At 36.8% G+C, this 72,089-nt stretch overlaps 2 protein-coding genes, 1 long non-coding RNA gene and 1 pseudogene across 6 annotated transcripts in view; 3 read left to right on the top strand and 1 right to left on the bottom strand.

Moving 5' to 3' along the window:
- The window catches only part of LOC131953740 (dual specificity calcium/calmodulin-dependent 3',5'-cyclic nucleotide phosphodiesterase 1A), a gene marked incomplete at its 5' end in the record, with an annotated part of 8,102 nt that extends 6,757 nt beyond the window's left edge, over window positions 1–1,345 (top strand). Inside the window, 1 exon segment of the mRNA XM_059317074.1 lies at window positions 280–1,345. Within this exon segment, the coding sequence (XP_059173057.1) occupies window positions 280–557 (278 nt within the window).
- Window positions 1,346–16,075: 14,730 nt separating this feature from the next.
- On the top strand, window positions 16,076–18,793 carry LOC131953736 (neuroguidin-like; annotated as a pseudogene).
- A 697-nt stretch (window positions 18,794–19,490) lies between these two features.
- Window positions 19,491–42,361, top strand: LOC131953738 (innexin unc-9). Of its 4 annotated transcripts, XR_009388676.1 has the most exons (7): window positions 19,491–19,551; window positions 22,385–22,507; window positions 22,752–22,886; window positions 25,397–25,564; window positions 25,802–25,916; window positions 27,249–28,741; window positions 38,815–38,830. XR_009388676.1 is itself a non-coding variant. In XM_059317070.1 (5 exons), exons 1-5 carry the CDS (start codon window positions 30,797–30,799, stop codon window positions 41,953–41,955), a joined length of 1,263 nt encoding a protein of 420 aa, XP_059173053.1. In that variant the 5' UTR covers window positions 30,721–30,796; the 3' UTR covers window positions 41,956–42,361. The 4 variants fall into 4 exon arrangements, 3 of the variants coding, with proteins under 3 accessions (XP_059173053.1, XP_059173055.1, XP_059173054.1); XM_059317070.1 differs by lacking the exons at window positions 19,491–19,551; window positions 22,385–22,507; window positions 22,752–22,886; ... (1 more) ...; window positions 25,802–25,916; window positions 27,249–28,741 and adding exons at window positions 30,721–30,804; window positions 40,598–40,731; window positions 40,943–41,048; window positions 41,229–42,361 and having other exon boundaries at window positions 38,815–39,102; XM_059317072.1 differs by lacking the exons at window positions 19,491–19,551; window positions 22,385–22,507; window positions 22,752–22,886; ... (1 more) ...; window positions 25,802–25,916; window positions 27,249–28,741 and adding exons at window positions 30,868–31,031; window positions 40,598–40,731; window positions 40,943–41,048; window positions 41,229–42,361 and having other exon boundaries at window positions 38,815–39,102.
- A 17,667-nt stretch (window positions 42,362–60,028) lies between these two features.
- On the bottom strand, window positions 60,029–61,749 carry LOC131953739 (uncharacterized). Its single transcript, XR_009388677.1, has 4 exons — window positions 61,531–61,749; window positions 60,826–60,938; window positions 60,482–60,534; window positions 60,029–60,243 (listed from the first exon to the last, which is right to left on the bottom strand). It is a non-coding gene; the product is annotated as an uncharacterized LOC131953739 (long non-coding RNA).
- Window positions 61,750–72,089: the final 10,340 nt, after the last annotated feature.

Below are 72,089 nucleotides of genomic sequence, written 5' to 3' on the forward strand. Positions count from 1 at the left end.
GAAGAGTAAAATGATGACACAAGTAATGAGCAAGTTGGAAAATGTTTCCATTTCAAATCTTGGGAAAGAAGTTTTGAATTTGACATAGAATTTATGAAATAAAAAGTACCTGAACACAGAGTTTCGTCCAATCATCTAAGCTTCTAATTAATTCGTTCAATTAATTCGTTCATTTTGATTTATTTTTTAATTGTCAGCCATACTACTAAATGTGTTGTTCACTTCTCTGAGATTTTTTTTACTGCCAGAGATTTTAGTCAATGTGTTTTCTTCCACTAGCTCCTGTTGCCATCCATCGCCAAACCTCAACCACTGGTCTGTTGTCTGCCGTTAAGCTGTCCAGTTTAGGCGAGCTTCCGGCCAGAAGCAGTGGCCACTCGACCCCCACGTCAGACGAGCTAGAGGACGAGGTCTTTAAACCCAGCAGGGCTTGCAGCAAACAGCAGGCTCAGGATGGACACTCTGAACCCAAGTTTAAACGTTTGGAGAATTTACCAGAGGCGGCGTCCTTTTCGTTTTCAGACGAGCAAGATAACGTCAACAAACAGGTGTCATAATAGGTGCACCACGGGTTGATAGGTGCACCAAAAGTTGAGTGGTGTACCAAGTGTTGATAGGTGCACCAAGTACTGATAGGTGCACCAAAAGTTGATAGGTGCACCAACTGTTGATAGGTGCACCACGTGTCTATAGGTGCACCAAAAGTTGATAGGTGCACCAAGTGTTGATATGTGCACCAACTGTTGATAGGTGAACCGAGTGTTGATAGGTGCACCACGTGTTGATTGATGCACCAAAAGTTGATAGGTGCATCACATGTTGATAGGTGCACATATTTGTGCAACGTGTGTAGGTAGACCAAGTGCACTCACAAAGATGACTCTGCTTTGTTTACATCACATTTAATAAAGCTGATTTGTCGTAGTGCTACAGAATTAATTATAACTAAGGGTATGACTACCGGCCCAAAACGGTGTCATTAAACATTTGTAAATATTTTAACTGTGATCTTTTAATGTCATTTTCTCTTTTAAATGTAACATTAAAAAATGTGATCAAACATATAGGCTATCTACTTTTCTCATAACACGAACAACGTGTCTAAAACCTGCGAGTTTTTGTTTAGTTTTGAAATGAGCCGCTTCAGGTTTTCTTGTTACATCCACATGTAGGCCTATTCGTCTGTTAGATCTATGTAAGGCCTACTACAGCTGTGTACTACAAAAGCTTAACGAGTCTTCGAGCCTAAATGTACTGCACAAGGTTTTTGGTTCATTCTTGATCGTATTGTGCTATGCTGTATTTCCTGTTTACAATACGTCTTTGGTTTGATAGCAGAGTTTTTTCCAGGCTTCTCTTTGGTAAAGGGGGAGGGGGGGGCAGATCTCCCCCTCCTCCTCACCGCCCCCCACCCCCCCCCCCCCCACACAAAAAACATCTACCACCTCACTCCGTCCCCTCTTGAACGAAATAGAATTTATGTAGATAATATACACGCCTCCCACATCGCCCTCCCCCAAAAAAATATTTCAAGTTCCCATCTCCCCCCCCCCCCCTCACCCCACCCGAGAAAAAAGTCTGGACGACTGTTTGATAGGGTTTCATTTCGAATACATTCCTGATTAATAGGCTGTAAGAAAAGCATTTTAAACGTAACTGTTTATATTACTGTAAAGATATTTATTTATTACGATTATACAGGCGTAGGAAAGAGCTTCCTTTGGGGTTGTGTGAGTTTTGTGATTGTCTATGTATTGGTGAGTTCTTGTAGGTGTTTTGTGATTGTTTTACAAATGTGTCAGTTTGTTTGTATGTTTGTGTTATAAGAAATGCAAGTAGGCCTACCTGTGTAGAAAGGTTTAGGTGGGTAGTTAAGGACAGACCTGCGGTATTGCGAACAATCATTATGGTTGAACGTTAACATACATTTGTGTATAGTGGTTATAATTTAAAACAAGAAGTTTTAGATAAAAATGTTTTTTTTTGTTCGTTTAGAGGAAATTGAAGATTTTTATGTACAATAGCATAGTTTCTTCCAGACTTTTTTGGGGTAGGGGTGGGCTTTGATATTTTCTGGGGGGTGGGGTGGGGGCGGACTACATTTTCCGGGAGGGGGTGCAGAGGCGGACAATGGTAAAATATGTTTTCTATATAAATTCCATCTCGTTCGGGGGGAGGGGGGGGGGGTTAGACTATCTTTGAATAGATGCCTGGAAGAAACTATTTAAGCCTACAGTAGTCTGAATTTAATTTTGAATGTTGCAAATGTAAATTTCTCTATTTTGTACTATCAATCAATCTTTATTGTATAGAATGCAAATTTGATTGCTGTATCCTTTACAATAGCTGTTGGCTAAATTATCAGTTGGTAGATATTGACATTATAATGTTTCTGTATATACACACACCGTTTTTGCATAATATTTGCTGTATTGTATAAGCAAATAAATTTCAATTCATGTGAAAATGACAGACCCAAACGAAATGGTTGTTTTATTCTTTGCATTTCCTTTTTATTTCTCCTTTGTTAATAAGGGTTGTTTTAAAAATGACATCACACGCATGTTAATTTTTGTTAGTGTTATATATATATATATATATATATATATATATATATATATATATATATATATATATATAATATAAAAGAGCTCCCCTGTCTGCCCCATGACAAAAGTACCATGTTACTATGGACATGATGGGCCACTATAATCTTTCTCTAAATCGAATCAGTCGCTTACATGGGGGCTCCGACTGTTGAGTGACCGGGAGCGCCCCGGGTGACAACATTAGTTTCAAAGATCACACTACAAGGCGAAAATTAGCCCCCACTAGGGCTAGGGCTAGGGCTAGGGCTAGGGCTAGGGTTAGGGTTAGGGTTAGGGTTAGGGTTAGGGTTAGGGTTAGGGTTAGGGTTAGGGTTAGGGTTAAGGTTAGGGTTAGGGTTAGGGTTAGGGTTAGGGTTAGGGATAGGGTTAGGGTTAGGGTTAGGGTTAATGTTTGGGTTAGGGGTAGGGTTAGGGTTAGGGTTAATGTTAGGGTTAGGGTTAGGGTTAGGGTTAAGGTTAGGGTTAGGGTTAAGGTTAGGGTTAGGGTTAGGGTTAGGGTTAGGGTTAGGGTTAGGGTTAGGGTTAGGGTTAGGGTTAGGGTTAATGTTTGGGTTAGGGTTAGGGTTAATGTTTGGGTTAGGGGTAGGGTTAGGGTTAATGTTTTGGTTAGGGTTAGGGTTAATGTTAGGGTTAGGGTTAGGGTTGGGGTTAGGGTTAGGGTTAGGGTTAGGGTTAGGGTTAGGGTTAATGTTAGGGTTAGGGTTAGCGTTAGGGTTAGGGTTAGGGTTATTGTTAGGATTAGGGTTAGCGTTAGGGTTAGGGTTGGGGTTAGGGTTAGGGTTAGGGTTAGGGTTAGGGTTAGGGTTATTGTTAGGATTAGGGTTAGCGTTAGGGTTAGGGTTGGGGTTAGGGTTAATGTTTGGGTTAGGGTTAGGGTTAGGTTAATTTTATGGTTAGGGTTAGGGTTAATGTTAGGGTTAGGGTTAATGTTTGGGTTAGGGTTAGGGTTAGGGTTGGGGTTAGTGTTAATGTTTGGGTTAGGGTTAGGGTTAGGGTTAGGGTTAGGGTTAGGGTTAGGGTTAGGGTTAGGGTTAGGGTTAGGGTTAGGGTTAGGATTAGGATTAGGATTAGGGTTAGGGTTAGGGTTAGGATTAAGGTTAGGGTTTGGGTAATGGTAATGGTAATGGTTATGGTTTTTGTTTTGGTTTTGGTTACGGTTATGGTTATGGTTATGGTTATGGTTAGGGTTAGGGTTAGGGTTAGCGTTAGGGTTAGGGTTAGGGTTAAGGTTAAGGTTAAGGTTAAGGTTAAGGTTAAGGTTAAGGTTAGGGTTAGGGTTAGGGTTAGGGTTAGGGTTAATGTTTGGGTTAGGGTTAGGGTTAGGGTTGGGGTTAGTGTTAATGTTTGGGTTAGGGTTAGGGTTAGGGTTAGGGTTAGGGTTAGGGTTAGGGTTAGGATTAGGATTAGGATTAGGATTAGGATTAGGGTTAGGGTTAGGGTTAGGGTTAGGGTTAGGATTAAGGTTAGGGTTTGGGTAATGGTAATGGTAATGGTTATGGTTTTTGTTTTGGTTTTGGTTACGGTTATGGTTATGGTTATGGTTAGGGTTAGGGTTAGGGTTAGGGTTAGCGTTAGGGTTAGGGTTAGGGTTAAGGTTAAGGTTAAGGTTAAGGTTAAGGTTAGGGTTAGGGTTAGGGTTAGGGTTAGGGTTAGGGTTAGGGTTAATGTTTGGGTTAGGGGTAGGGTTAATGTTTGGGTTAGGGTTAGGGTTAGGGTTAGGGTTAGGGTTAGGGTTAGGGTTAGGGTTAATGTTAGGGTTAGGGTTAGGGTTAGGGTTGGGGTTAGGGTTAATGTTTGGGTTAGGGTTAGGGTTATTGTTAGGATTAGGGTTAGGGTTAGGGTTAAGGTTAGGGTTTGGGTAATGGTAATGGTAATTGTTATGGTTATGGTTTTTGTTTTGGTTTTGGTTACGGTTATGGTTATGGTTATGGTTATGGTTATGGTTATGGTTATGGTTATGGTTATGGTTATGGTTATGGTTATGGTTATGGTTATGGTAACGGCAAGTGTTAGGGTTAGTTTTATGATTATATTTAGGACCTAACCTTAATCTGAGCCATAACCATAACCATAACCAAAACCATAACAAGATAACTTGTACCATTACAGATAGATTGAAGAAATTTCATTTATAAGTATATCAAATTAGTAGATCCGTATCAACTTTTCAGCTATTTCCGATAACCGGAAATGGAACTTTTTCTACTTTTAAAAGCTTGTTATTAAAACGTTTTTTATGAAAAAAAAATTTATAAGCTTTTATTAAACTCACTTCCTCTGTCGTCAGTCGTCAGTCTGTCTAGATCGAAACGCCGGAGTGAAAATTCGGACACTTCTACTTGACCGATACGGTTCACACTTGTCACGTGGGTCAAGACATGAAGACAACGCAATCTGAAATTAAATTTGACTAATTGGATGCCTAATTATTTTTTTATGAATTAGTTAAAATTTGGACCGAATTAGTAGGCATGTCTATCCAACCACACAACACGCGTCAGCACGTTCAATAGCTTCGCCATCACGTTCAGTAGGCGCGCAATGGTTTTTAGTCATGAAACTCTATTGTAAATAAAACAGGTAAAGTACTGATTTTTTTTTCATTAAAAACGTTTTAATAACAAGCTTTTATGTAATAATGCAGTAAAAAGTAGAAAATAAATTATTATTATAAAAAAAAAATTAATTTTAAAAAAATAACAAAAATTTTAATTATGTCTGAAAATTATTTATATTTAGTCCTTTAGCACTTACTTCCCTTTGATAAATTAGGAAAACACAATTACTTCCCATTATAAAAACATTGCATTAGTGGAAAATAATTTACTTTTTACAAGCTTTTATTTAACTCGCTTCCTCTGTCGTCAGTCGTCAGTCTGTCTAGATCGAAACGCCGGAGTGAAAATTCGGACACTTCTACTTGACCGATACGGTTCACACTTGTCACGTGGGTCAAGACATGAAGACAACGCAATCTGAAATTAAATTTGACTAATTGGATGCCTAATTATTTTTTTATGAATTAGTTAAAATTTGGACCGAATTAGTAGCCATGTCTATCCAACCACACAACACGCGTCAGCACGTTCAATAGCTTCGCCATCACGTTCAGTAGGCGCGCAATGGTTTTTAGTCATGAAACTCTATTGTAAATAAAACAGGTAAAGTACTGATTTTTTTTTCATTAAAAACGTTTTAATAACAAGCTTTTATGTAATAATGCAGTAAAAAGTAGAAAATAAATTATTATTATAAAAAAAAATTAATTTTTAAAAAATAACAAAAATTTTAATTATGTCTGAAAATTATTTATATTTAGTCCTTTAGCACTTACTTCCCTTTGATAAATTAGGAAAGCACAATTACTTCCCATTATAAAAACATTGCATTAGTGGAAAATAATTTACTTTTTACAAGCTTTTATTTAACTCGCTTCCTCTGTCGTCAGTCGTCAGTCTTTCTGTCTAGATCGAAACGCTGGAGTGAAAATTCGGACATTTCTACTTGACCGATACGATTCACATTTGGCACATAGGTCAAGACATGAAGACAATGCAATCTGAAATTAAACTTGACTTAATTGGATGCCTAATTAATTTTTTATGAATTAATTAAAATTTGGACCGAATTAATAGGCATGTCTATCCAACCACACCACACGCGTCATCACGTTCAATAGCTGCGCCATCACGTTCAGTAGGCGCGCAATGGTTTTTATTCATGTAACTCTATTGTAAATAAAACATGTAAAGTAAGGAAAAAAAATTCATAATAAACGTTTTAATAACAAGCTTTTATGTAATAATGCACAAAAAAGTAGAAAATAAATTATAGACTACTATTTAAATAACTATAAAGAAAAGCGTGGGTCACTTTAGTATCTATTGGATACCTTTAAGGAAGACACCCACGCTTTTCTTTATAGTTATTTAAATAGTAGTCTATAATTTATTTTCTACTTTTTTGTGCATTATTACATAAAAGCTAGTTATTAAAACGTTTTTAATGAATTTATTTTTTGTATTACTTTGTTTTGGTGTTGGGAAAAAAAAACTACATAATTAGCGGGGATTGATCAAGTGCAAATGTTGTAGTTATTTTACGGATAAGCTTGGAGTATTATAATTGTTCATTAAATTGAAATAGGCACGTTCGTTTAAGTGAGTGCAAAAGACTATGAATAAGTTTGGGTACTATAGTCGTTTATTAAGCTGAAACAGGCGATTCCGCCCCGGGCTAGACTGTGAGCACTTTGCGTTTATGTTCGCGTTAGTGTTTTCTTTGTGTTTAGGTTGGGTTTGCGTTAGTGGTTGCGTTTTGATTTGTTCCGTTTTTGTTCTTTCTTTTTTCGTTTTTGTTTGTGTGTTTTTCTTGGGTTTGTATTTGTGTTTGTGGTTGGTTTTGCGTTTTGATTTGGTTTGGTTTCGTTTGCTTTTTCGTTTTTTTTTCTTTGTGTTGGTATTGGTGTTTGTGGTTGTGGTTGGGTTTGTTGTTAGGTTTTTGTTTTCGTTTGCTTTTTTGTTTGTTTTTTCTTTGTGTTTGTATTTTTGTTTGTGGTTGTGGTTGGGTTTGTTGTTACGTTTTTGTTTTCGTTTGTATTTGTAATTGTGTTAGCGTTATGTTTGCGTTTTGTTGTTTTGGTTTTGGTTGGTTGTGGTTTGGGTGGGCAATGCCGGGTTTATGATGATGACTAAACACACAGGTAATGGTCTTTAAAAGAAAGGTTTTTCACAGAAGCCAGAGCAGGGCCTGGCCGGGACGGCTAGTCCAGGGGTCGGCAACCTGCGGCTCGCGAGCCGCATGCGGCTCTTTTGATGTCGAGGTGCGGCTCTTCAGTTCCATGGACAAATAATTATTTTATTTTCTTCTTGAAGCTAATAAAAATATTAGTCTGCAACACTCGGTAATGAACGATTTAATAAATATAAACAATAAACACTCGCTATTCTATTTGCAAATTTTACATTTTATTTTCGCAAATATCTATCTCCCTATAAGTATTCTCAACAGCTTCCTAAAGTTTCATGGCGATCGGATGAAAGGTGTAGTAATGAATAAAAGACAAACAGACACACACACACACTTACATACTACATACATTGATATATATATATATATATATATATATATATATATATATATATATATATATATATATATATATATATATATATATATATATATATATATATATATATATATATATATAATATTAAAATAAAAATGTTAGTGGCTCTTTAAAATCTGGGAAATTTTGAAAATTGTAACTTTTGGCTCTTCCGTCTCAAAAGGTTGCCGACCCCTGGGCTAGTCTAATATATAAAGCTCAATTCTGTGTGTTTGTAATAAGTTTGTCGTTGACATACTTCGATGGATTTAAGTGTTAGATTATTATCGTGCTCATAGTCTAAATTTATGAGTTAAAAATTACTATTGAAAGTGTTGGGAAATAATTTTCATTTTTCAAACTGATAGTAATAATTGTCGGCATGTTCATTAAACACAATTTTAAAAAATTATCATCTTTTACAAAAATTCTAATTATATCTGAAAATTATTTATATTTAGTCCTTTAGCACTTACTTCCCTTTGATAAATTAGGAAAACACAATTACTTCCCTTTATAAAACATTGCATTAGTGGAAAAGAATTTACTTTTTATTACTTTGTTTTGGTGTTGGGAAAAAAATAATTACATAATTAGCGGGGATGGATCAAGTGCAAATGTTGTAGTTATTTTACGGATAAGCTTGGAGTATTATAAATGTTCATTTGGTTTGGTTTGGCAACTACGTTCGTTTAAACATAAACGCAAAGTGCTCACCGTCTAGCCCGGGGCAGAATCGCCTGTTTCCAGTGGCGGATTAAGGGGGGTGCTGAGGGGACTACAGCCAGGGGCCCCCGATTTTTAGGGGCCCCCAAATTTCCTTTTTCAATCATATTAAATTTCCCTTTAAAGCGAAACCTTTGGGTTTTTTGTTTTTTTACTATAAAAGTAAAAGCCAATGTTTTAATATCTGAATGACAAGTTTATTTCAATTTTTGATCAAAATATCAAACTCGAGCACACACTTTAGTATAAATACCAGCCAGGACAGCGTTTGCTTATAACAATAAATTGGGTTGATTTTAGAGTTAAAAACAAAAACAGCGGTCGAATTCTGACACATAGATCCCATCACCAGACGCGGGAAATCGTCCTACCGTCTGGTACCCGGCTAGATCGCGGGGCAGAGGTCGGAAACTTCTACAGGCCTAAACTAAACAGTCATATATTTAGTGCTACTGACGTAGCGGATGGATCTCGCCTGTGTTTTGTTAGTGTGTGTGTCGTGGTAGTGGGTGGGGACAACATATAATCATGCTAAAAATGAGTACATATTGGTTAGATGTTAGGGGATCGTCGTGGTCGAGTCGGTAAAGCTCGTGGATGCTTAACCGAAATGTCTCCAGTTCAAATCCTCGGGCAGATGAGGCTCGTTAGCTGGGGATAGCCACTCTTCTAGGAGAGACAACTCCAAAATCAAACATCTGCTGTTGTTTGTTCTAGGTTGGGCAAAGGCTATGGAAACACATTAAAATAAACCGGGAGTGATCTTCCCTAATCTTTCTCGAATATTCTTATATAAAACAACAGGGGATGGGAACTCCATTTTAAATACTTAAAGTTTTTAAACTAGAATAAAATCTCGTAGAAAAAAGGATTGCACACCAAGTGAACGCCAAATGAAATGTGCATAATAGTGCGCAATATTATTAGTACTTTATAAATTTACATGCGTTTTTTGAGAAATCGAAAATAGCGTAAATTACTACTTCCGGTCAACGGAAATTACTCAAAATTTGACAGAAGGTAGAGAATTAGAACTTTTACGTACATGTGAAATTTCATTGATCTATCTGAAATAGTACTCAATTTATAGGCTTTTGAAAAATTTAAAAAAGAAAAAGTACCACTTCTGGTTATTGGAAATCGCTCAAAAGTTGATACGGATCTACGATTTTGATAAAATACTTATACATGAAATTTCATCAACCTAGCTGTAACAGTACTCAAGTTATTGTGTTTACACACAGACACATACACACAGACATACGGACAAGGTTGCAAAATTATGTTTTTCCGTATCAGTGAGGTGTAAATCTCAATTTTTTTTGCACGATTAGAAGACTTTCTCTATACTTCGTATATACGAGAAAGTAAAAATAAAATAAAAGTGATTGCCTAAAGTAGAAGTTGGGGCGTTCGTTAATCGAGTTACGATAGTCTTGAATTAAGTGGCTCAATGTTTAACTGTGAGCAGGTTATTTTGTTTCAGTTTTAATATTAGAAAACAGATAGCCATTTTGGTTTGCTATAATTTGAATGCAATAGTTCATACCTTGCCTGTGTTCGACATGCTTCTATTTCAACAAAGAATGAATCATTCCATATGACTTGAGTTACAAGTGCCCTGAATCCTGCCCATTGTCCCTGGACTCAGGGTGTGCATCCCAGTTTGTATTACAGTGATTAGTTGAGCATTACCAATATTTACAGTTGAATGTGTTCTGTTCTATCAATAGCACATGAACATTTAGACTTGATTAGTTTGATCTGGTAACAGCAGTTTTATTTTATCATAGCGTATTTTTGAACGAAGACAAACGTAGTTGTTCCCGTGTGTTATTTCATTATTAAAATTTATATCTTTTACTTGTATGTGAAATTTTCATTTATCAATCTTAAAAAGTACTCCAGTTATAGGCTTTTGAAAAATTCAAACTAGAGAAAGTTCCACTTCCGGTTATCAGAAATTGCTGAAAAGTTGAAAAGGATCTACAAATTGTATATTATACTTATATATGAAATTTCATCAACCTAGCTTTAACCGTACTCGTTATCGTGTTTGCAGACACACATCCACACATCCGGACAGAATTGCTACGTCCAGTTTTTCCGACAAGATTACGCGTAAAACGCCGAAATTTTAATAAATCTGGATTTAGAATTTTTGCCCGATTAAAATAAGTCCCCTATACTCCGTTTATGATGAAGTACTGAGAAGTAAAACGGTGGAAACTGTCAAAATTTCATGTGAATTTTGTGCACAATTATAATATTTTCTCTATACTCTGTATACGAGGAAGTATAAACCGGTAGTGATCCCTTAAACTTTCTCGTATATTCTTATATAAAACAACAGGGGATGGGAACTCGGGATATAGTTATGTTTCTTAATCTATTTTAAATACTTAAACTTTTATAAAATAGAATAGAATCTCATAGAAAAAAGATGTGCATAATAGTGCGGAATATTATTAGTACTTTATAAATGTACATGCGTTTTTTGAGAAATCGGAAATAGCGTAAATTACTACTTCGGTCAAAGGAAATTACTCAAAATTTGATAGAAGGTAGATAATTAGATCTTTTACATACGTGTGAAATTTCATTTATCTATCTGAAATAGTACTCAAGTTATAGGCTTTTGAAAAATTCAAAATAGAAAAAGTACCACTTCTGGTTGTCGAAAATCGCTCAAAAGTTGATAGGGATCTACGATTTCTATAAAATACTTATATATAAAATTTCATCAACCTAGCTGTAACGGACAAACGTTATCGTTTTTACACACATAGACATGCGGATAAGATTGCAAAATTATGTTTTTCCGTAACAGTGAGGTGTAAAACGTCGAGATTTGTAAAAATCTCGATTTTTTTTTTTTGCACGATTACAAGACTTTTTCTATACTTCGTATATACGAGAAAGTAAAAAGAAAAGCAGGCTGAAATCAGAGTCAATGGTCTCAATGGCGCATAACCAGTTGAAACGTATACTTAAATGTATTGGAGGGGGTCCCTTCCAACACTAAAATTAAGATCAAAGAAGAAGAGAAGAAGAAGAAGTTTAGATGTTTGTAGCCAATTTACAGCTCATTGAACACAATTGACAGCTTTTTAAATTAGCAGTTTTGTAAATATCGGTGTCGAATGTTCCTATAAGTTATAAATAATCCATTAATATCTTGAATGGTATGCTGATTAGGATATATATATATATATATATATATATATATATATATATATATATATATATATATAAAAAATCAGGGGCCCCCAAAAAGTTTCAGCCCGGGGCCCCGCCCAAGCAAATCCACCCCTGCCTGTTTCACTCAGCTTAATAAACAACTATTGTACACCAACTTATTTATAGTCTTTTGCACTCCAGGCGATTCTGCCCCAGGCTAGACGGTGAGCACTTTGTGTTTATGTTCGCGTTTGTGTTTTCATTGTGTTTAGGTTGGGTTTGCGTTAGTGGTTGCGTTTTGATTTGGTTCGTTTTTGTTCTTTCTTTTTTCGTTTTCGTTTGTTGTTTTTTTTTCTTTAGGTTTGTGTTTGTATTTGTGTTTGTGGTTGGTTTTGCGCTTGGATTTGGTTTGTTTTCGTTTGCTTTTTTGATTGTGTTTTTTTTTTCTTTGGGTTTGTGTTTGTGGTTGGTTTTGCGTTTGGATTTGGTTTGTTTTCGTTTGCTTTTTCGTTTGCTTTTTCTTTGTGTTCGTATTGGTGTTTATGGTTGTGGTTGGGTTTGTTGTTAGGTTTTTGTTTTCATTTGCGTTTTTGTTTGTTTTTTTTTTCTTTGTGTTTGTATTGGTGTTTCTGGTTGTGTTTGTTGTTAGGTTTTTGCTTTCGTTTGTATTTGTAATTGTGTTAGCGTTATGTTTGCGTTTTGTTGTTTTGGTTTTAGTTGGTTGTGGTTTGGATGGGCAATGCCGGGTTTATGATGTTTACTAAACACACAGGTAATGGTCTTTAACAGAAAGGTTTTTCAAAGAAGCCAGAGCAGGTCCTGGCCGGGACGGCTAGTCTAATATGTAAAGCTCAATTCTGTATGTCACTTGTAATATGTAAAGTGTAAAATGTTTGTCGCGGATACTTCGATGGATTTAAGTGTTAGGTTATTAAAGTCCTTATGGTCTAAATGTATGAGTTAAAAAATTAAAATTGAAAGTGTTGGGAAATAATTTTCATTTTTCAAACTGAAAGTGATAATTGTCGGCATGTTCATTAAACACAAGTTTTAAAAAATATCATCTTTTACAAAAATTCTAATTATATCTGTATTTAGTCCTTTAACACTTACTTCCCTTTGATAAATTAGGAAAACACAATTACTTCCCTTTATAAAAAACATTGCATTAGTGGAAAAGAATTTACTTTTTATTACTTTGTTTTGGTGTTGGGAAAAAAATAATTACATAATTAGCGGGGATGGATCAAGTGCAAATGTTGTAGTTATTTTACGGATAAGCTTGGAGTATTATAATTGTTCATTAAATTGAAACAGGCACGTTCGTTTAAGTGAGTGCAAAAGACTATGAATAAGTTGGGGTACTATAGTCGTTTATTAAGCTGAAACAGGCGATTCCGCCCCGGGCTAGACTGGGAGCACTTTGCGTTTATGTTTGCGTTAGTGTTTTCTTTGTGTTTAGGTTGGGTTTGCGTTAGTGGTTGCGTTTTGATTTGTTTCGTTTTTGTTCTTTCTTTTTTCGTTTTTGTTTGTGTTTTTTTCTTGGGTTTGTATTTGTGCTTGTGGTTGGTTTTGCGTTTGGATTTGGTTTGTTTTCGGTTGCTTTTTCGTTTGTTTTTTTCTTTGTGTTGGTATTGGTGTTTGTGGTTGTGGTTGGGTTTGTTGTTAGGTTTTTGTTTTCGTTTGTATTTGTAATTGTGTTAGCGTTATGTTTGCGTTTTGTTGTTTTGGTTTTGGTTGGTTGTGGTTTGGATGGGAAATGCCGGATTTATGATGTTTACTAAACACACAGGTAATGGTCTTTAACAGAAAGGTTTTAAACAGAAGCCAGAGCAGGGCCTGGCCGGGACGGCTAGTAGCAGTCTGTAATTTATTTTCTACTTTTTAGTGCATTAGTAAATAAAAGCTTGTTATTAAAACGTTTTTTATGAATTTTTTTTTAAAGTTTAAGTAATTAAAAATGGTTTAAAATATTGTCTATGTCCCGAGTTGCCATCCCCCGTAGTGTTATATAAGAATACGAGCCGACCCGCGGCGTATCATACGCCGTTAACACCGCTATTTAGTTGTTTTATTTTCTACTTTTCAGTAATTTATAATTTGTTAATTCGACAGTACCAATGCTTCCACTAAAAATATTTGCTTTAAACACTATCAGTAGCTTGTTAAAGACGATAACTCCCCCCCCTCTCCCCAACCCCTCCACCCCCCCCCGTGAAAGCAGCCTCCTCTTAGTTTCCTCCCCTAAGTCGTCACTAAACCCGGCTCTACGATTGTAAACATTTAGCGTGAACCACAGCTCACCAGAAGACGTGGGCAGAGTTTCTTCCAGGCATCTCTTCGGGGGGGCGAAGCCCCCCCCCCCCCCCCCCCCCGAAATTTTTTTTACCGCCCCCCCCCCCCCCCCCCCCCCCGAACGAATTGAAATTTATATAATTTATATAGAAAATATATATTTTTAACAGTGTCCGCCCCCCCCCCCCGAAGAAAGTTTACCGCCCCCCCGAAGATTTCAAGTGCCCCCCCGGAGAAAAAAGTCTGGAAGAAACACTGCATGTGGGGGTGGTTGTGATAGCGATATGCCTAGAGAGGAAGAGAGGGGACTGCTAGGAGGCGCGCTTACAGCTTGGTGTTTTCTATCGTCTCCAAGAAGAGAATTATATATATAGATTCGAGAAAGTTTAGGGGAGATCACTTCCGGTTTATTTTACTTACTTTAATCGTGTAAAAAACTTACTTGCAATTTTGTCCGTATGTCTAAGTGTGTGATTCTCTGTGTGTGTTAGTGTGTGTTTGTGTGTGTGTATGTCTGTGAACACAATAACTTCAGCACCGTTGCAGCTAGGTTGATGAAATTTCATATTGCCTGATTACAAAATATTGCCCGATTACAATATATTGCCTGATTACAACCAATTAGAATTATTAGATGACTATCTGATCTTCCTCTGGAGAGAGCGTGATCGATGCCAGTGTCCACATAGCCTTGCCGGATCAATGCTTGCTCATTGTCCCTGAAACCTGAGACATGTGTATGCTACAGCCTGCTGCTGGCAGAGAGTGGCATAAAAACCTACGTCATGTGACTCTCAACTGCTTGACCCTGGTCGTTTATCGATGCTAATGCTGGCAGAGAGTGGCATGAAAACCTATGTCATGTGACTGTCAACTGCGTGACCCTGGTCGTTTATCGATGCTAAAATCACACTCCTCTACAGACATTATATTCTTCCCATATAGATGAACAAACATTCTATCGTTGCCGTCTAGATTTAGGCATCATATCGTTGCCGTGTAGATGTACAGGCATCCTATCGTTGCCGTCTAGATTTAGGCATCATACCGTTGCCGTGTAGATGTACAGGCATCCTATCGTTGCCGTCTAGATTTAGGCATCATATCGTTGCCGTGTAGATGTACAGGCATCCTATTGTTGCCGCCTAGATGTCAGACATCCTATCGTTGCCGTCTAGATGTACAGGCATCATTTTGTTGCCGACTAGATCCAGGCATACTATCGTTGCCTTCTAGATGTAGGCATCCTATCGTTTTGGTGTAGATCTATACGTCTAGGACGGATTATCTGTGTTCGTCTCCTGACTGGATGCCACCTAAGCCTGTATCTAACAGAGACTATGGGTACAGTTCGTTTTCTTCAGTGTGGTTTCATTAAGTTCGTCTCTTACATTTCTTTGATTTCCCCTTCCCCGTAATTCGCCTGCCCACCACCAAGATGGACGTCAACTTGATCTCTGGCTCGAGGATGTGCTTCGTGTTTCCAGTTTAAATTCTTCCACTTTCTTCTCCCATCCTGTATTCGTGTTTGACCGTGTGCTGGTTTGGCACAAGGTGAGTCTGTACGATCGTTAACATAATTGGTAGCAGTACATTTGGCACAAGGTGAGTCTGTACGATCGTTAACATAATTGGTAGCAGTACATTTGGCACAAGGTGAGTCTGTACGATCGTTAACATAATTGGTAGCAGTACATTTCCTTCGCTGATTGCTGGAGCTATTCGATCGCTCATTAGTTTTATTCAGGCTATTGCAAGTATCTATCCATATGATTGAATTATCCAAGGGAATACTTTCTTCCATGCTCACACGATTGTTTTCAATGGTAAAAATGTGTTTATTCTCATCCCTCTCAGACTGAAATATTTTTCTTGTGCTCCTCTGTTTCATGATATGATTCCTCGCTTTATTTGCAAGAGTAACGCGACTAGATCCCAAAATATCTTGACGTGCGACTGAATGAACTGGGCTGATACCCAGGTGACTTAGCGGAGTTCGCGACTTATTCTCCGTATGCTGGGGTACAAACGGTCTGCTGTTGCCACTGTTTACAGGGGTGACTTCCGGCACGAACATGTGGACAGGGGTCCTCATGACCCCACAGATACGTCTCCGTCTGACGTCAATGTCCACTTGCAGATAGTCCAGCAGCATTCGATGACGTTTCTTCACACGCCGCCAATAGCTGAGCCAAGACACGCAGAGAATGGACACGATCAGAAGGAAGAACACCACGCCGAGATACGGAAGCCAGACAACAGCATTGGTCGAACGGTCAGCAACACACGAAGGCCCAGAGTTTTTAGCGAAGGTAGAGTTACACTCCATGGAGTTGGCTCTTTTTTAAACAATCCCTGCTCCGTCTAATGTAGCTAAGTGCTGTATAATGGCTTTAAACAATCCCGGCTCCGTCTAATGTAGCTAAGTGCTTTATAAAGGCTTTAAACAATTGGCAAATTCTCTTTATATTATTCGTAAGCAATTCTCAATCGTTCTGGTTTTTCTACGGTGATTTAATATATCACTACAATACCCATCACTCGAATAGAACATCGTTGTTTAGCGTCTTTTAGAAATACAGTTTATTGAACGATCGTGTTCTTGTTTAAAATAAAGCTTGCCTAATAAGGTGTGTATAGCTGGTCACCCACAAATAATGTCTTTATAGCTGACCTTCACAAATACTGTCTTTATAGCTGACATTTACAAATACTGTCTTTATAGCTGAACTTCACAAATACTGTCTTTATAGCTGACCTTCACAAATACTGTCTTTATAGCTGGTAACTCTCAAATAATGTCTTTATAGCTGACCTTCACAAATACTGTCTTTATAGCTGACCTTCACAAATACTGTCTTTATAGCTGACCTTCACAAATACTGTCTTTATAGCTGATCTTCATAAATAATGTCTTTATAGTTGACCTTCACAAATAATGTCTGTATAGCTGACCTTCACAAATAATGTCTGTATAACTGACATTCACAAATAATATCTGTATAGCTAAGCATCACAAATAATGTGTGTATAGCTGACCACTAGCACATAATATCTGTATATCTGATCTTCACAAAAAATGTCTGTATCGCTGACCACTAACACATAATATATGTATAGTTGACATTCACAAATAATATCTGTATAGCTGGACTGGTTTAGAATCAGCACGGCAACTCAACACGAAGTGAAATCACCTAAAACATTTCAACACAACATATTGCCTCGGTTCTGTAAAACTCAGTGTCCATGTTCCATCCTGTTATTCCGGATGTTTTCAACGTGGAAGTGATTGCTGTTAAATATGAAGAAGATGTATTGATTGGTGCAGGAGACTCGTCACAACTTCTGTCGTCTGCTCACAGTGGACATCGTTTACAGACACTCCAGATCTTTATTGATCTTTTCCACACTCCTGACTTTAGATCTATAATTCTTTCGCACATTTCCAATTCAAGATCTGCTAATATGTTGTAAGAGTCATAAGTTTATATGTTGTTCGATACATTCTTTTACATTTTGTTCGATAACTCATTTTACATTTCGTTCAATACATCCTTTTACATTTCGTTCGATAAATCCTTTTACATTTTGTTCAATACATTCTTTTTCATTTTGTTCGATAAATCCTTTTACATTTTCTTCAATACATTCTTTTACATTTTGTTCGATAAATCCTTTTACATTTTCTTCAATACATTCTTTTACATTTTCTTCGATACATCATTTTATATTTTGTTCAAATTTGGCAGGATCCTGCCTTGGGACAATAGAACACGAGGGCCGGTGCCTATTGGCCGCAAAGTCCGCGAAGAGGTGGTCAAAACTGACCTTGACTGACCGGCGCCTTATATGAGCTATATTACGAAAAAAAAAAACGTTTGCCGAACGACCCCCCGTTTCATAAAAACTCGGCATATCTGGGAAAACTTCCTAAAGTGGTCAAAACTGACGAGTCGTATTTCCCAATATAATCTTTGTAATTTATGTGATAAACAGGGTAATTTCAACACACATTTTAGGGTACTAAACCTCTGTACATCTGGCTAATTTTTTGCATGCACTTCTATAGATGACTAGGCCGTATGGAAAAACTATTGGTCAGACTCAAAGCCCTCGACGAGGGGATGTAACTTATGAAAGTAATAATTTTTAAATATTTTTAATACTATTTAAAAATAAAAATAAACGTACAAAGTATAGCATTCGTTTAAATAGATATTTCGTTATCAATTAAGTTACGTATTGTAAGGGAATTGTAAAAATCAATTGCGAAACTGAATTTTAAATATTTTTTTATACTATTAAGGAAGCCTTTGCAGTTGTAATAACCTTGCGAGTAATAAGTTTGCGAATACTCCCCCCCCCCCCAAGAAAATTACTCAGACTCTTTAAACTTAGGCCCTAAACACTCCACGTGCAGGAGAGGGAGAAGAAAATGGTGGGGAAAAAAACAAAGCGAGCCTTGAGATCGACCTTGATTCGTGAGATGAGAGAACAGTACACAGATGCACCCATAAAGATTGTTGAATTTCATGATCTTACAGAATTTTGGTCAATCATAAAATGAAAGGAAAAAACAGAATTTGAAGGAGATAATTTTGTCAGGCTTACAGTGTCAAAGAAAGAAATGGCTGGATGAAGAAAGTTGGGTACCATGTCTGCACTCGGAGCGTTGGCTGACTTTGATGACTTTGGAGAGGGAGAAACTATGGATGGTTCATCTAAGAAAAAGCGAGAGATATCTCAGAAGAAACACAAAGGTAACAAAGGGAGGAGGAGAAAAAAAAAACAGTTCGATCTTTCCAGGAAAAAAAAACCTAAGCACTCAATTTCATTTGTTAAAAACCTAAACAAAGCTAGGCAATATGCCTAGTTGATTATAAGTGAATATTAATTTATTATAAATTTTTCTAGTAGATTTAGGGGTCATCCATAAATGACGTCACGCTTTTTTGGACGATTTTTACCTCCCCCCCTCCCCTCCGTCACACGTCGTCACAAAAAGTCAGACCCCGCCCCCCTAAAATGACGTCACACCTCAACCTACAACCCCCCCTCAAAATTGCAGTTGAATTTTTTAAAACATCGATATTTTTCCAAAATCTTGTCTAAACTATTACAATTTATTAAAACAGTTATCTAAAACGCGAAATAACGTCTAAAATTCGTTTTCTAACATTGCTTTTTTATAATGCAAAAATGTGACGTCGCAACATCTGACCCCCCCCCCCCTCCCTCTCATCACACATCGTCACAAAATTATGGACCCCCCTCCCCCCTACGAGTGTGACGTCATTTATGGATGACCCCTTATCTCATATTTTATACGATGAAATTGAACATCACTTTAGAGCAATGTCAATTTTCGTTTCAACGACAGTCAGCAACGAAACACGTTAAAAACATGTTGATTTCGTCACACGTTCATGCTGGTATCTTACCCTTACACGAACCTGACAACTAGATATTCAGGCGGAATCATCTCCATTCAGTTTTGTCCCTCCAGTGCTCACGGATATACAGAAACGTCACAAAATGTGTTGGCCAAATTACGCACCTTGAGATTTGTACTGCCTAGCACCGGTTAAGGATGGCGCAAAACTTGCAACTAGGAGCGGCCTACACTCAATGGTTAGTCTAACTCTGCGACTATTAATTCATTTTTCAAATATTAAATGTGGTAAATAAATATCAAGGTTTATATAGATTGTTCTGATTATGGCAAAAGTTTAATTCGAGAAAGTAAAGATCTAGCTTTGATTCGATGTAACGGAATTTTGAAGTACCAAATGCCAATTTTATTAGATCTAGATCTAGATCTAGATCTAGATCTAGATTCTAGATCTAGATAGAAATCTAGATCTATCTTGATTTTATTGATCTTAATTCTAGACATACTAGATCTATAGATCTAGATCGAGATTAACATTTGAAAGCTGTAAGATAGAGCGTACAACTTTAAAAAAAAATGATTTTAGAGGCTGTTTATGAAAGTCAACAGACCTACTTTTTTTCCGCTAGATCTAGATGTCTAGTACCTATTACATTTTAACAATGTAATTGATTATTACTATTTAAAAATATTATTGTTATTACGTATTTTTTGACAGGGCAAGTCAGGCAACAAAAAGCCAAACAATTTTGCCTAACTTATCCGATTATACAAGTTGTTATACATTTTAGTTACCCGATATTAGAGATTCACCATTGTGAAATGACTGATCCTATTATAAGTATTGTGCGATTTGACGGGTTAAATTTTGTAATGATTCAGCAACTGAGACATTTCTCGGATCTTAGTTGGCGTCGTAGCTACTAGTGGGAGTCACCAGTTACTACCCCTTAGTGGCGCTATCCCTGATTCGGTGTAGTTAGTTGCCCACCGAAACCAAGGTGTACTGGGTGCTCTTTAGAACGACTAATAGCCGTCCTGTTGCTCTTTGTGGAGTTCTGACCAACCGGGGTCACATCATGGAAGTTTTATTGTACTTATGTTGTTGTAGTTTTATTTTACTTATGTTATTGTACTTTTATTTTACTTATGTTGTTGTACTTTTATTTTACTTATGTTGTTGTAGTTTTATTTTACTTATGTTATTGTACTTTTATTTTACTTATGTTGTTGTACTTTTATTTTACTTATGTTGTTGTATTTTTATTTTACTTATGTTATTGTACTTTTATTTTACTTATGTTATTGTACTTTTATTTTACTTATGTTGTTGTAGTTTTATTTTACTTATGTTGCTGTAATTTTATTTTACTTATGTTGTTGTTGCTTTATTTTACTTATGTTGTTGTACTTTTTATTTTACTTATGTTGTTGTAGTTTTATTTTAATTATGTTGTTGTAGTTTTATTTTACTTTATTTTACCAATACAAACACACAAAAAAAAAAAAAAAAAAAAAGCAAACGAAAACAAAAACCTAACAACAAACCCAACCACAACCATAAACACCAATACGAACACAAAGAAAAAAAAACGAAAAAGCAAACGAAAACCAAATCCAAACGCAAAACCAACCACAAACAAAAACCCAAAGAAAAAAAACACAAACGAAAAAGCAAACGAAAACAAACCAAATCCAAACGCAAAACCAACCACAAACACAAATACAAACACAAACCCAAAGAAAAAAACACAAACGAAAAAAGAAAGAACAAAAACGAACCAAATCAAAACGCAACCACTAACGCAAACCCAACCTAAACACAAAGAAAACACTAACGCGAACATAAACGCAAAGTGCTCACAGTCTAGCCCGGGGCAGAATCGCCTGTTTCAGCTTAATAATCGACTATAGTACCCCAACTTATTCATAGTCTTTTGCACTCACTTAAACGAACGTAGGTGCCAAACCAAACCAAATGAACAATTATAATACTCCAAACTTATTCGTAAAATACCTACAACATTTGCACTTGATCAATCCCCGCTAATTATGTAATTTTTTTTCCCAACACCAAAGCAAAGTAATAAAAAGTAAATTCTTTTCCACGAAAGCAATGTTTATAAAGGGAAGTAATTGTGTTTTCCGAATGTATCAAAGGGAAGTAGGTGCTAAAAGACTAAACATAAATAATTTTCAGACATAATTAGAAGTTTTGTTACTTTTTTTTAAATTGTGTTTATTGAACATGCCGACAATTATTACAATCAGTTTGAAAAATGAAAATTATTTCCCAACACTTTCAATAGTAATTTTTTAACTCATAAATTTAGACTTTGAGCACGATAACAGTCTAACACTTAAATCCATAAAAGTTTGTCAACGACAAAAAAAGTTACAGTTCTTTTAAGTAAATAGCAATCATCATTTTTTATGTTATATAAAACAAACACAACGCAACACGCAAACTTAAATGCAAACACAAATTCAAACATAAAAGAAAACACAACACAAACGAACGAAAACTCAAACAAAAATGCAAACACAATGCAAACGCAAACACAAACGCAAATACAAAAGAAACAAACGCAACACGCGATTGCAAATACAAACGCAACGGCAAATATAAACACAAAAGAAAATACAAACACAAACATAAACAACGCAAACGCAGATAAAAAAACGAAAACGCAAACATAAACACAACTTAAATATAAAATTGCATCAACTTAGCTGTAACGGTACTCAACTTCTCGTGTTCACACTTACACACACACACAAATTCACACATACACACACAGACATACGGAAAAATTGCCTCAGAAAACTATGTTTTTCCGACTCAGGGAGGTTAAAACGTCGAGATTTATGAAAACCTCGAATTTTTTTTTTTACTTCCTCTATACTTCGAATACAAGAAAGTAAAAACGGGGTGGGGGTGGGGGGCGGTGACGCCAACTGCAAAATATACACAAAAATGGGGGTGGGGGGTTGACACCATTTGTAGACCTAGCGACGCTACTAAACCTACTTCCAGCGTTTAACCAGTGCAAACCGAAAACAATATTTCAGATGTGAGTCAGTGCGAGATGCAGGACTTATCACATTTCTTATGAAGAGAGGGGCTCTATGCTAGAGAGGGGTTAAAGACTTGATGCAAAGTAGCTGGACGAGAGGACCCCATACCCAGAAATGGTTGAGTTTATCGTTTGTATTGAAAGTCTGTAGATGTAAACTCAGTACATGCGTGAATACACATATCATTAAAATATGTAACTATTAGTTACCTTAGTGACCCACTTCAAAAATATATGTAATACGTAGTATTTAAAAAAACAGATCTGTATAGAAAACAATTGTTGGAATTGGAAATTTTAAAGATTGAAAGGTAATGAAATACAATCACGGCCTGAAAAATCATGTCAATTATTATTTTCAGGATTCACTTACCAAAGAAGATCTTTTAACTAAGCTTAGCGATGCAAAAAGTCTAGGACTTTCAAAGGATGAATTTTTCTATTTGCTAGATATCGAAGACAAAATAACAAAACTCAGGGAAAAAATTCAATTCAAGGTGACAATAAAATGACATTTATATCTGGCTTCCTACTGTTGTTAGCTGTGTCAATTCTTGTTTCTGTATCTGGCTACCTACTGTTGTTAGCTGTGTCAATTCTTGTTTCTGTATCTGACTACCTACTGTTGTCAGCTGTGTCAATTCTTGTTTCTGTATCTGACTACCTACTGTTGTTAGCTGTGTCAATTCTTGTTTCTGTATCTGACAACGTACTGTTGTTAGCTGTGTCAATTCTTGTTTCTGTATCTGACTACGTACTGTTGTTAGCTGTGTCAATTCTTGTTTCTGTATCTGACTACGTACTGTTGTTAGCTGTGTACATTCTTGTTTCTGTATCTGGCTACCTACTGTTGTTAGCTGTGTCAATTCTTGTTTCTGTATCTGACTACCTACTGCTGTTGTTAGCTGTGTCAATTCTTGTTTCTATAGCTGACTACCTAATGTTGTTAGCTGTGTCAATTCTTGTTTCTGTATCTGGCTACCTACTGTTGTTAGCTGTGTCAATTCTTGTTTCTGTATCTGACTACCTACTGTTGTTAGCTGTGTCAATTCTTGTTTCTGTATCTGACTACCTACTGTTGTTAGCTGTGTCAATTCTTGTTTCTGTATCTGGCTACCTACTGTTGTTAGCTGTGTCAATTCTTGTTTCTGTATCTGGCTACCTACTGTTGTTAGCTGTGTCAATTCTTGTTTCTGTATCTGGCTACCTACTGTTGTTAGCTGTGTCAATTCTTGTTTCTGTATCTGACTACCAACTGTTGTTTGCTGTGTCAATTCTTGTTTCTGTATCTGGCTACCTACTGTTGTTAGCTGTGTCAATTCTTGTTTCTGTATCTGGCTCCCTACTGTTGTTAGCTGTGTCAATTCTTGTTTCTGTATCTGACTACGTACTGTTGTTAGCTGTGTCAATTCTTGTTTCTGTATCTGGCTACCTACTGTTGTTAGCTGTGTCAATTCTTGTTTCTGTATCTGGCTACCTACTCTTGTTAGCTGTGTCAATTCTTGTTTCTGTATCTGGCTACCTACTGTTGTACGCTGTGTCAATTCTTGTTTCTGTATCTGACTACCTACTGTTGTTAGCTGTGTCAATTCTTGTTTCTGTATCTGGCTACTTACTGTTGTTGGCTGTGTCAATTCTTGTTTCTATATCTGACTACCTACTGTTGTTAGCTGTGTCAATTCTTGTTTCTGTATCTGGCTACCTACTGTTGTTAGCTGTGTCAATTCTTGTTTCTGTATCTGACTACCTACTGTTGTTAGCTGTGTCAATTCTTGTTTCTGTATCTGGCTACCTACTGTTGTTGGCTGTGTCAATTCTTGTTTCTATATCTGACTACCTACTGTTGTTAGCTGTGTCAATTCTTGTTTCTGTATCTGGCTACCTACTGCTGTTGTTAGCTGTGTCAATTCTTGTTTCTGTATCTGGCTCCCTACTGTTGTTAGCTGTGTCAATTATTGTTTCTGTATCTGACTACGTACTGTTGTTAGCTGTGTCAATTCTTGTTTCTGTATCTGGCTACCTACTGTTGTTAGCTGTGTCAATTCTTGTTTCTATATCTGACTACCTAATGTTGTTAGCTGTGTCAATTCTTGTTTCTATAGCTGACTACCTAATGTTGTTAGCTGTGTCAATTCTTGTTTCTGTATCTGGCTACCTACTGTTGTTACCTGTGTCAATTCTTGTTTCTGTATCTGGCTACCTACTGTTGTTAGCTGTGTCAATTCTTGTTTCTGTATCTGACTACCTAATGTTGTTAGCTGTGTCAATTCTTGTTTCTATAGCTGACTACCTAATGTTGTTAGCTGTGTCAATTCTTGTTTCTGTATCTGGCTACCTACTGTTGTTAGCTGTGTCAATTCTTGTTTCTGTATCTGACTACCTACTGTTGTTAGCTGTGTCAATTCTTGTTTCTGTATCTGACTACCTACTGTTGTTAGCTGTGTCAATTCTTGTTTCTATAGCTGACTACCTAATGTTGTTAGCTGTGTCAATTCTTGTTTCTGTATCTGGCTACCTACTGTTGTTAGCTGTGTCAATTCTTGTTTCTGTATCTGACTACCTACTGTTGTTAGCTGTGTCAATTCTTGTTTCTGTATCTGACTACCTACTGTTGTTAGCTGTGTCAATTCTTGTTTCTGTATCTGGCTACCTACTGTTGTTAGCTGTGTCAATTCTTGTTTCTATATCTGGCTACCTACTGTTGTTAGCTGTGTACATTCTTGTTTCTATATCTGACTACCTACTGTTGTTAGCTGTGTCAATTCTTGTTTCTGTATCTGGCTACCTACTGTTGTTAGCTGTGTCAATTCTTGTTTCTGTATCTGACTACCTACTGTTGTTAGCTGTGTACATTCTTGTTTCTATATCTGACTACCTACTGTTGTTAGCTGTGTCAATTCTTGTTTCTGTATCTGGCTACCTACTGTTGTTAGCTGTGTCAATTCTTGTTTCTGTATCTGACTACGTACTGTTGTTAGCTGTGTTCAATCTTGTATTTAACCATCAGCTCAGTGAGAGTCAAGATTCTAATGGAGGCACCACACCTAAACGCCCGGACCTTATAAAAAAGCTTGTAGAGGCTAAATTAAGGGGATTAACTCATGAGGAGTTTTTTTATCTTCTTAGTCTTGAAATCAAATTTATGGAAATTAAAGAAAAGGAATCTTGTCAGACGGTATGTTCAATTGTTATTCAGTGTCAATATTTTTTCCACTCACTTAGGAGAAAATGTTTTCAACCAAATTATGACTTGAACTATTGAACAAAAACCACCTAAATATTTTTTAACTCGTGAAATTACTTGTAAATATAAATACCCCAATTAATATAAATAATTTTAGGTTCTGCAGTTGTGCCAATCTTCTATTGCTTAATAGTAATGACTTGGTGTGTGTTTTATCTCCTATTGCAGCATAGTGATAAAGATGATTTATCGAAAGAATACCATTCTTTAGCTGCAACAATGCATTCATCTTTAGGAAATTCTAGCCCAGCAACTCAAGCAAAATGTAGCACCTCCTCTTCAGGTAAATGTAGCACCTCCTCTTCAGGTAAATGTAGCACCTCCTCTTCAGGTGAATATAGCACCTCCTCTTCAGGTAAATGTAGCACCTCCTCTTCAGGTAAATATAGCACCTCCTCTTCAGGTAAATCTAGCACCTCCTCTTCAGGTAAATGTAGCACCTCTTCTTCAGGTAAATGTAGCACCTCCTCTTCAGGTAAATGTAGCACCTCCTCTTCAGGTAAATATAGCACCTCCTCTTCAGGTAAATGTAGCACCTCCTCTTCAGGTAAATATAGCACCTCCTCTTCAGGTAAATGTAGCACCTCCTCTTCAGGTAAATATAGCACCTCCTCTTCAGGTAAATGTAGCACCTCCTCTTCAGGTAAATATAGCACCTCCTCTTCAGGTAAATGTAGCACCTCCTCTTCAGGTAAATGTAGCACCTCCTCTTCAGGTAAGTGTAGCCCCCTCCCCCTACACTGCGCCTCGTCAGGTAAATGTAGCCCTTCCCTGTCAGGTAAATACCCCCCCTCCTTTCTCGTTAGATATATGCAGCCCCTCCTCGTTACGTAAATGTAACCCCTGATTGTGACGTAATATTGCCCCTGCACTATGCCCAGGAGCCGAACTCGAGACTTTCGGGTTAGCAGTCGTGAATCACACCGTGGTTAATATAGTTAATCTTTATTTACTTTTTTTAACGTTATTTCCATTGGAGTGTTCTATTGTTTTTTAAGACTGAAAACAATTTGTTTACATTTTAATACACAGTTCTTTTCCCACATCATCCTTTGGCTCGACATTTCACATTTCCATTCTCTAGCCCCTCCGGTAGATGCAACAGTGCATGAGCTCAAGACATTTCATATTTCCATTCTCTAGCCCCTCCGGTAGATGCAACAGTGCATGAGCTAAAGACATTTCATATTTCCATTCTCTAGCCCCTCCGGTAGATGCAACAGTTCAGGAGCTAAAGACATTTCACATTTCCATTCTCTAGCCCCTCCGGTAGATGCAACAGTTCAGGAGCTAAAGACATTTCACATTTCCATTCTCTAGCCCCTCCGGTAGATGCAACAGTTCAGGAGCTAAAGACATTTCATATTTCCATTCTCTAGCCCCTCCGGTAGATGCAACAGTTTAGGAGCTCAAGACATTTCACATTTCCATTCTCTAGCCCCTCCGGTAGATGCAACAGTTTAGGAGCTCAAGACATTTCACATTTCCATTCTCTAGCCCCTCCGGTAGATGCAACAGTTTAGGAGCTCAAGACATTTCACATTTCCATTCTCTAGCCCCTCCGGTAGATGCAACAGTATAGGAGCTCAAGACATTTCACATTTCCATTCTCTAGCCCCTCCGGTAGATGCAACAGTGCAAGAGCTCAAATCTGTGGTCTCCAAGCACAATGACGACATCGTGAAGGCCTTGAACTTGACGCAACAGCTGAAGCACAAACAAGAAGAGATGGAAGCCAGGTTCAATCACCTAGAGATGCATTTGGTTGACTTTAAGAAAAAACTGGAGCATCAAAACTCCCTCCATCAGACGGAGTGTGGCGCCCTGCAGCAGAAGATGAGTCAACTGGTCTACAGCCAGCAGCTCTGCAGCCAGCAGATCTACAACAGTAGGATCAGCCGCAACAGGCCTAAAGATCTACACTGGGACAAAAGTCTCATTGAAAATCATGCTCTCAAACAATCGGCTGCTGGTGAGCCCACGACGCTGCCTCGGAACATTCCGGCCTATCGTGATGTCAACATGGAGAAAATCACTTCGCCCATCCCGATGTACCGTGATGTCAACATGGAGAAAATCACTTCGCCCATCCCGATGTACCGTGATGTCAACATGGAGAAAATCACTTCGCCCATTCCGATGTACCGTGATGTTAAAATGGAGAAAATCATCTCGCCCATACTCAAAATGCCCTTGGACATTAGAGATCTAGTTCCAAGCATTCGGTCCATTCATTTTGATCAAAAAGACCCCAGTCCTGGCTCCAGACCAATGCTTATCAACAAAAGGGAATTAACTCCGTTTGTTTGGCCTAAGACAAAAGCAGCATTAACTAGCCCAACAATGAAGAGAAATAATTTAACAAGAAACATTAGAAATACATTTTAAGGAAAGTTAGGTTGTAAATATTTGCAAAATGTACTCTCTTAAACATTTATTTATTTCCAAAAATTAGCTCTACAATGTTTTAACAAGAAAATGTTTGAAGATCCTAATGTTTCACTCTTTCTGATGCGTGACACTATACGAAGCGTCACACTACCCGTGACGTCACACTACCCGTAGCGTCACACTACCCGTGGCGTCACACTACCCGTGGCGTCACACTACCCGTGGCGTCACACTACCCGTGGCGTCACACTACCCGTGGCGTCACACTACCCGTGGCGTCACACTACCCGAGGCGTCACACTACCCGTGGCGTCACCCTACCTCTCACATCGGGCTCAGAAAACGTGAAGCGAGGTAGAGAAGTGTGAGAGTTATGTCCCTTGTCGGTTGAACAAGAAATACAACATGTCAACTTGTGTCGTTGAATACATTAAAACTTTGAAAGCTGACACGTGCGTGTTTGTCAATAAACAAAGAGTAGTTTAGCCCCTAGTGTTTGTCAATAAACAGAGTAGTTGGGCCGCTAACTAAACTTCATGTCATATAATACCTTATCAAAAGATAACCGCTGTTGCAATGGGGTGCTGACTTGTCTGGCTAAATGTGGTCACGTCACTCAGGCACCTCCTGCACGAGTGGACGGTGGTGAGGACGGTGGTTATCTCACCAAAACTACTTCATGCTGCTGAGATAAGGTGGAGGGGGATAGTTTAACAGGTAACCCAGATTATATGTGTGTCCATGTAGCGTTGAAATAAGCTGGGACAACTATACTCAATTTAATGTCTTTACATCTTTGACATTTTAGCCAAATGTGAAAGGGGTGTTCCATTATGACGTCAAGATTATTTGTCAAATGTTCATCTCTAATCCATTGCAGTACATTTACAAATTGTCGGACCCCCCATCCCTGCATAAACTGATGTCATTGTTTTGCCTCCGATCCAATTTGCAAATTAGCTATATTATTGAGAGAAGTAGGCGTACATAGCTTCACTTGTTTCCGTGTAATATAATAAAAACCTGATAAGTTTGAAATCACTGCTAAGATTCCACATTACAAAATGACGTTTAGAATGCCGAAATTTGTCGTTACACATTCTTGCCCTCTCCATCCTCAAATGTTCAAGCAGAAACAAAGAAAATAGTGGACATGTTGTTAAACCTTACTAACCAACTAAATACACTGTTACTGATTGTGATTAAACTTCTCTTTGTTGTTGTTGTTTTTTTTTTCGTTTTTTTTCTTACTTTTCTATTCTCTGCTTCTTGTCAAATTGTGTTGTCTTTTACTTTCTCATATATCAAGTAGGACCTATAAAGAAAGTAGGACCTATAAAGAAAGTAGGGCCTATTGGAATCGTGTAACACCACTCTGGTTCTGAAAAACTTAGTTTAACAATCCCGTCTATTGTATGTCTAGTTTAACAATCCCGTCTATTGTATGTCTAGTTTAACAATCCCGTCTATTGTATGTCTAGTTTAACAATCCCGTCTATTGTATGTCTAGTTTAACAATCCCGTCTATTGTATGTCTAGTTTAACAATCCCGTCTATTGTATGTCTAGTTTAACAATCCCGTCTATTGTATGTCTAGTTTAACAATCCCGTCTATTGTATGTCTAGTTTAACAATCCCGTCTATTGTATGTCTAGTTTAACAATCCCGTCTATTGTATGTCTAGTTTAACAATCTCGTCTATTGTATGTCTAGTTTAACAATCCCGTCTATTGTATGTCTAGTTTAACAATCCCGTCTATTGTATGTCTAGTTTAACAATCCCGTCTATTGTATGTCTAGTTTAACAATCTCGTCTATTGTATGTCTAGTTTAACAATCCCGTCTATTGTATGTCTAGTTTAACAATCCCGTCTATTGTATGTCTAGTTTAACAATCCCGTCTATTGTATGTCTAGTTTAACAATCCCGTCTGTTGTATGTCTGTCTGTGCACACGATACTGGTTCAATTATGTTGAAGAAACTTCATTTATAAGTATATCAACGTTTGACTGATTTCTTATAATCGAAAGTAGTACTCACTGTACTATATCCAATAACTTAGGTACCATTTCAGTTAGTTGAACTTAATTTCACGTATACGCATTACACAATACTCATTGGACATTTCTGTCAAATTTTGAACGATTTCTAATAACCGAAAGTGGTACCTTAACACGATGCTTATTCATTTATGTCAAAGAAATTTCATATATAAGTATAATATTTTATAATTGGATTACTTATTTTTGAATGACCACTGATATCCGGAAGTGGTACTTTATTTCTGATTTCTAAAATAGCGATAACATTAGTACAATTTCAAGAAGGTGGACGAAATTGTATACACAGGTATAAGATCTTATTCACTGATTTCTATAAATCTATCGAATTTTGAGTAATTTCTATCGAACTGAACCAGTAGACTACCTTTCGCTGTTTCTAATTTCTCAAAAAAAAATGTATCTATATTCTACACTATGCTATTCATTTTATTTTTTTAAATGTAATATACGAGAACATTTAAGGGTTATCAGATCGCTTTATTTATATTTAAAACACTTTTTAATTCATCTTGTATAAATATCAACTAAACCAAAAATACTTAACACAATGAATCCACTTCAAATCTAGGCCCCGAATCTTCTTGAGATGTGTAGGAGTCTAAGCTTAATCTTATCAACTCTCTTGATGCACGAGTGGCATCAGCTGACGCTAGACTCTGCGTCATTTTTAATGCGTTTTATTTTTCTTGTCCAGTGCTAGATCCAACCATGGACGAGTAAGTTTTAAGTTATTAAATTTTATTTTGCTTGCTTCCTCGTATTTGCTCGGTAGTGGCGGTAGTGGCGAGTGAATTATCGACCAGCTCTAACTGACCAATTTCTTTGAAACTTGGCTAGTGGATCAGGATTAGATGACAATGCAATATGACATCGAATGTGACTCAATGGAGGCGACCGAGTTGGCGAGAATTCTTCCATCATAATGTTGACATGGATTAAAAACGTGCTTTTTTTAGATTTTGCAATCAAAGCGACTACAAAAATAATTTTTAAAAATGAAAACTTAAGACTAACAATAATTCAGAAACTTAATATTTTTAGAATAAATGGTATAAAAGTTGTAAATCCAAAGAACTTGAAAATATTTTTTTTTTTAGTTATGGCTACATTTCCATTTATTTTCAAGCCTAAGTTGTAACCCGATGTTTCACATTCGTAAGACAAACATTGACTAGCTGTAAAGGAACTCCGTGATCGATTTCTGACAGCCCCACATCATAGTTTTTTGTTTACAATACTTTGCAGATAAAGTTTTTTTTAATAACAATGCAAATTTAAACCACATGACCTAGTTCTGCCATTTTTACTTACTCGTATACCTTATAAAGGTAGGTCAATAGAGAAAGTATTGTAATCGTGCAAAATAAAATTCTAGATTTTTTTCAAATCTCGACATTTTACACCTCCCTGAGGCGGATAAACATAGTTTTGCAATTGTTTCCGTATGTCAGGGGCGGAACTACAGTGCCGCCAGACCCCGCAATGCGGGGGGGCCCAGACCGATTGGGGGCCCAAAAATCCTGGCTTAATTATTTAAAAAAAAAAAAAATTAAAAAAAAAAAATTAGGTGGAGGTCGAGTTATCTTTCTTCTACAGTTACAAACAAACACGATAGTCGGCAAACGTCTTTGATAAAAATGCACAGACTATAGCTCGAGAGACCGCCAGACATAAAGTCAACTTCAAAGACGCAGCCTACCGTTCTTTTTAGTGGCGTCGACTAGGAGAACAATAAACCGGTAGTGATCTCCCCTAAACTTTCTCGAATATTCTTATATAAAACAACAGGGGATGGTAACTGGGGATATAGTTATGATTTTTAATCCATTTTAAATACTTAAACTTTTAAAAATAGAATAGAATCTCATAAAAAAAACATTGCGCACCAAGCAAACGCCGAATAAAAACGCGTATAATAGTGCGCAATATTATTAGTACTTTAAAAATTTACATTAGTTTTTTGAGAAATCGGAAGTAGCGTAAATTACTACTTCCAGTCAACGGAAATTACTCAAAATTTAACAGAAGGTAGAGAATTAGATCTTTTACTTACATGTGAAATTTCATTTATCTATCTGAAATAGTACTCAAGTTATAGGCTTTTGAAAAATTCAAAGTAGGAAAAGTACCACTTCCGGTTATCGGAAATCGCTCAAAAGTTGATACGGATCTACGATTTTGATAAAATACTTATATATGAAATTTCATCCACCTAGCTGTAACGGTACTCAAGTTATCGTGTTTACACACGGACAGACAGACAGACAGACAGACACACACACACACAGACATACGGACAAGATTGCAAAATTATGTTTTTCCGTATCAGTGAGGTGTAAAACGTCGAGATTTGTAAAAATCTCGATTTTTTTTTTTTGCACGATTACAATACTTTCTCTATACTACGTATATACGAGAAAGTAAAAAAGCATTGTTATATTGTTTACATTATTAAAATACATATCTATGATTGTGTGTTTAAACTACTGGCCTGAATTCTACAAAAAATATAATTATTTATTTCGATCTCGTACATTTATAATTGCGTTCATTTTTACTTTAACAACTGTATCAATAAACTTGTAAAAGTTTAAGTTATCTCCCTTCAGCGAAGCATCTGAAATTTGACTGTGCCGGCACGCTTTGAAATCGGGCTGGGGAAATGTTGCGGCGACTATCCTGGTCTTCTAGACGACCGGAAAAAGTCGGCACTATTGATGTAGATGTTCATCGGCGCTTTCTTGTCCCCTTCCAATGAACCTTCCCAACTCTCTCCCCTGCCCCCTCTCACCCCTACCCCTCACCTCTACCCCTCACCACACCCTTACTCTTACAATAAGATGTAATGCATAGATTAACGAACCGTCTATGAACTACTGAACTGTAAACTGACCACTCCTGCACATTTTGTTAAAGACACTAGTCAGTAGTTGTTCATTTACCTGATGAACAGCGACGGAACTACAGTCCCGCCAGACCCCGCAATGCGCGGGGGGGGGGGGGGGGGGGGGCAGGCCGTTTAGGGGCCCACGGCTGACCAAAATTAATATTTTTTTAAATTTTGAATTTAATGTTCGTGCATTTTTGCCTTAATATTTGGTTTGTAAAAGAAAAACACTAGCTGCGGTACGATTATCTTTATTTTACAGTCACTATACCACGCTCTTCCGCAACAGATAAAATCCATTACACAAACTACAGTGTAAAATATAGGCAACTCTTCAAATTTGAATGACTTCTTTGACTCGTTGCCCCCCACCTCTTTAATAGCTAAATAGAGGACACGTAACTGTTTAACCGATCCTCCAAAGTGTACTGTCGCGGATTAGGCAGGGGATGGGGACCAAAAAGGGGGTTCAAAAATTGTCGAATTTTTTTTACATATTTTAAACAGTTATTTATAGTTGTATTTTTTAACCATTGTCAAGGCCGAGTTCTATTTCCCTACAATCAAACACACGCTGTCGTCGGCAAAATTCTTTTTAAAAAACAACAAAGTCCATAGCACGAAAAGCCGCTACATATATTATGAAGTGGGCTTTCGTCTTTGCGGCATTGGTAAGGGACCCGAAATCCTTTGTACATTTTTCAATGTTAATGTGTTTGTGATAGTGGTTGAATTTGTATCTTGCATCCTACAAATAATAAAAAAATAATATAAGGGGTCATCCATAAATGACGTCACACTCGTAGGGGGGAGGGGGGTCCGTAATTTTGTGACGATGTGTGATGAGGGGGAGGGGGGGGGTCAGATGTTGCGACGTCACATTTTTGCATTATAAAAAAGCAATGTTAGAAAACGAATTTTAGACGTTATTTCGCGTTTTAGATAACTGTTTTAATAAATTGTAATAGTTTAGACAAGATTTTGGAAAAATATCGATGTTTTAAAAAAATTCAACTGCAATTTTGAGGGGGGGTTGTAGGTTGAGGTGTGACGTCATTTTAGGGGGGGGTCTGGCTTTTTGTGACGACGTGTGACGGAGGGGAGGGGGGGGCGGTAAAAATCGTCAAAAAAAGCGTGACGTCATTTATGGATGACCCCTAATACTATACTAGAAGCTTCAGTTTTATATACGGTTACTTGTTTTTGCTTTTACGAGAAATATCATAGTAAACTTTTAAAGTCTATACTTGGAATAATCTCCCCTGAGTAAGTTTTACAATGGGCGATGCTGACGTACATAGATCAAGGCGTTTTGATGTCGCTTTCAAGTTTTTTTCCCGAGCCGACCCCTATCCCACCCCTCTTTCTCAACCTCACAAGTATCGAGGAGATAAATGTATCGTTTATGAACTACTTCCTAACCGTACGATTCAACACTTCAGCACATTTTGTCAGACACTAGACAGCACTAGATCTAGATCTAGATCTAGTCAACAGATATTAATTTACTTTCATAGTATTAGGCACATCTAATTCACAAAACAGGGCAGGTAAGATTATTTTTATATAATTATTTAGAAATTAATTACGTTTAGAATTAATTGAACATTATTAATAGTCAATTACTATTTATAAATGACGTCATTGAGGTGGGGGTGTGTGAGGGTCTGGCTTTTTGTTAGTCCCCCCCCCCCTCCCCTAAATCAGAAGGTTATCCAACGCGTGACCTGGCCACATACACATACAGTTGTACATGTGAAAAACATTTTTCTGTCTATTTTGCATTACTGCATCATTCACCCAATCGCCATGAAAACTTGGGAAGCTGTTGAGTACAGCCCCGCAAAAGTTTCTGTCATAGGCCTAACATTTGTACATATTGGAGTGGGGACTCCTAACGGAAATATGTGATTTAGCGCCCCGTGATCCTGCATAAACGGATGAGGTTACTACTTGAATACAACCGGCGTCAGTGTCATCCTGAGCGCATCACATATGAGCAAGTTGGCCCCCCACAGACAGTCGTTTAAAAGTTCCCACAACACTAGGAATAAGTCTCGCTACAACACTCGATGACTAAATCTAATTAGGTGTCGCACCAATGTTTCTTCCTAGGTAGACTGTTTTCGGAGGAGGGGTGGGGGAGGGGGAGCTCTGCCGGAAGAAACAATGTGTTGCACCCATCACCCGTGCAGTAATGTAACCGGTAGCTCCAAGAGCCCCGTGACTCCCCTGACACCTGGGTCGTCGCCGAAGGACTTACAGCATGCCTTGGCGTGTCTAGTTGGTAGTGTGGACAAACCCGCGCCCTAAGATCCAAGAAATGAACTGCCGACATTGTTAACATTTAATTCAACTTCTGGAAAACAGGGCACACGGTTGGTAACGTTTTGATGAAAGCCTCATAAAAACCGGCGTCAGTTTGGAGTGTTGTACTAGATTTAGAGAGTCCGTGCTTCTCACATGGAAAACTGAATGGGGCCAGCTCGTGATTTATTCGGGTACCGGATACATTTTTTTTTTAAAATTTATTGCGACCTTTGTTTTCCATATATATATATATATATATATATATATATATATATATATATATATATATATATATATATATATATATATATATATATATAGGGGCCCAAAAAAAAATTCTGCGGGGGGGCCTTTTTTTTCTAGTTCCGCCACTGCCGTATGTCTGTGTGTGTATATGTGTACCTGTGTATGTGTGTATGTGTGAACACGATAACTTGAATACCGTTACAGCTAGATTGATGAAATTTCATACATAAGTATCATATCAAATGTGTAAATCAGTATCAACTTTTCAGCGATTTCCGGTAAACGAAAGTGGAACTTATTCTACTTTCATTTTTTTCAAAAGCATATAGCTTGAGTACTGTTTCAGATAGATAAATGAAATTTCACACGTAAATAAAAGATCTAATTCTCTTCCTACTTTCAAATTTTGAGTTATTTCCGTTGACCGGAAGTATTAATTGACGCTATTTCCTATTTTAAAAAAAAACGCATGTAAATTTATAAAGTACTAATAATATTCCGCACTTTTAGACACATTGTTTGGCGTTTACTTGGTGCGCAATTCTTTTTTCTAAGAGATTCTATTATATTTTTAAAAGTTTAAGTAATTAAAAATTTATTAAAAACCATGTCTATATCCCAAGTTGTCATCCCCTGTTGTTTTATATAAGAATATTCGAGAAATACTATTATATGTTTTTTTGGTACGCAGTTGCTTAACATCTTAATAAGTGCCTAACACGAAAAGCCCATGAGAAAATTATGTTGGTTGTCATGGAAAACACAAAAAGGTTGGCCGTCTTGGATATTTGAGTCTATGTTTCTATACTAAGGATTTGTTAAAGTTCTAGAATTTGACCGTGATTGCTGATTGTTTTGACATTGACGAGAAACAGTTGTTGTTTTTTTTTTTTGTTGTTCTTTTTTTTTGTATTATGGGGTCACACACTTTTTTTTGTCTTAAAGGGAAGTTACATTTTTTTGTTTATGAAAAGTTACAATATTGTTTTGTCTTAAACGAAACTTAACTTTTTTTTTTGTTTGATGTTGTTTTTGTTTTCTAATGGGGTAAAACTTTTTTTTTCTAATGGGGTAGCACTGTGGGGTTTTTTTTGTTTTTTGCCTAATGGGGTAATACTTTTTTTTTGTCTAAAAGGATAGCATTGGGGTTTTTTTTGTCTAATGGGGTAACACTGTTTTTTTTTTACCTCAAGTGAAGCTACACATTTTGTTATGCTAACCATACATTTGACGACAGCATGATCTAGTTAAGTCATGCCAACCCTATAATGGACGACAGCATAATCAAGTTAAGTCATGCCAACCCTATAATGGACGAGAGCATGATCTAGTTAAGTCATGCCACCCTATAATGTAGACAGCATGATCTAGTTAAGTCATGCCAACCCTATAATGGACGACAGCATGATCAAGTTAAGTCATGCCAACCCTATAATGGTCACCAGCATGATCTAGTTAAGTCATGCCAACCCTATAATGGTCGACAGCATGATCTAGTTAAGTCATGCCAACCCTATAATGGACGACAGCATGATCTAGTTAAGTCATGCCAACCCTATAATGGACGACAGCATGATCTAGTTAAGTCATGCCAACCCTATAATGGTCGACAGCATGATCTAGTTAAGTCATGCCAACCCTATAATGGTCGCCAGCATGATCTAGTTAAGTCATGCCAACCCTATAATGGACGACAGCATGATCTAGTTAAGTCATGCCAACCCTATAATGGACGACAGCATGATCTAGTTAAGTCATGCCACCCTATAATGTAGACAGCATGATCTAGTTAAGTCATGCCAACCCTATAATGGACGAGAGCATGATCTAGTTAAGTCATGCCACCCTATAATGTAGACAGCATGATCTAGTTAAGTCATGCCAACCCTATAATGGACGACAGCATGATCTAGTTAAGTCATGCTAATCCTATATTATACAGTTACGTCATTTTAAAATTCATTTTCCTCGGGGTGGGGGGGGGATTTAGTTACCGAAAATACTGAGAGCATCAATACGTCCAAATTAATAACTAATGAGTTTTTAAATAATTAATCGGAATCTATTGGACCATTCCAAGTGGATGCCATTTTTATTACTGATTTAATTTCTGAGTGAATTATTTTCTTCAACTATGTGATATTTTATTTCTTAAGGCAATAGTGTGCATAAGTTACTAAAAATTTAGTTTCGTAAAGTTTTCACGGTCCAAAATTATGGTTGTGTTTATAACCACCGAAGATGTTAAAAATAAACCATCGATCCCGCCTGATATGTGTCACTCAATCAAGGCAATATTACTAAATCTAACAATATTTTGTAAGGTTCATCTTAAATTATGAAAATAATGCAAACGTTTAATTAAAATTGTACTTATAAGCACGATCAATAGATAAAGGGTTAAAACATTGGAAACAAATGTAAATAGGTCACAGTTTTTTTATGGTCAGCTCTTTGAACATTTATAAATTCATGTAACGGCTTTTACAGAGCTCATACTCCTAACCCTTATCTATATGTATAATTCTCTACATGGGGGCCATACGGGACACAACCACGTAAGCACGCCTAGCTTCCCCCTCCCTTGCTCTCCTAGCATATCGCTACCACCGTCCCACCCTCCCCACCAGTCTGGTGAGCTTTTGTTCACGACGATGTTTACAATCGTAGAGCCGGGTTGAATTAGTGGCATCTATTAGGGGCAGATACTTAAGTATTTAAACGATTTGAAACGAAGGGGAGGTAACAATTTCTACTTGATCTTTTCATTGTCGTCTTGTCATGGACGGTATCTTTCACGGGGGGGGGGGGGGGGGGGGGGGGGGCTAGTGACGAATTCCCAAATTTTGAATTGCTGATAAGCAGAAAATAAAACAACTAAACAGCGGCGTATGCTACGCCGCGGGTCGGCCCGTAAATCAGTAATGTTTTCTAAGGATTTTCGACATTGTTTTATAAAGCAACACATAAAGCTTGTGATAGACTAAAAATAGACCAGGTAAAAGTCTATGTATTGTAACCCAAATTATCGTTGTAACTTATTTGTGACACCTGTAACTTACTAAGCTATCTGTTCGTATCCCGAATCACCTGCTCGTATGCTGAATCACCTGTAACTTATTAAGCATCCTGTTTGAGTGTCGAATCACCTGTAACTAAAAGCAATCTATTCGTTTCCCGAATTACCTGTAACGTATTAAACATCCTGCTCGTATCCAGAATCTCGTTATTATTATATTATTAGCTAGAGATAAAGCAATTGTTCTTCTCTTTGATCTAACAGTTTGAGGATTGGCAATCTCATCAAAGCATTTACAGTTGTAGCCTTTGAACTTGGGGTGAATGATGACGATATAGTAGACCGCCTTAACTACTGGGTCATGTATGGAGTCTTTGTTTCTTTCGGCTTTACAGCAGCAACCAAGCAGTACGTCCAGGAGCCAATCTTCTGCTGGCTGCCGTTTGAGTACAAGGACAAGCAACACAAACGTTACATCAACTACTACTGCTGGACTCACACGCTCTACACCCAACCGTTCGACAGCCCGATGCCAGTCCTAGAGCAAGACAGGTAGGTCTGCTCCAGTTCTAAAACTTTATTTTTTTCTGTCCAGTCCTAGAGCAAGACAGGTAGGTCTGCTCCAGTTCTAAAACTTCATTTTTTTCTGTCCAGTCCTAGAGCAAGACAGGTAGGGCTGCTCCAGTTCTAAAACTTCATTTTTTCTGTCCAGTCCTAAAGCAAGACAGGTAGGGCTGCTCCAGTTCTAAAACTTAATTTTTTCTGTCCAGTCCTAGAGCAAGACAGGTAGGGCAGCTCAAGTTCTTACCCGTCATTTTTATTACATACTTTCATTTAATTCGCCACTTCTGTTTGTTTGTGGGTTTGTGGCAAACCTTATAACTCAATTTTGACCCACTTCTAATGCAGCGATTTCGTTCAAACTATCCAGACACGCTCCACTTTGATGACAATATATGTCTATCTATTATTTTAATTTAATCAGACGTTTAATAAGTCATTAAAACTAATTAAACGGGGTCGAAACTAAGGTGAGATAATTAAAGCACTCGATGGATTTCTGAATTGAATTAGAGAATGGGGTGATAAGTAGCTAGACGCGATCACACTAACATTCTGGTTATCTGTGGTTTACGAGAAGGCCACGGCTATTCCCAGCCGGTTGTGAATAGCCGTATTGGGGCTTTTCCTAGCCGACTGTGAATAGCCCCAATACGGCTATTCGCAGTCGGCTGCCATTTCATGCTAAATACGACTGGAAATAATATCTTAAAATAATAAAAGCATTTATTGTTACTTCATATCAAGTAAGGTTTTTTTAACATTACATCTATCAAAAACGGTCACGACTGTGAATAGCCCTAATACGGCTTCGTTGCGAGAATGTTTACAATCCGTCTAGTGAAGGGGCAGATTAGGGGCAGATAATAAAGTTTTCAAACGACTTAAAACTAAAGGGAGGTAACAATATGTAGAACTTGCTGTCGTCTGTTAAATATGGTTACGGACGACAGCTTTTAATGGGCATATCATCGTCTTTTAGATATCACAAGTTACTGATGGTGTTTTAAAGCAAATATTTTTAATCGTGTTAACTTCATAAATTAGGAATCACTAAAATGTAGGAAATAAAAAAATACAATAAAACATTTTTATTTTATAACAACAAGCTTTTAAATGAAATGAAAATAAGATAATTTAACTAATGTGTTGTCTTACGTAAAGCTTTGGTCGCTTATGAGAACTTTTACATATTTAATATTTTAGCGACAAAAGTTATACTGACGAAAGCAGAATAGTTTTATTTTCCGATTTTCATTTCATTTAAAAGCTTGTTGCTGTAAAGGTTTTTTTTTTAATATTTGTTTTATTTCTGTCCAGTCCTAGAACAAGACCAGTGTATTCGAGTAGTTCTGTTTATTTCATAAGTTTTATTTTTATTCCATTCGTATAAACTCTCTTTTGTTGTTTAAATAGCACCAATTCTAGCCAGCACGTTCTTGTTGAGACAAATATATAAGCTCGATACTCTCCTGTGAACTTGCAGGTACAAGCACAGCATCAGCTACTACCGCTGGACCACCGTCTTCTTCCTCTGTCTGGCCATGTTGTATCGCGTACCCAAATTTTTTTGGAAGGAAATCAAACACTTTTCTGGAATCAACGTCAGTAAAATTATTGGTAACTATATAAAATATATTTCTTTAGAGTTTACGATGCATTTTTACTAATTGTTAATTAACAGCTCTGCAGTCGTTAATTAACAGCTCCCCAATCATTAATTAACAGACAGCTCGCCGTCTAGTGATCAAAGAATGTTTTACATTTAAAAAAAAATAAAGTAGAAGGTCCCAACTAAATAATGGCCATAAATGTGTCCTTCTGATTCCAGACATGACTCTAGACACTGTCAAGTCCAGTCAAGAAGATCGAGACAAACAGCTGGGCTTTGTTTCTGAGTTCCTGCATCGCTGGATCACAGTTTATTCACACACGAGGTGCTTTTCTTTTCTCAAACAAATCTCACGTTATCAATGTTCATCATATGACATACGTGTCTTTACATTCAATTTGTTCTAGTATACATTGATACCTAAACATTCAACGTGTATAAATGACATAGAAACCTTTATACTATACGTGTATAAAACGCTTTTAAAGCTTTCGTTTCCTTACAGCAAAAGTGGCAAGAACACAGCAGGGAGACGACTGGCTCCAGTTACTGCCTGGTGTGGGAAAAGATCTGGAAGATTTCTAACGCTCGTCTATCTATTGACAAAAACGATGTACCTGGTAAATGTCATTGTCCAGTTTTTCCTCATTTCGTCCTTCTTGGGTTTGAACTTCTGGACGTTTGGCTACAGTGCCGTGTCAGCCCTGCAGGAAGGTGAGGCGCTGGACGACTTGTTCCCGCGTCTGGCCTACTGCGACTTTAACCTGCGCCAGCTGGCCAACACACAGCCCTTTACTGTCCAGTGCGTGCTGACCATGGCCGTCTTCCTGGAGAAGATGTTCCTGCTCCTGTGGGTGTGCTTGTGGCTTCTTCTGGTTGCCAACCTCTGCAGTCTAGCCAAGTGGACCTACCAGCTGACCAGCCAGACCAAGCTACGGGAGGCCGTAGAAAAATACACTTGTATGTTTGACTGGGCCGACTCGGGCACGGGTGCTCTGACAGGTAAGGAGCTGAGTGCTCTAGTCAGACACTACCTTCGAGCAGATGGCGTGTTCGTCATTAAAATGATCGAGTCGAACACCACCACGTTGTTAGTCAGTGATCTCGTCCGTCAAATAGTTTTACGGTACAAACAATTTGTACGGGAAAATGATGTGGACAATACAAGCAACGGCGGACTTCAAATGAGACGTGAACATCTTGTCTTAGGCAAGAAAGATACCATCATATGAGTTATGTTTTTTACTGCGATTCTAGACTCGATGTGTTAGGTAATGTCACAAAAAAACTTTGTAATTTAAACCACCTCGACGCAAAAACAACTTGGTATTCAAAAGCATTCTAACCAGTGGCATATTAAGGAATCAGTCAGAGGTGGGGTGGTTCAAACATTACTTCGATATATATATATATATATATATATATATATATATATATATATATATATATATATATACGTCAATATCCATGTCCATTTTTATGTCCACGTCCATGTCTATGTTTATGTATATATATATATATATATGTCTGTGTCTATCTCTCCTATACATTATCACATAGATTATCACACTTTCTACGCCTGAATGCTAATAACGACTGTATTGTCATAGTTAAAATAAACCGGGAGTGATCTCCCCTAAACTTTCTCGATTATTCTTATATAAAATAACAGGGGATGGGAACTCGGGCTATAGACATGATTTTTAATCCATTTTAAATACTTAAAGTTTTAAAAATAGAATAAAATCTCGTAGACAAATTAATTGCACACCAAGTGAACGCCAAATAAAAAAGCGCATAATAGTGCGCAATATTATTAGTACTTTTAAAATTTACATTAGTTTTTTGAGAAATCGGAAGTAGCGTAAAGTACTACTTCCAGTCAACGGAAATTACTCAAATTTTAACAGAAGATAGAAAATTAGATCTTTTACTTACGTGTGAAATTTCATTTATCTATCTGAAATAGTACTCAAGTTATAGGCTTTTGAAAAATTCAAAGTAGAAAAAGTACCACTTCCGGTTATCGGAAATCGCTCAAAAGTTGATACGGATCTACGATTTTGATAAAATACTTATATATGAAATTTCATCAACCTAGCTGTAACGGTACTCAAGTTATCGTGTTTACACATGGACAGACTGACAGACACACAGACAGACACACAGACATACGGACAAGATTGCAAAATTACGTTTTTCCGTATCAGTGAGGTGTAAAACGTCGAGATTTGTAAAAATCTCGATTTTTTTTTTTTTTTTTCACGATTACAAGACTTTCTCTATACTTCGTATATACGAGAAAGTAAAAAAACGTAAAGCCATGTTTGTGGTCAATTACGTCAGCACACCATATAGGCCTATATCTATAAAAGCAGAAGCCATCAATGGAAATAACCAACTATACTACAGCTGTAGTAACAGATATATGGGGAAACGTGAGTAAAACCATACAAGCTTTCGGTTACAAGGTAGAGTCGTGTTATTGAGTAACACTGGATGTAATCTCGAAATGTGTCTTTGCCTTTGTAATAAAATTGCCGAAACATTTCCATTAAGACGATGTCTTCCATTTATTTTGTTTTAGTGATCATAATTCGAATGATTAGGTAAAATAGTGTATCGATCCTGTCTGAAGCCTGCTAACGCCTGTCTGGTGGTCTATGATTGATTTCTATTACGTTCGCTTTGTCTGAATCAGGGAAGAAAATTAAATAGTTGAGGGGTGTAGCTGGGTTTTGGATTTAAGGCGCGAAAAGAACAGGAGAATTTGGGCGCTGTCCAGGGGTGGTGTTGTTCAGCAAGTACACCTTTACCCCCGGAGAACCGGGGTAGGGGGTTATTTTAATTTCAGAACCGCGGAGGAAGTGTGGGGTGTGTGGCGGGGGGGGGGGGGGGGAGGACAGGAATCAAACATTCAAATTTAGTGAATGCGTGTCGACCGGATGTGGAGGAGGGGGGGGGGGCGGGCGTAGCGTACTTTTGGATGTCCACACATATCATGTAACATCAAAATGTGTGTGGTTGTCTTATAGCAAACACACAGAATTTAATCTGCATATAATATGCAGACAAATCAATCCAGTAACTTGAATATACATGTTTATCAATTTAAAGTCTGCTATAAGCCAGCAATGAACGTAACAAAAATAAGGTTCATAAACCCGATCTCACTCATTCATAAAGCTGGGTACAACTAGAGAAACCCGATCTCACTCATTCATGAAGCTGCTTACAACTAGAGAAACCCGATCTCACTCATTCATGAAGCTGCTTACAACTAGAGAAACCCGATCTCACTCATTCATGAAGCTGCTTACAACTAGAGAAACCCGATCTCACTCATTCATGAAGCTGCTTACAACTAGAGAAACCCGATCTCACTCATTCATGAAGCTGCTTACAACTAGAGAAACCCGATCTCACTCATTCATGAAGCTGGGTACAACTAGAGAAACCCGATCTCACTCATTCATGAAGCTGCGTACAACTAGAGAAACCCGATCTCACTCATTCATAAAGCTGCTTACAACTAGAGAAACCCGATCTCACTCACTCATGAAGCTGCGTACAACTAGAGAAACCCGATCTCACTCATTCATGAAGCTGCTTACAACTAGAGAAACCCGATCTCACCCATTCATGAAACTGGTACAAATAGAGAAATCCGATCTCACTCATTCATGAAGCTGCTTACAACTAGAGAAATCCGATCTCACTCATTCATGAAGCTGCTTACAACTAGAGAAACCCGATCTCACTCATTCATGAAGCTGCTTACAACTAGAGAAACCCGATCTCACTCATTCATAAAGCTGCTTACAACTAGAGAAACCCGATCTCACTCATTCATAAAGCTGCTTACAACTAGAGAAACCCGATCTCACTCATTCATTAAGCTGCGTACAACTAGAGAAACCCGATCTCACTCATTCATGAAGCTGCTTACAACTAGAGAAACCCGATCTCACTCATTCATGAAGCTGCTTACAACTAGAGAAACCCGATCTCACTCATTCATGAAGCTGCTTACAACTAAAGAAACCCGATCTCACTCATTCATGAAGCTGCTTACAGTTACAACTAGAGAAAATTAAACTTTAGAACTTTTCTTTCCATAAATATAAATAAAGCGTGAGTAGTATATTAGGTCCCTTTTGGGTCGCTTTTTTGGCGGAGGAGCGCAGGGTGAGGAGCAATGACATATAGTAAAATACTCGGGAGGAGCGAAGGGTGAAGGGACAATGACATATAGTAAAATACTCCCAGCCTGGCGCATCGCAGGGTGAGGAGCGAAGGGTGAAGGGACAACGAGATATAGTAAAATACTACGCCAACTGGGGTTGGCGCAGGAGCCGTAGGTACAATGAGATATAGTAAAATACTCCCAGCCTGGCGCAGAGGCTGGGTGAGGAGCGAAGGGTGGATGTACAATGACATATAGTAAAATACTCCCCACCCTAGGGTGGCGGAGGAGTGAAGGGTGGGTCACATTTTTGTGACCTTGTGACGTAATCATTGACCTTGTGACGTAATCATTGACCTAGTTACGTAATTTTAATGAGTTTTTAATTAGTTTGAATTTAATTTTTAAATTTTAATTAATTTTTTGACCTAGTTACGTAATTTTAATGCGTTTTTTAATGAGTTTTAATGAGTTTTTAAATTTTTAATTAATTTTTATTATCGAGTTACGTAATTTAATTACTTTGATTGTTTAATTTGTTTGTTTACTTGTTGTTTAATTTAATTACTTTGTTTATATTGTGTAATTTTTATTAACGAGTTACGTAATTTGATTATTTGTTTACTTTTTAATTATTTTTATTTTGTTTATTTTTAATTTTATTTTATTTTATAATTAGTTAAATTATTATTAACTAGTTACGTAATTTGATTTTAATTACTTTTGTTTATTTATTTATTTGATATATTTCTTTTCTTTGATGTATGGTATTTAAAATAAAAGACACTGTTTATTTGATTTTAAACGGATAGGGGTGTTGGTGGATGAGAGGGGGAGTAATGATGGGGTTTGAGGGTAGGGGTGCGTTAGCGTGTACTTTGTGAATAACATCCATTAACCAGACATGTAACACCTGTTACGTATCGACCGCCCGAGAAGTTTTCTCGGCGCTGCCCGTTTTAATGGGAATGTATTGATCGCACCCACAGGGCCATCACAGCATGATGTCCCACCTAATTAAATTTTTGTTATGCTTCACCGAGTTTCCCCCGCTCGGTTTGAAAGGTCATGGTAATTTACGACGTACATTAAGTGCCTCTCCGTGAAGTACGTAGGTCATTATGCAACAGCTGTTGTGCGACAGCTGGTGGTGTAATTAGGTTGAGAAACCGGACATTACCTTGTTGGTTTTCTAGTACGCGTATGCTACACGTATATACACACACACACACGATTATTTGTTTACTTTTTAATTGTTTAATTTGTTTGTTTACTTGTTGTTTAATTTAATTACTTTGTTTGTATTTTTATTTTGTTTATTTTTAATTTTATTTTGTTTTATAATTAGTTTGAATTTAATTACTTTGTTTATTTTGTGTAATTTTTATTCAAGAGTTACGTAAATGGATTATTTTGTTTATTTTAAATTTTATTTTATAATTAGTTTAATTATTTTAATTAGATTATTAGTTTGAAATTCATTTTATTTCTTTGATTTTAATTACTTTGTTTAATTTAATTACTTTGCTATATTTCTTTTCTTTGTTGTTTAATTTGTTGGTTTGTTTATTTGTTTGTATGTATGTTTTAAATAAAAGACTAACACTATCATGTACTAGAACAGTCTTTGTATACCAGCCTTTAACCAGCCGTCCTACAGCTGTTACTTATCGATCCGCCCGTGAACCTCCCCGCCCGTAGATTTATGGGTTTTATATTGATCGCAGCTACAGGCCCATCACACCTAATTAAAGTTGGTCATGCATCGTGGATTTATGCCGGGTTCGCTGGCAACAGCTGGTGCTGTAATTAGGCTGAACAAACGGGCTTTTTTACTACCTTGTTGTAACTATTCGATTATAGCGAGGGTCAGCAAAAACAAAATATATTTAAGGGTTGGAATTTTCTTTCAACCACCGTTAAGTCAGGTTTGAGACGAAACGAAGTCTCGATAGGTTCGTGTTTTTTAATGGGCGACAGGGCGACTTGCTGCGTTGGTACGTAGGTATGCGGGGTTAAGGTTCTATAACTCTATATATTTAAATACATTTTTTTTTTTATTCAAACGAGTTTACTCCACCTAACGTAACCACATGTAAAGATGGATTTCCTATAGATCTGTAATGAATTAGGCCTTTTTGATTATGATTTGTTGCCCAGGTGTTGACATGATACGTTTTTTTTTTTGTTTTTTTTTTTTTTGAGATATACGTACACACACACACACACACACTTACGCGCGCGCGCGCGAAATTCATACTAGGTCGATAAAGGCGGAGAGAACTTATAGGTATACATTATCATGGTGACAACAAAAGCGATCCTTATTTTATTTATATGAAAGCGTGTTTTCCAACAAGTGTCACCATGCCGTTGTCATTTTCGCAGCGGGGTTTATTTTAAGTGCACCTCGTGCACGCTTGTTTACATTTTAAAACTCGTGTCGCGTGTCTTCCCTAATAGAGAAACGAGAGGAAAGACAACTGTTCTAAAATTAGAACAGCCTTGTTTACAGCCACGAGTATCGTCCCTTGTGAAAAAATTCGCGTCAGAATCTTTAACTAAACAGTCAATTTCTTTAACAAGTTAAAAAATAATTTAGGAAGACAAGGGTTAACAACATTAGACGCCACCGTTTTTGTTTCCTGTGACGACAAGGCACAATACACTTTTTTATTTTATGTCTCAAGTAGAGGGGTGGGATATTTTTTCTTTGTAAGCGTGTTGTAAACAATGGGTAGAGGAAGCGATTACTAGGTAAGAGGGGAGAGAACGTAACGTACATCGCGATATTTGAAAACATGGCGATGTTTAACCTCAACCAAAAAAGGCAATGAACCTAGAAGGAAGACGAATATATATCTTAGTCTTGCAGCAGATTACCTTCCCATGTTCGCTTTAGTATTACAGTTTTCATCAAACTTCTTTTTGACTTGAACTTCGTTAATTTTTAAGAAAGTTTACTTATACATAATACACTACGTCTAATGACAAGTTTTTATTTTTACCACTCAATGTATTTTTCTTTTTCTATACCTTACATTGTCATCTTAATTTTTGATCACCTTAGTAAAAATTTGCTTAAGATTATAAACTTCAAGTTTTAAAAAACAACAACGTCGTGTCAAATGACACACCGTTTAAAATGTCTACATTTAAAGTTCACCAAAATAATGACGTAAAAACTAAATATCATATGACATTAGCATACATATCATTCAATCTAATCACTCTAAAGTACAAATCAATAATTTTTATTGATTAATGGGCTGGGTGAGTTATTTTTATCACTATTCGCCCTTCCCCTTCCCTTTGTCCGCAACCCCTTTCCCCTTCTCCCATCCAACCTTGCGTCATCACACTAACCTCAATACCAACCGCTAGATACACAGACCGTACCACTACCCATTCTATTCCATTTAAGAGACAAAGGCTGTATGACAATCCTAAAGACAAATATTTATTCAACTAATATCACAACCCCTAGACACTACTCCAACAGACTGGGCTATGTAACTTGTAGACGCCACTCCTCGTTGAATATCTCTTGCACCCTACCTACATCGACAACTTTGTTCGCCGCCCTCGCCCTATCCCTAAACACCCGCTTGATAAACACACCATACCACTACCCACACTATTCCCTTGGACAGACAAAGTAACAGACAAACATTTATCCCCCTTCGTTTACTGTCACAAGTGACAACGTTCCCATCCAACTCCGAAACATCCATGCCCCAATTTCGAAACCAGCCTCGTTGAAAACTCCCCTGACCCTAGTTTAACTTTGCCTCACCGATTCCAAAACAGTCCTGTACCAAACATCCATGTACCAATTTTGAAACCTGTCTTGTTGAAAACAAAAAGACCGTCCCACTCTAGTGTAAACTCTACCCCGACCAACTCCGAAACAGGGATGGTCCTCGTTTGAAACCTGCCTCGGTGAAAACAAAATCCTTCCCACTCTAGTATAGGCTCGGCCTCTAACACTTCCAAAACATCCCTGTACCAACTTTGAAACACGCATCGGTGAAACCCATACTCCCCCCGACGCTAGTTTAAACTCTACACCAATCGATTCCAAAACATGCCTGTAACAACTTTGAAACCGGCCTCGGTGAAAACAAAAACCATCCCACCATAGTATAGACTCGGTCCCTAACACTTCCAAAACATGCCTGTACTAACTTTGAAACCACCCTCGGTGAAAACTTCACCGACCCTAGTATGGACTCTATACCTACCGAGTCCAAAACATGCATGTTCCGAGTTCAAAACCAACCTTCACCGACACTAGTATGAACTCGGCTACCAACAATTCCAAAACATGCATGTTTCGAGTTCAAAACCAACCTTCACCGACACTAGTATGAACTCGGCTACCAACAATTCCCAATCATGCATGTACCAACTTTCCAACCTGCCTCAGTGCTAACAAAATTCCCAGACCCTAGTATGAACTCGTCTGCCAACAATTCCTAAACATGCATGTACCAACTTTGCAACCTACCTCGGTGTTAACAAAAACTCCCCTGACCCTAGTATGGACTCTACACCTACCGATTCCAAAACATGCATGTTCCGAGTTCAAAACCAACCTTCACCGACACTAGTATGAACTCTACACCTACCGATTCCAAAACATGCATGTTCCGAGTTCAAAACCAACCTTCACCGACACTAGTATGAACACGGCCCCTAACAATTCCAAAACATGCATGTTCCGAGTTCAAAACCAACCTTCACCGACACTAGTATGAACACGGCCCCTAACAATTCCAAAACATGCATGTTCCGAGTTCAAAACCAACCTTCACCGACACTAGTATGCACTCGGCTACCAACAATTCTCAAACATGCATGTACCAACTTTACAACCTGCCTCAGTGTTAGCAAAACTCCCCGACCCTAGTATGAACGCGACTGCCAACAATTCCTAAACATGCATGTCCCAACTATGTAACCTGCCTCGGTGAAAACTTCACCGACCCTAGTATGGACTCTCTACCTATCAATTCTAAAACATGGATGTATCAACTTCGAAACATCCCTCTGTGTTAACAAAACTCCCCCGACCCTACTATAGACTCGACCCCTAACAATTCCAAAACATGTATGGTCTAGCTTCGAACCCTGCCTCGGTGAAAACGTCACCGACTCTAGTATGAACGGTGCCCCTAGCCAACTCCAAACCTTCCCTGGGCACCCGAATAAAAAATAACTCACCCAGCCCCTTAATCAATAAAAATTATTGATTTGTACTTTAGAGTGATTAGATTGAATGATATGTATGCTAATGTCATATGATATTTAGTTTTTACGTCATTATTTTGGTGAACTTTAAATGTAGACATTTTAAACGGTGTGTCATTTGACACGACGTTGTTGTTTTTTAAAACTTGAAGTTTATAATCTTAAGCAAATTTTTACTAAGGTGATCAAAAATTAAGATGACAATGTAAGGTATAGAAAAAGAAAAATACATTGAGTGGTAAAAATAAAAACTTGTCATTAGACGTAGTGTATTATGTATAAGTAAACTTTCTTAAAAATTAACGAAGTTCAAGTCAAAAAGAAGTTTGATGAAAACTGTAATACTAAAGCGAACATGGGAAGGTAATCTGCTGCAAGACTAAGATATATATTCGTCTTCCTTCTAGGTTCATTGCCTTTTTTGGTTGAGGTTAAACATCGCCATGTTTTCAAATATCGCGATGTACGTTACGTTCTCTCCCCTCTTACCTAGTAATCGCTTCCTCTACCCATTGTTTACAACACGCTTACAAAGAAAAAATATCCCACCCCTCTACTTGAGACATAAAATAAAAAAGTGTATTGTGCCTTGTCGTCACAGGAAACAAAAACGGTGGCGTCTAATGTTGTTAACCCTTGTCTTCCTAAATTATTTTTTAACTTGTTAAAGAAATTGACTGTTTAGTTAAGGATTCTGACGCGAATTTTTTCACAAGGGACGATACTCGTGGCTGTAAACAAGGCTGTTCTAATTTTAGAACAGTTGTCTTTCCTCTCGTTTCTCTATTAGGGAAGACACGCGACACGAGTTTTAAAATGTAAACAAGCGTGCACGAGGTGCACTTAAAATAAACCCCGCTGCGAAAATGACAACGGCATGGTGACACTTGTTGGAAAACACGCTTTCATATAAATAAAATAAGGATCGCTTTTGTTGTCACCATGATAATGTATACCTATAAGTTCTCTCCGCCTTTATCGACCTAGTATGAATTTCGCGCGCGCGCGCGTATGTGTGTGTGTGTGTGTGTACGTATATCTCAAAAAAAAAAAAAAAAAAAAAAAAACGTATCATGTCAACACCTGGGCAACAAATCATAATCAAAAAGGCCTAATTCATTACAGATCTATAGGAAATCCATCTTTACATGTGGTTACGTTAGGTGGAGTAAACTCGTTTGAATAAAAAAAAAATGTATTTAAATATATAGAGTTATAGAACCTTAACCCCGCATACCTACGTACCAACGCAGCAAGTCGCCCTGTCGCCCATTAAAAAACACGAACCTATCGAGACTTCGTTTCGTCTCAAACCTGACTTAACGGTGGTTGAAAGAAAATTCCAACCCTTAAATATATTTTGTTTTTGCTGACCCTCGCTATAATCGAATAGTTACAACAAGGTAGTAAAAAAGCCCGTTTGTTCAGCCTAATTACAGCACCAGCTGTTGCCAGCGAACCCGGCATAAATCCACGATGCATGACCAACTTTAATTAGGTGTGATGGGCCTGTAGCTGCGATCAATATAAAACCCATAAATCTACGGGCGGGGAGGTTCACGGGCGGATCGATAAGTAACAGCTGTAGGACGGCTGGTTAAAGGCTGGTATACAAAGACTGTTCTAGTACATGATAGTGTTAGTCTTTTATTTAAAACATACATACAAACAAATAAACAAACCAACAAATTAAACAACAAAGAAAAGAAATATAGCAAAGTAATTAAATTAAACAAAGTAATTAAAATCAAAGAAATAAAATGAATTTCAAACTAATAATCTAATTAAAATAATTAAACTAATTATAAAATAAAATTTAAAATAAACAAAATAATCCATTTACGTAACTCTTGAATAAAAATTACACAAAATAAACAAAGTAATTAAATTCAAACTAATTATAAAACAAAATAAAATTAAAAATAAACAAAATAAAAATACAAACAAAGTAATTAAATTAAACAACAAGTAAACAAACAAATTAAACAATTAAAAAGTAAACAAATAATCGTGTGTGTGTGTGTATATACGTGTAGCATACGCGTACTAGAAAACCAACAAGGTAATGTCCGGTTTCTCAACCTAATTACACCACCAGCTGTCGCACAACAGCTGTTGCATAATGACCTACGTACTTCACGGAGAGGCACTTAATGTACGTCGTAAATTACCATGACCTTTCAAACCGAGCGGGGGAAACTCGGTGAAGCATAACAAAAATTTAATTAGGTGGGACATCATGCTGTGATGGCCCTGTGGGTGCGATCAATACATTCCCATTAAAACGGGCAGCGCCGAGAAAACTTCTCGGGCGGTCGATACGTAACAGGTGTTACATGTCTGGTTAATGGATGTTATTCACAAAGTACACGCTAACGCACCCCTACCCTCAAACCCCATCATTACTCCCCCTCTCATCCACCAACACCCCTATCCGTTTAAAATCAAATAAACAGTGTCTTTTATTTTAAATACCATACATCAAAGAAAAGAAATATATCAAATAAATAAATAAACAAAAGTAATTAAAATCAAATTACGTAACTAGTTAATAATAATTTAACTAATTATAAAATAAAATAAAATTAAAAATAAACAAAATAAAAATAATTAAAAAGTAAACAAATAATCAAATTACGTAACTCGTTAATAAAAATTACACAATATAAACAAAGTAATTAAATTAAATAACAAGTAAACAAACAAATTAAACAATCAAAGTAATTAAATTACGTAACTCGATAATAAAAATTAATTAAAAATTTAAAAACTCATTAAAACTCATTAAAAAAACGCATTAAAATTACGTAACTAGGTCAAAAAATTAATTAAAATTTAAAAATTAAATTCAAACTAATTAAAAACTCATTAAAATTACGTAACTAGGTCAATGATTACGTCACAAGGTCAATGATTACGTCACAAGGTCACAAAAATGTGACCCACCCTTCACTCCTCCGCCACCCTAGGGTGGGGAGTATTTTACTATATGTCATTGTACATCCACCCTTCGCTCCTCACCCAGCCTCTGCGCCAGGCTGGGAGTATTTTACTATATCTCATTGTACCTACGGCTCCTGCGCCAACCCCAGTTGGCGTAGTATTTTACTATATCTCGTTGTCCCTTCACCCTTCGCTCCTCACCCTGCGATGCGCCAGGCTGGGAGTATTTTACTATATGTCATTGTCCCTTCACCCTTCGCTCCTCCCGAGTATTTTACTATATGTCATTGCTCCTCACCCTGCGCTCCTCCGCCAAAAAACCGACCCAAAAGGGACCTAATATACTACTAGCGGGAGTGATCTCCCCTAAACTTTTTTTTTGAAATTTTTTTTTGGGGGGGGGGGGGCGGGGGCGAACTCAAATTTCCGGGGGGGAGGGTCGGACACGGTTAAAAGTATATATTTTCAATATAAATTCCACTTTGTCCCGGGGGGGGGGGTGTTAGACTTTCTTCGGGAGGGGGGGGGGGGTGTGCCAGCGTATATTCTACATCTATATTAGATCTAGATCTAGGTCTAGATTTTTCTAGATACTTAGTTCTAGCTCTATCTATATCTGGAATCTATGCCAATAATGAGTTTCTATACTTAACTGTTTCAGGCCTTAATTATTTTGTATAAATCTTTTTTTGTTCAGCTATGGGATTGGCTATTTGGGACATAGTTTAGTTTGAAATAATAATGCCTATTCGCGTACCTAAAGTTTCTTAAGTAAAGTAGGCCTACCCCACAAATTTTGCCCCAAATCGGAATTGCCCAGCTAGCTGAGATGGTAGTGTAATAGTTACTGAGATGGTAGTGTGATAGTTACTGAGATGGTAGTGTAATAGTTACTGAGATGGTAGTGTGATAGTTACTGAGATGGTAGTGTGATAGTTACTAAGTTCGACCCACATCATGTCAATAGAATTTTTTTTCTTATTAATTTTTTTTAGATATGAGTGATAAAGTTGCCTATCGGGACTTAGTGGGAAACGTGGCAGGTGAAGTAGAGTTAACCTGTTTTTGTGACCTCAGCATATGAAGGGAAAGTGTGGTCAGACCCGTGTTCAGCCGAAATCGGTGGGTTTAAAAAAAAAAAACATGTCTGTGACCATGACAACTTGAGTATCGTTACAGCTAGGTTTATGAAATTTCATACGTATATGTATTACATCTAATTTGTAGTTCTGTATCAACTTTTTAGCGATTTCCTGAAATAAACTCATTCTACTTTTGTCTTCTTTTTAATTTTGAGTACTTTCCGTATAACGCAAGTTTTATTTTACGCTATTTCCGATTTCTCTAATATTCCGCACTATTATACACACATTGTTTGATTTCGTGGTGCCACCTCCCCCCCTCTCCCCCCCCCTCCCCTCCCCCCCCCCCCCCCCCCCCCCCCCCCCGTCGTCTTATGTAAGTATAGTCGAGAAAGTTTAAGGGATCACTACCGCTTTATTTCATTCAGGATTGTCAAATCTGTAAAACAGAAAACAGAAAAACAAAAAACCAAAAAAAAAAAAAAGAAGAAAAAAGAAAAAAAGTTGAATAACCAATAGAAGTGAAAACAATGTCGGTTCCATTAGATGGATTACTATTGTCTGCTTTTCATCTGTCGAACTGGTCAAATGTTCTCTCTCTCTCTCTCTCTCTCTCTCTCTCCAGCCGATCAAACACTATTTTCTATGAAAGACTCAATGAAATTATCAATGACAGAGTCAATGATAACTACCGCTCTCCTGTATTTTTCTCTCGAGAAACTCAATGATAAAGCGTTAGTAGTTATAAAGAGAGAGAGAGTTTATCAAAACGGAAATAATTCAACTCGTTTAATTAATAAAGCGTTAAACGTAATTATTAATTCTTAATTTCTCAGCGATACAATTGTTTAGGGACAATTAAACTATTTTTTTAAAAATATAGATCCTCGATCTTCATTTATAATTTATTAATTAAAATAAGATTTTTAAAAAATAATTAAAACAGGTCTTTGTACTATATTATTAAAAAAAACAATTAATGAATATAATAAATAATTTTGCAAGGTAATCTTTTATAGAACCTACATGATTAACTTTTCTTCTAATAATAAAAAAAACTCTAAATAAAAACTATTATTCCTACAAATATTAGAGTAGTCTCCCTTGACAGTTTCTATTCGAATGTATTTTGTGTTAATTTTCGTTATGAAATACAGTTGACTTTTTAAATTAATTATATAAGAAAGCAATCTATCTCTGTGTATATTTATTTTAAAAAATATTATTACAATAATTAGAATGGGTGTTTCTGCTTAAATAGCAATTATTCTCATTCTAAATCTTTGGCTATCGAGTTTCATGGGTTTTTAAATTTAAGATTATGAACACATTGGCTTGACGAAAATGATTATATACACTTAAATACATACTAAAATTTACTTTTGTTAATAAACCTACACTATTTTATGCACACATACAAAAAAGAATATTTTAGTGGCAGTTACAACGTCAAAAAAAAGGAAACTCCTTTATACTGAATAGTTCTACGTAACAACAAAAATGTAAAAATACATAGTCCTAGAGCACACTAACACATACATATATATATATATATAATCGAAGATATGTGTGTGTGTAAGTAGGATGTGTGGTGGGTAGACAGGCGGGGTGGAAGGAAAGCAGTTTGGCAGGAATAACGGTAGGTAGGAAAGTAGGTAGGCAGGCAGCAGCGCAGGCAGGTTAGTAGATAGGTAGGTACATAGGCAGGGAGTTAGGTATGTAGGTAGGTGGGCCTAGGTAGGAAGGCGCCTCACTCGGTATAGTGAGCGATTATAGTAGCCCATCATATTCATAGCGTTTCGCAATTATTAAAACGAACAAAGGTACCATAGTACTCACGGGAAAACACGGGGAGCTAAATGGAACCATGCCAGGGCGCCACCAAATCGAATTTTTTTTCGCAGAAACCACCACAGGGGTATTAGCATTAACTTCTCAGATTTGAATGACAAACGAATGAAATATTTGGTAATGCTTAAACAAACCCACATATTCGTTTTTGGGGCGCGGGTTTGTCCACACTGCCGCCTAGACGCATCAAGGCTCACTGTATGAAAGCCTTGAGTGTACGTTAATCAACCTCTGTAATAGTGAGGTAGAACACACATTGCGACCGCCCATGTGTTAGAGACGCGTCCCTTGGCGCTCCAGGGAGCCACTGGTTATACTCCCGCAGGGGCGCCCCTAATTCGGTTTAATTATAAAATATCGTGTGCCACCGTGTCCCTATTGTAGGGTGCTCTTTAAAGAGGCACTCTCTGTAGAGCCCGGGGCGCTCGCTGTCGCCAACTGCCAGGGCGCCGGCGGGCGCTCATTATTCTACTTAGTGAACATTCATAGTAGCCCATCTAAACCGTAGTGTCGCCCGAGGTGGGTCTTGGCCGCTCTGGGCCACTCAACCGCCGGGGAGCTGGCGGATGAACCTGGTGTAGTTTTATCACTGAATCTCAGAGGCGTAGCACCATTCCTGGCGCCTGGGGACAAATTTTCAATTTGGCGCCCCCCCCCCCCTCCCGCCGGAGACAAACTTTCAATTTGGCGTCCCCCCCCCCCCCCCCCCCCCGTATTTTTTAAATATTTATAATGCAAAACTGTAGCTAAAATGAGCTTTAAATTTTTCCCACCCATTTTGGCGCCCCTAGGGTTGGCGCCCGGGGACATATGTACCCCCCGCCCCCATCTACGCCTCTGCTGAATCTAGTATTACCTAAGACCGCAATTGGTGAGATAGCCCCTCTGGATTCCCCTCTGGATTCTGGGCTCATAATCGTATAATGAGAAAAATCGAACCCTCCCAGGGTGCCACACTTAAGAATTTTTTTCTTTCTCGAAACCCTTTTCACCAACTCCCCAAAATTTTATGACTTTCGTACGAACAGTGTCAAATTGCATCTGGCTTTTATTTTTATGGAGAAAAATTGCATTGCTTCCTGTCAGAGACCGCAGATCGAATGGGGCGCCAAAAGGTGTAGACAATTTTTTAAAAATCCTCATTCTTCAGTAAAATTTAAGAAAACAGATTTATACATGACTGATATCCTCAATTATTTTATATAGGGGAGTGTAGGTAGGGATGGGCGCCTTTTTGCCAGCGTTTGAATAGGGTTGGCACAACATTGATAGTTCGCCCCGGGCGCCGGAATAGGTTGCTACACCTCTGCTTCCTGCTAGGGCGCCGCCCTGGCGAAATCTTACCGGGGGGGGGGGCGTGCGGACACTGTTAAAAGTATATATTTTTTTCTATATATATTCCGTTTCGTTCGGGGGGTGGGGGGGGGGTCGATAGACTTTCTTCGGGGGGTGCGGGGGCTCTGCCTCCCCCCCCCCCCCCCCCCCCCCCCGAATAGATTCCTGGAAAAAACTCTGTTCACAAAGTTTTATGGTAATCCGATGGAAAAGATGTAGTAATTCATATAGGACAAACAGATAAACAATCTTTCATTTCTATAAATATAAATAGATATATAGGGCCTACTTTAACTAGTGTCCGCATACCTGCACCCGGAAACTTAGTCACAATTTTCTTTGTTACATTTGAACCCTTTAGGTTAATCAATATTAACAAAATTGAACAAGATGCAACAAATACAGTTAACCAAGAAATTGAACAAGTAAAATTCCCGTTATCTTTTATTGTTTTTAGATATAGAGTAGTAACAGACTACCTACAGGTCCTAACCCGCGACGAGGTACACATTTGTATTAAAACACACATCTAAGACATTTTCCATTTAGGTGGGTTTTGCAGTACAGTGGTTTCTTAAGTCGTGGACAAGTGATTGCGCTTATCTCTATTGAGTAACTATGTATTCTGTCCTATATTAGACACATTTGTAAATATCTGTCACAATATGGGCATAGAGATGATATAACGATAGCTTATCTTTGCGGACGACGCTAAACTTTGGCATCGACACCACCGCCTACAACTTCAAATTCGGTCCTTCAGAAATGTTTGAAGTCTCTAGATTAAAACTACTTTTCTCTTTTATGTGCCTACTGACCACATCACATGCATTTGTTCTGAAAGTCTAAAAACAGAGGCACAAATATATCGTCTAGACTTGTGAGGTCTACAGATTAGGTATTTTGGCAGTTATCTAAGCCTTTGCATGTTCTGACTCAAAGCCTTATTCTTTCTCTATCGACGCCTTGCGTAACATGGGATTTGGGTTTTTAAGGCGGCATAAAGCTTTATGTTGTTCCTTTTTTAGTACACTAGATTAAAAACTAACGTTTTCAGATGCCTAAAGATGTTTAACCACTAATTAATCAGAATAATGGGTCAAGATTTCAATTCTTGGTTTTGGGACACGTTAGTTGCCGGGGTTGAGCTAATGTCGATAGCATAAGGACTGTACCTTGATGCGGGCGTTTTATTTGTTGCCCATCGTAATAATTGAATGGTTGATGGGGCTTCTTCAAGGGTTAGATTTGCCGTAATGTTATTGATATCATGCATGTAAGGCTTTTCTAAGAAGAAAATGCGTTAAAACACTTTTTAGTTATGCTTTTTTAAATAGGCCTATATTTTACGACAACATACTCGTAATGAACAATAATATGAATTTAAACAACTTTAGAATACACCTGTTTCGGCTAACATGAATGTTATTCTTCAAACTAGTAATGTTAAACGTGTCTTTTTCGCATTTTCGACCTATAAGCAATACAGTAAATTCCGATAACGTCCATATGCGTACAAGCAATGGCGTAGGCGAGGAGGGGTTTAATAGTGATTTAATACTGATACTTTCTTAACCCTCTACTGGACATCATGTTTGGTACCTTGCCCCCCCCCCCGGCAACTGGGTGGATTTGGATTACACCCAAGTTTTACTTCATAGTAAATGACTTCAGTTTTAATTATTGGAGTTGGTAGCAACATTGACACAGTTGAAGGTATTCAGAACAAGGTGGCCAGGAGAAATCAGATTAATTAGTATAAAATTTACTATTATTAACAATAGGCCCTACTTAATTGTTTAATGTTGCTGGATATTAAGCCTGGTAGGTATTCATGTTTATTAATTTGTACAGAAAAAAAAAAAAAAAGATTCCCAAAGTTTTATTTTTCAGAAATAAAGAAAATAATACAAATCAATAAAGAACAGTTTTCAAAAGAATTTGTATAAAAGTAATTATTATAAAATAGGAATATAGCATTGCATAGATAAAAATAAAATCCTTGACACAAACAATATGAGGAATATTTTTTATCAGAGAAAAGAAAAATATATGATGTAGTTTGAAAATAATAATGTACAGAATGTAGCTTTTGCAGATTATAATGAAAATTCTCATGCCTGTATAATTTATTGAGTAAATGAAGCAAGGCCCAAAACACTAGGCTAAATAATATGCATGGGACAGGCATTGAAAACTACAAATTGCATAGTGTTCTCGGCACATGTTGCCATTTTGTGTGTTCTGGGAACATGTTGCCATTTTGTGTGTTCTGGGTACATAATGACATTTTGTGTGTTCTGGGAACATGTTGCCATTTTGTGAGTTCATGGAACATGTTGACATTATTTGGCTGTGTTCTGGGAATATGATGCCATTATTTGGCTGTGTTCTGGGAACATGTTGCCATTTTGTGTGTTCTGGGAACATGTTGCCATTTTGTGTGTTCTGGGAACATGTTGAAATTATGTGGCTGTGTTCTGGGAACATGTTGACATTATGTGGCTGTGTTCTGGGAACATGTTGACATTATGTGGCTGTGTTCTGGGAACATGTTTGTTTCATTTTTAAATATAATAAAACAATTTTAGAAATTCTATATTAGGAATTGTGTATATATATAAATGTATATATTTAATAAGACAATTCGATGAATTATAATAAACAGCAAAAATGATTCAAATAAGTTTAGAAGTATTTGGCTTGATGTCCCAACAGTGAACTGTATTCCGAGCTTGTTTCCCTAGTGATAACCCATCTTTTTTGTGCCACCCTTCCAATCAAATATCCAGCTTTTTCTTGGCCTGTATCATAATGCTGGTCATAGACTTGCTTGATTTGTGTATCACAATATGATTTTGAATGTTCTTCTGTAAATGAAATAAAGACAAAATATTTTGAAATATTCTTTTGTGGAACTAGCAAGAGAAATACATTACAAATTTATATTACTATCTCTACTATTTCTTTACTATAACTAATTACTTTGAAAAGATAAAGCACTGAACATGATGAATAACAAGAAACAAACATTATCAGCAAAGATTATAGATTTAAAATTGTGTTCATTCATATTGAAGATTAATGAAGTAGACTATCAATATTTACCCTCTTGATAGCTGATACTTTGATGTCTTTACTTTAAGCTTACACATCAGTCTCTGTGTGGTAAAATATGAAATAATATGCTTCGATAAAACTGTTTCATTATAACTGTTAATTATATTAGATAAGTACATAGTTTTGAGCTCTATAACAATATGTGTTTCAATTATCATTCAAATATTATACCCTCTATGTTGTACAACTCACTGATTCATTAGAATTTAAGAAAAGACAATAATTAATAAAATATTTTGGATTAAAATCCATTATATTTATTGTAACATATAATGCTATCTCTTGCTATAATAATTACTTTAAAAAATGGGTTATGCCTATAGTACAGTTACCTGAGGATGAAACTAGGCACAGTGTATAGTCCACGGAGACTGATTAATATCCCTTGTAATTGAACATCAGTTGTAGTTATGAAATCTGGATGGCCAAACACACACTCATAGTCCTGAAAAGCAATTTACACATAGATTAGCAAGAATATCTCACAAATTATTAAATTAAAGCTAACCCCTATTTAGTGCAATCCATCAAAGTAGTAGCATTTTTGTTAAGTTGTAGACACAATACAAAGTAATGTTTGTTCTGTGATTTACATACTTTTATAAAATAGCCATATATATATATATATATATATATATATATATATATATATATATATATATATATATATATATATATATATATATATATATATATATATATATATATTCATTGTAAATTTTAGTTATGTTTTGCTATTAAATTTTATTTACTCGACTGATCTAAACTCACTTTATTTAAACATAATATAGTGGATAAGTATAGTGATTTTATTATTCAGCAATAAATAGCAGGCCTAAAAAAATTTAAGTAGTAACGTTTGCGAATGAACACAATAAATTCTATGTATTTCCATTTCTATGTCTTTCCCAACGTGATGCATATTACTAACCAAGCATTAAACTATAGTCCTAAACCTGACTCTAATTACCATTTGTTGGACAACCTGAACCTTTGCGATACCATGTTATAATATATTATTTTAAAAAAGAGCTTACCACTAATTACTAAAATCAATTGTTTTTAGTATTAACTGAGCCGCATACTATCTGCTCCTATTGTCATCACCAGAAATCCAATATGTTGGCAAAGATTAGTCTCTAAGTTCCCTGCAACCTCATTCCTCTCGAGTGCGGAAAACACTGAAATCATTAATCATTATTTCATTATGCCTAATAGTTTAAAGGTAGTATTAAAGTAGTACTAAATAGTACGAGTCTTAGTTACTATAAGTCTAATGATAATTATTATTGTGAATGCTTACATGCTTTAAATTTTATGCACAATATTGGTATATAATATATAGTCTATAGTATAGGCCTATAGCCTAAGCTATAGAGTATATACTACTATATAGGCCTATAATAAGCCTAAATATAACAGCAGCTTGAATAATGCTCATTAGCATGCATTCACTATAAACTATAAAGATAAACAAATATTTCAATTTAATTTAATTATAACTAATAATAGTAAATAGGCTTTTTTCTTGTGGTAAAGTATAGGGCAGTACAGTTATAGTATAGGCCTACTTAACTAGATTCTATATTTAAGTATGTGGGCTTTTCATTCCAATGCACCACAATAGATACCACACATGATCAAGCTGGACCTCTGATCTAAAGATTTAATAATTGGGCCTAACAAACAGTGAAACTACAATAAAAATCATGTAAATTACTAATTTAACCTTCTTACCTCCGCTTCTCTAGAGTAGATCTAGACCTAGAATCTAGATGGGTTTTCTTTTTATGCAGCCGTATGATTAGATTCTAGAATCTAGACTATATCCTAGTAAACATAAAAGAACACTAGATCTAAATTTCTATATTCTATGCAATATGTATTAAACCTATAGGCCTAATATTTATTTTAAATTCCTATGCGATGTGTCGTGAACTGTAGGTTTCATGTTATTTTTGTAATGGCGGAAATCAGTTTAAAATTTCGTTTCCTTCCTTTTGTTATTCTATTTATAGAGTCGGAGCAATTATCATTGAGTTAGTCGGCCGATCCACACAGGAAGTGCGGGTATATCTATGACTTACTCAGTGATCTGATCATTGACAGAGACAGAGATAGCCATTCGCATGGGGTGCACACTCTCTCTCTCTCTCTCTCTCTCTCTCTCTCTCTCTCTCTCTCTCTCTCTCTCTGTTGGCTGGAAGCCATCCTATTAGATACACAGCTGGACGGATGTCATTTCTAGAATATTCTCTGCTTTTTATGCTCTTTCCGCAAAAAAAACCTAATTAGCAATTTTAATGTCAGTTAAATTACATTCATTACCTGCTGCTAATTTGGTTGTTGCATGACGTCACATTGAAACAGCTAGAATAGAAATCTATTTTTTATACACTAACTTCGCTAAAACTAAAATTGAACCTATGACAGTCAAACGTCTTTGGGTTTTGTCAAATAATAAAGGTGAGGTAAGGGTCAGATATTGTTGATAAAGTAGGTTGTGAAAGGAATTACATGTAATATGTGTTAACACCAAACCGGTACAAATCATGAGTTTTGAGACTAATGTTGATTACGTTTGTAGTAATGGAGAAAAAGGCAGTGTGTGCATTTAGACGTCAAGATGTTGTGGGGGCATTTATACGTCAAGATGTTGTGGGGGCATTTAGACGTCAAGATGTTGTGGGGGTATTTAGACTTCAAGATGTTGTTGGGGCATTTAGACTTCAGGATGTTGTGGGGGCATTTAGACGTCAAGATGTTGTGGGGGCATTTAGACGTCAAGATGTTGTAGGGGCATTTAGACTTCAAGATGTTGTTGGGGCATTTAGACTTCAGGATGTTGTGGGGGCATTTAGACGTCAAGATGTTGTGGGGGCATTTAGACGTCAAGATGTTGTGGGGGCATTTAGACGTCAAGATGTTGTAGGGGCATTTAGACTTCAAGATGTTGTTGGGGCATTTAGACTTCAGGATGTTGTGGGGGTATTTAGACGTCAAGATGTTGTGGGGGCATTTAGACGTCAAGATGTTGTGGGGGTATTTAGACTTCAAGATGTTGTTGGGGCATTTAGACTTCAGGATGTTGTGGGGGCATTTAGACGTCAAGATGTTGTGGGGGCATTTAGACGTCAAGATGTTGTAGGGGCATTTAGACTTCAGGATGTTGTGGGGGTATTTAGACGTCAAGATGTTGTGGGGGCATTTAGACGTCAAGATGTTGTGGGGGCATTTAGACTTCAGGATGTTGTGGGGGCATTTAGACTTCAGGATGTTGTGGGGGCATTTAGACGTCAAGATGTGGTGGGGCATTTAGACTTCAGGATGTTGTGGGGGCATTTAGACGTCAAGATGTTGTGGGGGCATTTAGACGTCAAGATGTTGTGGGGGCATTTAGACTTCAGGATGTTGTGGGGGCATTTAGACGTCAAGATGTTGTGGGGGCATTTAGACGTCAAGATGGTGTGGGGGTATTTAGACTTCATGATGTTGTGGGGGTATTTAGACTTCAGGATGTTGTGGGGGTATTTAGACGTTAAGATGTGGTGGGGCATTTAGACGTCAAGATGTTGTAGGGGCATTTAGACGTCAAGATGTTGTGGGGGTATTTAGACTTCAGGATGTTGTGGGGGTATTTAGACGTCAAGATGTGGTGGGCATTTAGACTTCAGGATGTTGTGGGGGCATTTAGACTTCAAGATGTTGTGGGGGTATTTAGACGTCAAGATGTGGTGGGGCATTTAGACTTCAGGATGTTGTGGGGGTATTTAGACGTCAAGATGTGGTGGGGCATTTAGACTTCAGGATGTTGTGGGGGCATTTAGACGTCAAGATGTGGTGGGGCATTTAGACTTCAGGATGTTGTGGGGGCATTTAGACGTCAAGATGTTGTGGGGGCATTTAGACGTCAACATGTTGTGGGGGCATTTAGACTTCAGGATGTTGTGGGGGCATTTAGACTTCAGGATGTTGTGGGGGTATTTAGACGTCAAGATGTTGTTTGGGCATTTAGACGTCAAGATGTTGTGGGGGCATTTAGACGTCAAGATGTTGTGGGGGCATTTAGACGTCAAGATGTGGTGGGGGCATTTAGACGTCAAGATGTTGTGGGGCATTTACACGCAAAAGATGTGGTGGGGCATTTACACGCCAAGATGTGGTGGGGCATTTAGACGTCAAGATGTGGTGGGGCATTTAGACTTCAGGCTGTTGTGGGGGCATTGTTTGATTGGACTGGAACCTTAAGCATTTGTTTAATTGGACTGGATCATTAAGCTTTTGTTTGATTGGACTGGATCATTAAGCTTTTGTTTAATTGGACTGGATCATTAAGCTTTTGTTTAATTGGACTGGATCATTAAGCTTTTGTTTGATTGGACTGGATCATTAAGCTTTTGTTTAATTGGACTGGATCATTAAGCTTTTGTTTGATTGGACTGGATCATTAAGCTTTTCTTTAATTGGGCTGGGTGATAAAACGATGTTTAATTTGAATTTAAGAATTCGTTCTTGTTAAACACATGACTAAAGTGTACAATAGACTTTTTTTTAAAGAAACTGACCAGAAGATTTAGTACTTGTTGAAGAAATTTGAATGGATGATTTATGACTCGTTGAATAAAATCTAATGGATGATTTAGTACTTGTTAAAGAAACTCGAATGGATGATTTAGTACTTGTTAAAGAAACTGACTAAAAGATTTAGTACTTGTTAAAGAAACTCGAATGGATGATTTAGTACTTGTTAAAGAAACTCGAATGGATGATTTAGTACTTGTTGAATAAAATCTAATGGATGATTTAGTACTTGTTAAAGAAACTCGAATGGATGATTTAGTACTTGTTAAAGAAACTGACTAAAAGATTTAGTACTTGTTAAAGAAACTCGAATGGATGATTTAGTACTTGTTAAAGAAACTCGAATGGATGATTTAGTACTTGTTAAAGAAACTCGAATGGATGATTTAGTACTTGTTAAAGAAACTCGAATGGATGATTTAGTACTTGTTAAAGAAACTCGAATGGATGATTTAGTACTTGTTAAAGAAACTCGAATGGATGATTTAGTACTTGTTAAAGAAACTCGAATGGATGATTTAGTACTTGTTAAAGAAACTCGAATGGATGATTTAGTACTTGTTAAAGAAACTCGAATGGATGATTTAGTACTTGTGATAGAAACTGACTAGAAGATTTAGTACTTGTCAAAGAAACTCGAATGGATGATTTAGTACTTGTTAAAGAAACTGACTAGAAGATTTAGTACTTGTTAAAGAAACTCGAATGGATGATTTAGTACTTGTTAAAGAAACTCGAATGGATGACTTAGTACTTGTTAAAGAAACTCGAATCCATGACGTTGGTTAAACAGAGGAAGAGAGACGTGGTTGATCAAACCTGACGGCACTTTTCCACACACGAAGCTTCAGATGAATGACGTCAGCGAAGCTGGTGTGAAAATGAGATCTTAGCTAGCGATTTTCTTTTCTTGTTTCAGGGACTCTCTGCTGCTTCAGTTCTTTCATTATTCACATTCATTGGATTGAAAGAATATAACACTAGGAGGCCAATACGGTAAATTATTTGATATTTAAGTATTCAGAAAAGAAGGATAGAAATTTACTGTGCTTACCGCGTTTAATTTTTTTTTAAATATATATATATATATATATATATATATATATATATATATATATATATATATATATATATATATATATATATATATATATATATGTATTTAGTTTTTTTAAAGTTGTATTTATTAATAAAGGTTGTGTGTGTGGTGTGTGGTCATTGATCAGGATCCACATGCATTACCAAATTCTTCTCCGATTCAACAAACATTGGGTTTTTAACAAAACATAATTTAAGTTTGCCTAAATTATCGTTCACTTAATTGGTTTGTTTAAGTAAGCCCCACTTAACATTCTCGTATCTGTCTATAAATATATAATTGAAAGTATGTATGTCTGTGGGTCTGCCTGTGTCTTCGTTTATTTCGTGGGTCGTACTAAAGTTTACGAGGGAGGGGGTGGACACTCATAAAAGTATATAGACCTATATGTTGTAGACTGTACATTTACACTAGCTGCCAACAAGCGATGTTATAGACTATATTTACAGTTAACGGCTAACAAGCGATGTAATAGACTATATTTACAGTTAGCGGATAACAAGCGATGTTATAGACAATATTTACAGTTAGCGGCTAACAAGCGATGTAATAGACTATATTTACAGTTAGCGGCTAACAAGCGATGTAATAGACTATATTTACAGTTAGCGGCTAACAAGCGATGCTATAGACTACATTTACAGTTAGCGGCTAACAAGCGATGCTATAGACTACATTTACATTTAGCGGCTAACAAGCGATGTAATAGACTATATTTACAGTTAGTAGCTAACAAGCGATGCTATAGACTGTGTATTTACATTAAATCAAGTTACGGCCGGATTAAACTTAAACGTTGCTCCCAGCGAAAATTACAAACAAAAACTTTGATAAGCTTTAACGACAATGTAGATCTGTTATAAAAAGGTACGTGAAGATCTAGATCGTCATATGTTCAGTTAGTCTAGACACGCTGATGTCTTACGCTTTTCTTTATAGCTATTAAAATAGTAGTATGCCCTTTTTTACTTTCTCGTATATACGTAGTATAGAGAAAGTATTGTAATCGTGCAAAAAAAAAAATCGAGATTTTTACAAATCTCGACGTTTTACACCTCACTGATACGGAAAAACATAATTTTGCAATCTTGTCCGTATGTCTGTGTGTGTGTGTGTGTGTCTGTGTGTCTGTGTGTCCGTGTGTAAACACGATAACTTGAGTACCGTTACAGCTAGGTTGATGAAATTTCATATATAAGTATTATATCAAAATCGTAGATCCGTATCAACTTTTGAGCGATTTCCGACAACCGGAAGTGGTACTTTTTCTACTTTGAATTTTTCAAAAGCCTATAACTTGAGTACTATTTCAAAAAGATAAATGAAATTTCATACGTAAGTAAAAGATCTAATTCTCTACCTTCTATTAAATTTTGAGTCATTTCCGTTGATTGGAAGTAGTACTTTACGCTACTTCCGATTTCTCAAAAAACTAATGTAAATTTTAAAAGTAATAATAATATTGCGCACTATTATGCGCTTTTTTATTTGGCGTTCACTTGGTGTGCAATTAATTTGTCTACGAGATTTTATTCTATTTTTAAAACTTTAAGTATTTAAAATGGATTAAAAATCATGTCTATAGCCCGAGTTCCCATCCCCTGTTATTTTATATAAGAATATTCGAGAAAGTTTAGGGGAGATCACTCCCGGTTTTTTTTTTTTTTTTGCTTGTTTTAGTGCATTATAACATAAAAGCTTGCTAAAACGTTTTTACAAGCTTTTTTATTTAACCTACTTCCTCTGTCTGTCGTCAGTCTGTATGTCGTCATAGAAAAAACGCCAGAGCGAAAAATTTTAATGGTATACATTTTGTAGAAGAATAGTTTTTAAATAGTTATTGGTCAAAACGCAATGTGCTTTACTACAGGTTTAACGATATTAGTGACAAAGCAAAGAGATAACTCAATAGCTAAAAGTCCGACACATTTAAAATAACATATGCTACTAATACCTATTAGAAAAAATAAAACCAAATTATATACATAATTAGTCAACACAACACCATATTAAATGCACACATTGATTAAAAGACTTAAATGACCCAGTTAAAAAACCGGCTTTTCAATTGTATTTATGTTGTTTTTTAAAGTAATTTGTATCAGTTTTGGCCGCTGAAGATTCTGACGTGATATCCGGCGAAAATATTTTGCGGACAGAGAGAGAGAGAGAGAGAGAGAGAGAGAGAGAGAGAGAAGTGCGCACATGGGCTTTTATCTATTAGGATTTCTATCTCTCTGTACCTATCTATCTATAGCTCACTTTCTATCTATCTATAACTTTTTATCAATCTGTACCTTACTTTCTTTGTATTTGTATCTTATTTTCTATCAGTAATCTCCTTTCTATATGTACCTTACTGTCTATCTATCTTTACCTTTCTATCTATCTGTACCTTACTTTCTATCTGTACAGTCCTTTCTATCTATCTGTACCTTACTTTCTATCTATCTGTACATTGCTTTCTATTTATCTATAGCTTCATTTCTATGTATATATATCTTCCTGTCTTTTTATCTCTACTTTACTTACTATCCTTCTGTACCTTCATGTCTATTTATCTGTACCTTATTTCCAATCTATCTATAATTTCCTTTCTATTATCTATACCTTCCTGTATATATCTGGTTTCATGACAAATGATCTCAGAACAAATGATCTCAGAAAAAACACCCCAGACAAATATCTTACGAAAAAAAAGATACCAAGATAAACTATTTCAGGACAAATGATATAATGGACAAAATATGATCTCAGACAAAATATCTCAGACAAAATATTTTTTTTTTACACCTTACATTCTGTCTTTCTATATTTTACTTTTTAATTTATCTATGTGTACTTTGTTTTTATCTGTACCTTCTCTTTAATCCATCTCTACCTTTAAAACTTTCTGAGCATTTCCCACTCACTAGCGACAACCAATCAGCTTATCTAGTCTTATTTCGCCAAGTAAATCAACTCCTGACCTTAAAAATCAATTGAATGCAATAGGTATGTGCTTTAATGTCAGATTACCAGCCCGTCATAAGCCAGCAGCTGTCATCAGTCCTCTAGAAGTATCGGGGAGATAATGACAGCTACAGCAGCACTAAATATCAGGGAGATAATGACAGCTACAGCCGTACTAAATATCAGGGAGATAATGACAGCTACAGCCGTACTGAATATCGGGGAAATAATGACAGCTACAGCCGTACTAAATATCAGGGAGATAATGACAGCTACAGCCGTACTGAATATCGGGGAGATAATGACAGCTACAGCCGTACTGAATATCAGGGAGATAATGACAGCTACAGCCGTACTGAATATCGGGGAAATAATGACAGCTACAGCCGTACTGAATATCAGGGAGATAATGACAGCTACAGCCGTACTAAATATCAGGGAGATAATGACAGCTACAGCCGTACTGAATATCGGGGAAATAATGACAGCTACAGCCGTACTAAATATCAGGGAGATAATGACAGCTACAGCCGTACTGAATATCGGGGAGATAATGACAGCTACAGCCGTACTGAATATCAGGGAGATAATGACAGCTACAGCCGTACTGAATATCGGGGAAATAATGACAGCTACAGCCGTACTGAATATCGGGGAGATAATGACAGCTACAGCCGTACTGAATATCGGGTAGATAATGACAGCTACAGCCGTACTGAATATCGGGGAGATAATGACAGCTACAGCCGTACTGAATATCAGGGAGATAATGACAGCTACAGCCGTACTGAATATCGGGGAGATAATGACAGCTACAGCCGTACCTAGTATAAAGGAGATACTTTGAAATCAATATTCCGCTTCCTTCTCTATGTGCAATTATGGGTTTTTCATTCTTTTTTACTTTCTCGTATATACGTAGTATAGAGAAAGTATTGTAATCGTGCAAAAAAATAAACCGGGAGTGATCTCCCCTAAACTTTCTCGAATATTCTTATATGATTTTTAACAAGACATGATGTTTAATCCATTTTAAATACTTCAACTTTTAAAAATAGAATAAAATCTCGTGGAATAAGAATTGCACACCAAGTGAACGCCAAATCAAGATGTGTATAATAGTGCGCAATATTATTAGTACTTTATAAATTTACATGCGTTTTCTGAGAAATTGGAAATAGCGTAAATTACTACTTCCGGTCAACGGAAATTACTCAAAACCTGAAAGAAGGTAGAAAATTAGATCACTTACTTACATGTGAAATTTTATTCATCTATCTGAAACAGTACTCAAGTTATAGGCTTTTGAAAAATTCAAAGTAGGAAAAGTACCACTTCCGGTTATCGGAAATCGCTCAAAAGTTGATACAGATCTACGATTTTGATAAAATACTTATATATAAAATTTCATCAACCTAGCTGTAACGGTACTCAAGTTATCGTGTTTACACACGGACAGACAGACAGACAGACACACACACAGACATACGGACAAGATTGCAAAATTATGTTTCTCCGTATCAGTGAGGTGTAAAACGTCGAGATTTGTAAAAATCTCGATTTTTTTTTTTGCACGATTACTTTCTCTATACTTCGTATATACGAGAAAGTAAAAATCGGTATGCAATACTTTTTACTTTCTCGTATATACGAAGTATAGAGAAAGTCTTGTAATCGTGCAAAAAAAAATCGAGATTTTTACAAATCTCGACGTTTTACATCTCACTGATACGGAAAAACATAATTTTGCAATCTTGTCCGTATGTCTGTGTGTCTGTGTGTGTGTGTGTGTGTGTGTGTGTGTGTCCGTGTGTAAACACGATAACTTGAGTACCGTTACAGCTAGGTTGATGAAATTTCATATACAAGTATTTTATCAAAATCGTAGATCCGTATCAACTTTTGAGCGATTTCGGATAACCGGAAGTGGTACTTTTTCTACTTTGAATTTTTCAAAAGCCTATAACTTGAGTACTATTTCAGGTAGATAGATGAAATTTGATATGTAAGTAAAAGATCTAATTCTCTACCTTCTGTCAAATTTTGAGAATTTTTCGTTGACCGGAAGTACTTATTTACGCTGCTTCCGATTTCTCAAAAAACTAATGTAAATTTTAAAAGTACTAATAATATTGCGCACTATTATGCGCTTTTTTATTCGCGTTCACTTGGTGTGCAATTAATTTGTCTACGAGATTTTATTCTATTTTTAAATCTTTAAGTATTTAAAATGGATTAAAAATCATGTCTATAGCCCGAGTTCCCATCCCCTGTTATTTTATATAAGAATATTCGAGAAAGTTTAGGGGAGATCACTCCCGGTTTATTTCTATGAGATTCTATTTTATTTTTAAAAGTTAATGTATTTAAAATGGATTAAAAATCATAACTATATCCCGAGTTCCCATTCCCTGTTGTTTTATATAAGAATATTCGAGAAAGTTTAGGGGAGATCACTCCCGGTTTATTTTTAATTCTTTTTAGCGATTGTGAAAGAATATTAATTTTATTACAACTTTTTACTTTCTCGTATATACGAAGTATAGAGAAAGTCTTGTAATCGTGCAAGAAAAAAAAAGTAAGTGATCTAATTTTCTACCTTCTATCAGGTTTTGAGTAATTTCCGTTGACCGGAAGTAGTAATTTACGCTATTTCCAATTTCTCAGAAAACGCATGTAAATTTATAAAGTACTAATAATATTGCGCACTATTATACACATCTTGATTTGGCGTTCACTTGGTGTGCAATTCTTATTCCACGAGATTTTATTCTATTTTTAAAAGTGGAAGTATTTAAAATGGATTTAAAATCTGTCTATATCCCGAGTTCCCATCCCATGTTGTTTTGTATAAGAATATTCGAGAAAGTTTAGGGGAGATCACTCCCGGTTTATTATTTTGTTCTTGAAAATAAAAATAAATTTAAATCCTGTTCTTTTTTTTTTTTATTTGCAGTTTTTCGG

The sequence above is a fragment of the Physella acuta genome, unplaced genomic scaffold (assembly GCF_028476545.2).
Source record: "Physella acuta isolate Inbredline_101_S28 unplaced genomic scaffold, ASM2847654v3 ptg000944l, whole genome shotgun sequence".
NCBI lineage: Eukaryota > Metazoa > Mollusca > Gastropoda > Physidae > Physella > Physella acuta.

Excerpts from the sequence above, each read along its gene's own strand:
- LOC131953738 (XM_059317070.1), top strand. Across the intron at positions 39,103-40,597 it reads CCAGTCCTAGAGCAAGACAG|GTACAAGCACAGCATCAGCT; the intron begins GTAGGTCTGCTC and ends GTGAACTTGCAG. Across the intron at positions 40,732-40,942 it reads CAACGTCAGTAAAATTATTG|ACATGACTCTAGACACTGTC; the intron begins GTAACTATATAA and ends TTCTGATTCCAG.